Source organism: Taudactylus pleione, unplaced genomic scaffold (assembly GCF_031769625.1).
Source record: "Taudactylus pleione unplaced genomic scaffold, aTauple2 ptg000389l, whole genome shotgun sequence".
Classification (NCBI taxonomy): Eukaryota; Metazoa; Chordata; class Amphibia; order Anura; family Myobatrachidae; genus Taudactylus; species Taudactylus pleione.
Genome location: NW_028284790.1, coordinates 1,559,132 through 1,631,220, shown reverse-complemented (window position 1 = coordinate 1,631,220; position 72,089 = coordinate 1,559,132). Strand labels below are relative to the sequence as shown.

The window sequence follows — 72,089 nt, the reverse complement described above, 5'->3', positions numbered from 1 at the left end:
GATACACATATACATATAAACATTATTGCTTACTTCAGAGGCAGCAGGCCAGCAGCAGAAGGGGCGGAGCCAAATGCCATGAGGGGGCGTAGCTTAATCGTGGGCCGCGGCAGGTGGTTCTGATAAAAGAAAAAAAAAAAGTCCATCTTTTCGGCCGAGGACAGTATGGGGTGCCCCCTATGTGTGGGGGCCCCAGGACAACCGCCCCTGTCACCCTCCCTATAATCCAGCCCTGCCTTTCACACTGCCAGCAATAACCCATGTTATTTCACGTGAACGTGCAGCAACATTTGTTATTGTACAGTGTGAAACTGCCCAGTTGAAATAACCCGGGACGAGTGACCCAGCATTTCAACCCGGCTAACGGGCAGGGATGAACACAGGTTCAACCTAGCTAGTGGGGCAGTGTGCACAGGTAGCCAAGGTCAATGTGACCCATGTCCTGTTCACAGTAGAGATGTGCGCCGATCCCCGTGTTTTGGTTTTGGTTGTAGTTTTGGATCTGTATCTCCTCGTGTTTTGGATCTGGATTGGTTTTGCCCAAACCGCCTTTGCGTGTTTTTGTTTTTGGATCTGTATTTTTTCTTAAAAAAATCATAAAAACAGCTAAAATCACATAATTTGGGCCTGTTTTTGTACCAACAGTATTATTAACCTCAATAACATTTATTTCAAGTAATTTGCAATCAATTTTGACCACCTCACAATATTGATTTTTTTTAATCTAGTTTAGGACCAAAAGGTTGCATCCAGCTAGCTTGCTGACTAAGCTAAGCGGCAGCAGTGGGTCGCACTAAAATGTGGCAATTCAGCTTCCAACATGGATACAGTGCGTTATACAGTGTTAGTTGGATACACCAATAGTGCACTTACTGTGACAGCAGTGTCGGCACTGTGGAGTGCTGGCGGTGTCCTCAATGCGAGGGTGTCAGTGGTGTCTCCAATGCGGAAGTGCCGGCGTTGTTGGCAGTGTGGCGGTGTTGGCAGAGTGGGGGTCCCGGCTGTGTCCTGAGTGCATAGTGCCGGCAGTGTAACGCTGATTGGCTGAGAGCCGTGATAGACGGCTCTCTCAGCCAATAAGCGTTAAGCCTGCTCGAGGCAAAACCTTGCGATCCGACAGCGGGATCACAAGGTTTTGCCTCGATTAGGGGCAGGCAGGGATATCCGAGCTGTATCTCAGATCCCCCGGATCCCCGAAAATTCAAGTGAGTCCGGTTCCCGGAGAACCGGACCCGCTCAACTCTAGATCACACCATAGGAAGAGACGGTGCTTGGAGATGATCTCATCTCCAAGCACCAGCTCAGCACATCAGTGCCGGAACTCCCGGAGACAATGGAGTCATTTGCCGCCGGGCTCCAGCCCTTAAGGGGGCACCTGGCTTCATTGTCCCCAGGGCCTTTCCGGTCACTGCTATGGAGATGGAGCGCCGCTGATCGGCGCTCCACTTCCAGCGGCATCAATACGGGGGGTGCAGCCACACCCCCTATTTGCCGGGCGCCCGCTGAGTGTATTACCAGCAGGCGCCCGGCTCCTTCGTTCCCCCCTGCGGTAGCCGGAGGAACGGAGCTCAGTGTGAGCTCCGCTTCCGGGTCCCGCAATGCACTATGGGAGTGACGTCATGACGTCACTCCAATAGTTCCGAGGAGCGGGCGCCGGGGACAGAAGGCAGCAGGACTGGAGCGAGGTTTCGGTTAAGTATTTTAATTTTTTTTAATTTTATTGTATGTGTGTGCGCTCGCGGGGGGGGGCTCACTACACGGGAAATTACTGGGGGCTCACTACAGGGGGCATTGTTGGGGGCTCACTACAGGGGGCATTATTGGTGGCTCACTACAGGGGGCATTGTTGGGGGCTCACTACACGGGGCATTACTGGGTCTCACTACAAGGGGCATTACTGGGGGCTCACTAGAAGGGGCATTACTGGGGGCATACTATAGGGGGCATTAAGGGGGCGTACTACACGGGGCATTACAGGTGGCATTACTGGGGGCTTACTGCAGGGGGCATTACTGGGGGCTTTCTACAGGGGGCTTACTACAGGGAGCATTACGGGGGCTTACTACAGGGGGCATTACTGGGGGATTTCTACAGGGGGCATTCCTGGGGGCTTACTACTGGGGGCACTACAGGGAGTTTACTACTGGGGGTTTACTACAGAGGGCTTACTACTGGGAGCACTACAGGGGCCCTTAGTACTGGGGCACTGCAAAGGGGGACCACTACTGGAGTTACTGCATAGGGGGACCATTACTGGGGGACACTACATAGGTGGCACTGCATAGGGGGAACTCTACAGAGGGCACTGCACATGGGGACCACTACTGGGGGAACTGCATAGGGGGGCAGCAGCTGGGGCTGGCATAGGTGCTGGGGGGGTGGTACATTTTAATTTGGGGGGGCAGCAACATTTATCTTGCCTCCGGGCACCTGGGATGAAGTTATGCCACTGCGGCACATGATGGCGGTGGCGTCATCGACCTGGAAATAAGCCATGTCGGCCCGCCAGTCTGAAAGGGGTCTCAGCAGGGTCTCACCCGGGATGGACCTGTGTACATAATCCAAGGTGCAACCCGGGTTTACGATGTGAAAGGGGTATAATATACAGTATGGTGAGGTATACAAATATATTTAAGTCATGTATTTACACAAAAAAGCCATTTATAAGGTAAATGTTAAATATACAACATTTAGGCAGCCTGGGGAGGGACAGTTCACGTGCTGCAGGTGTGCTCGCCAGAAAAGGGGGTGGGGCTTCTAAAAAAGGGATGGGACCTATTGAAAATGGGGTGGAGCCTCGCGGCTTCCCCCGTTTACGTCACTATGGGGGCGTGCCCAGCACTCTCCGAGATGCTGGGCAGCCCCCAGGCTCTCCGTACACATGTGAACAGATGCCGTGCGCATGTGCACGGCATCTGTTCTCCTCCTGCACACCCGCTGCTCTGCTATGCAGACCAGCGGTTTGTGCTCCCCGAACTTCCCCTCCACCGCAGAAAAACAGGACTGCCCGCTGAAAGCGGTACAGTTGGAAGGTATGCTATAGAGATATATGTGATGTAATTTAAATGTAGGTAGATGTATTGTTAATATATGTATATGTACCCTGTGCATGTCAGATATCTTTGATGGCAGAGGACTGTAGTGCTGCCCATATAAATTTCACAGACATTAGGGAGGTGACAGTTGCAGAAGTGGGTGGAATGATACAGCTGGGAGTGATTTGGTCCTGTCAGAGAGAGTGGCCAGTTTCAGAGTAGTAGAGCCATGGCCAAAAGTTTTGAGAATGATATAAGTATTGGTTTTTCACAAAGTTTTTTAGACCTTTTTGTCAGATGTTACTATGGTATACTGAAGTAAAATTACAAGCATTTAATAAGTGTCAAAGGATTTTATTGACAATTACATTAAGTTTATGCAACAAGTCAATGTAGTGTTGCCCCTTCTTTTTCAAGACCTCTGCAATTCGCCCTGGCATGCTGTCAATCAACTTCTGGACCACATACTGACTGATGGTCGCCCATTCTTGCCTAATCAATGCTTGGAGTTTGTCAGAATTTGTGGGTTTTTGTTTGTCCACCCGCCTCTTGAGGATTGACCACAAGTTCTCAGTGGGATTATGGCCTGGGGAGTTTCCTGGCCATGGACTCAAAATGTAAATATTTTGTTCAGCGAGCTACTTAGTTATCACTTTTGCCTTATGGCAAGGTGCTCCGTCATGCTGGAAAAGGCATTGTTCGTCACCAAACTGTTCTTGGATGGTTGGGAGAAGTTGCTCTTGGAGGATGTTTTGGTACCATTCTTTATTCATGGCTGTGTTCTTAGGCAAAATTGTGAGTGAGCCCACTCCCTTGGCTGAGAAGCAACCCCACACATGGTCTCATTATTACTTACTGTTGGCATGTCATAATAGATATGGGTTCTCCCAAACCAGTACCTGGTAGCTACTGTAGATATCTTATATTAAAGACTTCGGTAGAGGTACTATAGATTTAGTAACTCATTAGCCTAAAAGCATAGAAGACATACAGGAATTCGGAATACTCCAATTTAATAGTAGAGTAGGGTTACACTTGCAATTCAAGTTTACCTTCTGGTGACAATATCAGGTTCAAGTCCTGCGTGTGTTAAAGGTACTGCATCAGGTATGGACTGGGGCTGTACATCAGCCCTGGCAGTCCGCCCTGTGCACGCATGCACGCGCGCTAGTGAAGGGGGCATGGTTTCGTTTCATGAGGGCCTAGCCTTGCTGCATGCCCCCCTCTCTTCCCGGGATTACAAAGATGAGACATAGCTACTGAAATATCAGGTAATAGTAGCCACATATAAAAGTGCCCCCACTGCTTGTCTGTACTTTTCAGTATTTGGTAAGGTATCATCTACTCCTTCTAATGTCAGATATGATGCATCCATTCGTGTTGTTGCACATTTTACTTCTGACTTTCCAAACTGATTGGGAACTTTACAAATTTTAGTAGACTGAGTAGAAAACTTCCATCTTCTCACTGTGGGGCCTAGCTATCAATATTAGTTTTACTAAAACAAAAGTGAAAAAGGGTGTATTCAGTTCATCCAGTCGGTGGGCGCATGTGGAGAGACATCTCACGGTATTATTTTATGAAAACTATTGTGAGAAGTCTGCGGTGAGGAACCTCCGGGACATAGTCTTATTGCAAGCTACTGTATGTCCCAGCGGGCGGATTTTGATACATTCATGTGATCATTATAATGATTACATTATGAAAAAACACCATTATTTTCACTTTCTAACCGCAATTAAATCGGGCCCTGTATGTGGATTGCTAGGTAGTATGTCACCTCTCCCAGGTCTTTAGTAGTAAATTGTGAGTCTAGAGCTTCACTTATTTTTGTGATAATTTTTTCTTCTTCATGGGCAATAAAATCATCCATATAAAAGCAGATACAGTAATTTCCCTTTTTCAAACTATGATTATAGGCATGGATCAGTTTCACTTCTTGTGGACTCTTGTTCCAATAAAACTTTCCCCTAGTACCTAACCCTAACCATCCCCTCCAGCTGTCTAACCCTCCTGCCTAATCCTAACCCTAACCCTTATCCTAACCTTACAAATGTTGAAAAAAACATAAAAAATTGTGTTGACAATTTGAACCCGCCGACCTTTTTCAGTGTTGACCTATTGACTGTCGACCTTTTCACTGTCTATCTTCTATCTGGATACCGGTAGAAGCAGCCATTTCCTCTGGGCGCTGTATTTTCTTTCACTTAGGGTCTGATTTATATAACTTATTTTGTTTCTGCAGTCTGTTAGCAATACACTATAAAGGAGCAGCAGAAAGTATAATCAAACTGTAACAAACACATGCTGCAAACTTAGGGTCCCATTTATCAACACTGCGTAACCCCTTTAGCACTAGCTTAAGTGGTTATGTCACGTAGTGCTGTTTGTCACTGCATCGCTCTCGCCATCTTTAAATGGCGAGAGCGATGTGATCCCCATGGCCGGCAATAGGGACCTGGCAACAGCCTTTCCAGCTTTAGCGAAGCCTTCCAGGGTCCCCGCCGAGTTAAAGTGCCATGCACATGCGCAGACGGGCCATCGCGCATGTGCATTACACAGAAGCCCTTCGCCGGCAGTGTTAGACTGCCAGCATCTGAGCTGAAGACCTCGCCGATGAGGAGGACATCGCTGGAAAATACCTGTGGCATATCCGTTTGTATCACTGCGATACTAAACCAAAAATGCCACTGGTATTAAGCTTAGTCGTTAAATGGGGCCTGTAATACGGATGAATGGAAAGAAGGAACATCATGTTTTATAACAGACTCTAGATAAACACTCCCCCTATCTACTTTCATTTTTGTCTAACTTTATCAGCAGCTGAAATCCTTACTGAAGCTGATCAGTTTCCTGCTGCTGATATAGTAGCCAATAGAAGGCAGCCTAGATTGACAACTAATCACAGACTTGCTCTTAGCTTCTATGACTACGAGAATGGGGGTAACTACCATAAGTGCAAGGGGGGCAGCTGCTATGGGGCCCAGAGAGGGGGGGGGGTCACCTTCTTTGTCAAAGTTACATGTGTTATATAATTTTTCGCATACCTCCAAACATTTGCCCCAAAAGATTTGAGGCTTCCATGCACGCCCAAAAAGGGGGCGTGGCCTGATAGCAAAGTGGGCGTGGTCTGCTGGCACGCCCCCATTTGCATCACTATGGGGTGTGCCCAGCATCTCCGAAATGCTGGGCTTCTCCCGGGCTTCCCCCCTACTGTGAATAGATTCTGTGCGCATGTGCACAGCATCTATTCTCACTCTGCATACCCGCTTCCCTGCTATGCAGAGCAGCGGTGTATGCTTCCTGCCAACTTCTGCCCCACTGCGGGAGACTGCGGCCTGCGAGTGGGACAGCGGGACAGTCCCAGAAAAACGGGACTGTCCCGCTGAATGCTGGACAGTTGGGAGGTATGTATTTGACCTTTGGGTGGTACATAGGGGCCAATATTAACTGTTGCTATGGGGACTTCAAATACCTAGTTACGTGACTGACTACGAGCCTTGGCCTGATCCACTATAACTACAAACTGGAGGAATTTAGAAACAGTCTGCTTCATGTTCATAGGGACCCTAAAAATATTTTGCTAGGAGAAGGTGATAATAATCTGCAGCCTTATTACTTCTGCATGAAGAGACATGAACAGTAGCAGTTGCAGCCGTTGCTACCATGGTAATTTTGGTCATGGTGCAAACACTTCCTTGTGGCAATGCAGGTCCAGCTGCTCCAAAATAATAATAATAATAATAATAATCATAATAATAATAATAATAATCATAATAATAATAATAATAATAAAATGTGGGGAATTTTCTGTGGTACTAAAGAAATCTAAAAAATCTAATTAGCCTTCCTGTTGATGTAAAAAAGAGGCACTTTGGTTTCCCCACTTCGAGTATAGTGAATATATAAATTTTTATTGAAAAATACTATAGTAGTTACTAGGCGTGTGCACTGGCCACTTTTCGTGTTTTGTGTTTTTTCTTTTGGATCTGGATCTTTCTTCGTGTTTTGGATCTGGATTGGTTTTGCCAAAACCACCCTTCCGTGTTTTGGGTTCTGGGTTTTGAAAAAAAAAAAAAGCATAAAAACAGCTAAAATCACAGAATTTGTGTTTTTTTCTGCTCCTATGCTATTATTAATCTCAAAACATTAATTTCCAATCATTTCCAGTCTATTCTGAATACCTCACAATATTGTTTTTAGTCCAAAAGGTTGCACCGAGGTAGCTGGATGACTATGCTAAGCGACACGTGTGGGTGGCACAAACACGTGGCCCATCTAGGAGTGACACTGCAGTGGCAGACAGGATGGCAGTTTGAAAAACTAGGCCCCAAACAGTACATAATGCAAAGAAAAAAAAGAGGTGCAAGATGGAATTGTCCTTGGGCCCTCCCACCCACCCTTATGTTGTATAAACAGGACATGCACACTTTAACAAACCAATCATTTCAGCGCCAGGGTCTGCCACACGACTGTGGCTGAAATGATTGGTTCGTTTGGGCCCCCATAAAACAAGTTGACAATTAATCTGTCCCTGCACAAACTGGCTCTACGGAGGCAAGATGTCGTCCTCATCCTCCTCATCCACCGATTCCTCACCCTCTTCAGTGTTGTGTACATCCTCATCCTCACAGAGTATTAATTCGTCCCCACTGGAATCCACCACCACAGGTCCCTCTGTACGTTCTGGAGGCTTGTCTCCCTAGAAGAGTTGATAATTCATTTTTATGAACATCATCTTCTTCGCATTTTGTGGAAGCAACCTCCTACACCTTTCGCTGACAAGGTTCCCGGCTGCACTAAACACTCTTTCGGAGTACACACTGGAGGGGGGGGCAACTCAGGTAAAATAGAGCCAGTTTGTACAGGGGCCTCCAAATTGCCTCTTTTTCCTGCCAGTACTGGTACGGACTGTCTGACATCCCTACTTGGATGCTGTCACCAATGTAATCCTCCACCATTCTGTCAGTGGTAACAGTATCATATGCAGTGACAGTAGACATGTCAGAAATTGTTGGCACGTCCTTCAGTTCGGACCAGATGTCCAAACCGGCCCTTGACTTATGACACAGACGCACGCTTGGCGCTGCTACTGTGTTGATGCACGTGCGGCTACTGCGCATACATTTTGCACACAAACTCAAAAAAAAAGAATTGTTTATTTTTTGTGGAGCGCACTTTGGGGGTTACACCACCCTTTAACAGACTTATGTCACAAGCGCACGCTTGGCGCTGCTCCTTTGTTGAAGGACGTGCGGCTACAGCGCACACAATTCACAACACAGAAAAGAAGAATTTCCTAATTTTGTTGGAGTGCACTTTGGGGGTTGCACCACCCTTTAAGAGATGAGCCAGCCGGCCCTTTACTTATGGGACACAGGTGCACGCTTGGCGCTGCTCGTTTGTTGATGCACGTGCAACCACAGTGCACACAATTCACAAACACAGAAAATATATATTTTTTTCTTTGTTTGGAGTGTACTTTGGGGGTTACACCACCCTTTAACGGTCAAGCCAGCCGGCCCTTGATTTATGACACAGGCGCACGCTTGGCGCTACTTTGTTGATGCACGTGCGGCTACAGCGCACACAGAAAAAAATATTTTTATATTTTTTTGGAGTGCACTTTGGGGGAGTACCCCTGATGGACAGATCACCCCCTGGTCAACACTACAGCACCCCTCTAGGACTACAGCCTTTATGGGACACAGCCCACAACACAGCCCAGCCAGCCCCTATAGACTTTGGAGTGGACACAGCCCCTATGGACAACTGACTGCACAACACAGCCCAGCCAGCCCCTATGACAGCAGCACAACACAGCCCAGCCAGTCCCTATGGACTGAGTGGACACAGCCCCTATGGACAACAGCAGCACAACATAGCCCTGCCAGCCCTAGCTCCCACCCTCCCTCTTCACTGTCGGAGTGGGAAATGGCGCCGACGCGGGGACCTTTATAGAATCCAAAACCTGCGAGATCCTTCAGTGGGATGATGACGTTTTGCCTCGATTTCAGTTCCGAGTCAGGCTGGAAAACCCGAGCCGGACTCTGTTCCCGGCTCGACGCGGGGGACGGGGGGACGGGGGCTCGGGGGGTGGCTTTCGGGGGGGGGGTTCGGATTTCAGAAATCCGAACCCGCTCATCCCTATTAGTTACTGGTACTATATTACCATGAACACATCTGTATTTATTTTTATTTCAGAGCTCATTGATTTACATGCATCCTGAGTATACATTGAAACATTGGATGAACTAAAAAAACAACATGATGAATACTAGGTGGGTTCAGCGCTATTGTCTATGGTGGATGTGTTTACCATAAGGATCAATAAACACAGCACAAGCATCAGAGGTAAAATTCTTGTTTTTTTTAGTGTTTATGAGTCCTTTGAGATGTATCCCTGCTGTGCAAATCTAAGTGCTATTGTTTCTTTCTCTATCCACATGTACAATCATTATGTTCTGAAAAATACGGACCCTAGGAAATATATATATATTATTTATTTTCTTATATAGCGCAGCATATTCCGTTGCATTCCGTTAATAGAACAAAACTGGGAATAACAGATGGATATATAGGCAGGAAGGCCCTCGCAAGCTTACAATATATATATATATACATATATATATAATTATATATATATACATACAATATTTATGAAGGCTTCATTCTAATAGCAACCTGAATTTTAATTGCAGTTTCCTTTAAACCGAGTCTGCTTGCATGAGTCAGACTCTACCTGAGAAGCCTTGCTGAAATGTCACAGCGGTGGGAGGATTTGAAAAAGAATTAGTGAATACTTCAGGGCAGATATTTATTTTAATACATACCGTATTAAAATTAGCAAGAGAACACCTGAAGTGTAATGCATGTATAGGATTGTACTATGAAAAATCCCATTATACTCAGATGACTGCACAAATGCGACTAGCACATTTGTAAAAAGAATAAACATAAAAAGAATATTTAATTGCTATAAAGATATTCACAATTTCAAATACACTAAGTTAACAAAGTATTCCGCATTTTATGCAGTCTGTGGTTCTCTGGTTGTTTCTGAACTACGCTTCATCTATCATACCTGCCGATGTAAAAGAGCCTGTAGCATTTTGCAGGTACAATTATTTGATCTTCCTGGTGAAAGTGTATACTGGGACTATGGGCCAGATGTAACAGCCCATGATTTGCACAATTCAGCGAGATAGTCATTAGATTTAAAGCGCCAATTAGTTTAAAAGCAAAATCAGATTGGCTTTACCTTTAAAATAATTGCTGATTTAAATCTTATGATCTCGTGCCAGCTCCCGCAAACCACGAGTTATTATATTTGGCCCTATATCTTTATCCTTATCCTATATCCTTAGTACTGTCTGTTTGGACAACAGTTATCAGTTTATGCGACAGCTGTTGTCTCTCACAAACACTATTATAAAGTGCTTATTTTGTTCTATATACAGTACAGTATTGTCTAAGAAACATAGGTAATAGTAGTGTGATTAATACAGAATCAATTGAGGCTTGGAAGATAAAAGGGGACCACCAATTAACAATTTATTCATTAGTAATATTTTTGTAAATGACCAATGCAATTCTTACGATATTATCACCCTACCCAGGCTTCATTCTGTAAGACAACAATCATTGAAGAGGAGTATTTACAATGCAGACAAGTTATATACTACATTATATTCTATGCTAATGTAATGCATACTTGCCTACATTTGAAAAAGCTTTTCTGAAAGATTGTAAAAGCAGCACCTATGAGCGCGATACAGTGGGCATGTACTGTTACATCTGAGAGACGTGCCATAAAATTGATTTATATCCAAATGTAAACGAGCCCCAGAGCAGTTAGTAAGATCTACTTGTTGATGAAAACACACTGATACTTTTCAGAAAATACATGTAACCATAGGGATCATTGTGCCTTATACCCAATGCAGGGAAATTATACTAATGATCCCATTTGAATGTATATATATCTCTGTTTTTTTTTAATTTTATATATATATTACAGCTTCATAATGGAGATGAGGTGCAATCAGGGAGATTGCTAGATTCTTCAGGGAGAAAGGGAGATTGCTGCTATTTCAGGGAGTCTCCCTGACAATGTGGGAGAGTTGGCAAATATGATGTAATGTCACATTCATAAACATGAAATGATGAGGGTTGTAGTTTTATGGGGTTTTTCAAGACAGCATCACTTGTAACCAGTATGCATCCAACAGCTCCGGAGCAAAGTATTCCTGGATATTATTTAAAAATGTTGGCCGATATACCATTCTCCAGCTCAGTTATTAACTACGGTTGGCTTACTTTATATTGCATCCTTGTATGTTGGGAGCCTAAATATTCATTATTTGAGGTTTCTCTGCAACCAGTTATGTCACTATCAGTTTAATGACTTTCCCAAGATCTGCAGATTAGGATAGTTCTGAAGAGAAATAAACACCTTTGTGCTGACACTTATATGACCTCACTTAACATCAGCAGAACACACAGGACCAGAGTGCAAAACCATCAGACAGAAGTGACAGGACAGCAGCACAAAGATGAACTCAGTCCTTTTCCCAACAGCTGAATCGATCATTTCCAAGCACAGACCATCATAGGACGTGGCATTCACAAATACCCACCAGGAACTCAGTGCTATGTCAAATACACGTCTGTGAAATAATATGTTCTAAATAACCACAACTGAATGGTTTCTCAGAAACAGTTTGGTGAAACAGGAATGCCGCTAGTATCTTGTCATAATATATAACTTGTCCTCCACTTGGTTCTTGGCTGCCTAGTGTAAATAATGCTTTCACAATTCTAGGTAAGTATAATGTGTAAATAGGATTATAGGCCACATTGGGAGCAGTTTCTGTCATTTGAGTGGCTACATTAAATCAGACACAGAGTAGAAAACATATGCTTCTTTCATCAGTCAGCCTGGTGTTTGATCCTGATGAGGTGCTGTCATCGGCTTTTCTTAGCACGCTCGTTCATCAAGAACATATTTACAATTCCCTCACGATGTGATATTAGATGTACATGTTCATAAACATATGTTCTGACAAGACTCTGAAAACAAATGTGCATGAATTAATATATGTGTATTAGGAATTCAGAGAATGTTTATGCTTCCAATATTTATATTGTGCTTGTACTTAGGAGGGATTATGACAATGCTGCTCTGTGGGGGGATAAGTAAATGGCTGGCAGGAGAAAGCTATGGTTGTGGAATCTCTGTTTACATACCACTTTGACTGGCAGGTTTTTATCGATGTTTTCTGCTAATCTCTTCTGACACTTTTGGAGTAACTGTCTTTTATCAGCCATCACGGACATGTTTTCTAATGTTTACCGAGCAATAAAAATATACGTTACATCCAACTCCAACAGATATATTTTTATAGGTGGCGCACTCTGTGCATCTGGTGGTTAGGACTGTAGCAGCCATGTTGTTACAATCCCGTAGCAAGGTTTGTGGGTGAAAGTAAAGGTTGAACAAAGTTTCTTTATTATCGGTTATTTGTATAGCACACACATATTGTATTATCCCGAGCTGTACAGAGAATATTTTGTCATTCACATAAACAAGCTTACAATCTTTTTTCCCTATCACATGGACACATATCACTAGCGTTATTTTTTTTTTGACAGAAGCCAGTTAACCTACCAGAATGTTTTTTGAGTGTGTGAGGAAACCAGAGCACACCTGGAGGAAACCCACGCAAACATATGGAGAGCATACAAACTCCACACATATAGGAACGGATTCCGAGTCAGACGCAACTGTGACCGCTTTAGGATCTTTTGCCGTAGTTGCATCTGAGCCTTTATGCTAATGCCTGTGTCAGCCCTTCTCATGGTGTTCCCCCGTGCGTCTGAACTCTGAATGTGCAAGGGCTGGGACACCCACTTTGAACGGCTGCAGTCGCAACCCCAGAAGCACCATCGGGACTACCATCAGCCTCATGGTTGTGCAGCATCTGAGTCCACAATCACTCCTGTGACACTCCCGCAAAGCTCCCAAACTATGGAAGATCTTGGTGCAGCTGAATAGTCACCATCCAGGAACATTCAATACATTCCAGAGCCTGTGCGGCTCAATCAATCCTGCTAATCTGTGCGCGCACACTTTTTAGGGATTTAGACACCTACTGTACAGTCAAAAAAAAAAACACACCAATTTGCATGAACATCAGCATTGTGTTCAACTCAGAATCAGCCCCATAGTGTCTTGGTCAGAAATTTAAACCATGACCGCAGGGCTGTCAGGCAGCAATGCTAACCACTACTTCAACTGTGTTCTAATGCATTTTCTTTGAAGTGAGGTATCACAAGCTATGCTTTTACTATAAATATGCTAATGATTAAAGCTACTGACCTCACTTTTTCATTGCTTACTTGTGCTTAGCACAGGGGAATATGTATTGTATAATAGACATAATTGTATCCCTCTGTGCACAGTGGCAAACGCAGGATTTCTAGAGGGGGGTTTCCAAATGCTTGATTTTAGAGTGAGTGTGGCCAGTCCATGAAGAGGACATAATTAGCACTTAACCAGCTATAATATGCATCATACAAAGTATATTATGTGTCATAATTCCAGCATATAGAGGACCAGCAATCACAGTAAGCCATTAAATGCGGCAGTAGAGCCATCCTGCCTGAGCTGAATGTTTTTATTATAGATGTGGGCGCCATTCCAGAGTATTAGAGCATGTTCGGGTGTCTGGGGGAGCAGCAGAATAACCTAGCACTGCCCAGGACATATATTGTATGTACATATTGGGCTCTATAGCAGCACATCCCTAACAGTGAATGTTTTCCAGCTCTCCTAGTTGGTGCACAGGTTATTTATTACTGACTGATACATGTTAAAAGATCCTCAGGTGGTACAAATTTTTTAATTTGTGATACTGTGAAGAACATGCAGCACTAGTAACATTCTATTATAGTACTATTTCTATTGTGGTCATGGTGTGGGCTGAGGAGAGGGGTTTCCAGGCAGATGGAAACGACCCCTGTGTTTGCCTATGGTGCAGACTGTGAAAAATATTGTGGGGTTGTGTTTGAGACGTCTTTTAAAGGAGCGCGCATTGCCAGTGACTTTGAGGGAACACATAAGAGACGATGTGCCCGATATCTTGTCCGATCCGGTCGGATTGGACAAGATATCGTCTAGTGTGTACCCGGCATTAGACGTGGTACACTAGTTACTACTGGTCTACTCTCCCAAATTATTAATCTATTCATACTACATTATATCTGTAGCAGATAAACACAAATGTCTAAGAAAATTAAGATTAGTCTCTTTAAGGTAAGTCTGACTTGTAAAAAAAAAATATACTAGATATAAATAAAACTTTTATTATTTGTCTTATATATAAACGTGTACACATTTCTATTTGTGAATATGAAATGGGTAGAGTGTTACTTCTAAAAGAAACAATCTATTAAAGTCACCAGCCTTTGGCACTACACTAAAATTAGACTATATTGCAGTTTACAGCTGTATCAAACTGCAGTGCACGTCCTCCTATACTGTACTAGCAGCCTTGGGCTTTACACTCAGATGCCGTGAATCCAAAAAAGCAGGAAACGAGGAAACTTAAAAAAAAAAAGCCAAACAAAACCTAGATTATATGTTATTACATAGTAAACCATGATGTGTTGACAGAATAAAGGAAAAATTACGTATAGAATGGAATAGACTGCATTAAAGTTATATGTAAAACCAAGAAATATATAATTGTGCTGCTGAGACAATTTTTTCAGTTGTTGGAGCTAAATATTACATATTATATTTATTTTGATCATGTTACTGTGGTGGTCTGCACTATTTCTGTACTGATTTGTGTGAGCTGCTGACATCTGTGTTATTGCAGATATCAATTGCAGAATTTGGCCAGTAAAACCTAAATTTGTATTTTTTAAAGACACAAAAATACTTAAATTTTTACAATCATCAATATTTTTATTTATACAGGGCCATAGGGAAGGGTGTATGAGCGGTGCCGCTGCCGAAGGCACAAGGCCTGGAACGGCACCCTGCAGTCAATATTGCTGATGCAGAGCTGTCCAGAGTGTCCTTTGCATGCTCTGAGCAGGTATGCTGCAGCCTTTACAGCTGTACTTCTCTGTACAGATAGCTACGCTCCTCGGCAAGACATTGTAACGTCATGGGTACATCCTTGCTCCAGGCATAAGACACAAGTAGTTTTATATATCTTTCCAATTGATGACGCATCTGTTATAACCAATTGTGATTAGCTATACCCCTGATGAAGTCATACAGTATATGACTAAATGCGTATGGGGAATTTCATGCAGGACTAACTGCCACTGAGCGATGCCTGTGTCATGAGCTAACACCCTAGCAGGGTGAGGCAGATATCGTGTTTGCATCATATCGCAAGTGGGGTACACGGCATGTTATAATATCATGTACAATTTTTATTATCATTTAAAAAAAGATTTTATATAAATAAATTGAAGTTGATCATCATACACTAAGAGATTTTGGCCATATTTTTATTTCGGGTTCCTTTGGTGTAATGGTCTCTTTACTGGACTATTGTTAATACCAAGACTGTTATGATTGAGCTAAACATCACCCCACTGAGAACGATGTGGGAATCTGTTACGTTATCTAAACTACAAGTCTACTATATAGGTTTAATAGGTGTGGTCTCTCATTGATCCCATTAGACTACTTTGTACACATCTACTTGGCGCCATCTAGATACATGTATGAATAAGAACATTTTCTGGATCTGTGGCTGATGAGAGACTAATCTGGGAGTGCTGCCTAAAGGTGCATACAAACTAGACAATTTTTTGAATGATATGGCTGAATCTGATGCATCGGAATGACATGTTGTTCAAAATTGTCTAGTGTGTATGCTCTATGCCGGCCGGTGCTCACTCCCATGGGGTCATCCTCCGCATCGTCAGGTCGGACCTACATGCAGACCAACCTGATGATGCAGCTGACGACCTCATGCAGCGGGATGTGGCAGGGGCCCACATAACAGATGGTTGGACACCGGATCGTCTGGTGTGTACCGCCCGCCCGATATGTCAACCCATCAGAGGGAGGGTCATAGGACACAAGCTGGGTGCACACATCGCTTAGTGCTGAAATCTTTGTAATGATCTAATTATCAGTGTTATATTGTATTTCAATAGCACATAGCAAGTGTTTTGTTGTGTATATGTATATATAATACATATATAAATGTTGACATAACAATATATACATATATATATATATATATATATATATATATATGGTAAGCAGAAAGACAGCGGCACTCCGGGACTTTGTAATCCAAAGGTAAAAGGTTTTAATTCGGTGCCACAAACACCAACGTTTCAGGATCTCACAGGACCCTTTTCTCAAGGCTGGCACATCCAATACAGCAAAACGTACAAACAAACACATATACTTATTAGAAAATACAAGGAGCTGGTATAGAGCGCCTACTGTGCTTATATAACTTATTATAAAGTGCTAACAATATAAAGTGATATCGTGCAATAAAAGTGCTAATGCCAGGATAGTAATATCAAATTATCATTATCCTCAAATATTTATGCAATTTATTATATATAAAGTATAACTTATAAAATAACAACGGTCTATATGACTAAAGTGCTATTGCAGAGATCCTTCAAGGATCATAAACTAAATTAACAATCATAACATTCCATAAACATGTGCAAAAAATGCATAAATAATTTAAAATGTGAATCAATAAAAGTGCAAAAATTCATTTAAAATAACATGAATTAGTTTTAATCAGACACAACAATAGATATCCTCCTACATGAAGGATAAATGACATAAAAACACATAAAACCAAGGACAAAAATGTGTATATATAAAAAAGGACTATAGATTTATCAGAATAAATAGGAATAAAAATCGTAGCTTATCTGATAAAAATGGCAAGTTCATGAATGGAAAGATAATAGCAGCCTCCAACGCGTTTCGTCCGTATCCTGGACTTATTCAAGGGATATTTTAGCTCCTGTGGGGTATCCAATATTTATACCCCTTCTAATAATGACAAACAAGAATTGACAGAGCTCCTTAGTGACATCACTTCCGGTTTTCTAAACAGTTCCTCTCTATTAAAGTGGAGTAACCACTTAGAATCACATTAGGCCATTTCCTTTATTAAAACATTGTTAAATTGGAAGTCTGTTTCCTAAATATAAATTATTTGCTAGCATATTACTCCTTCCTTGCTGTGTATCGCGTCGCGTCACTTCCGCCCTTGTTATTCGTGCATCGCGGTCCTTCCGCCCTTACTTGAGCAGTTCACTACATCACTTCCTCCTCCGTTGTCAACGTCCCCATTGTGCGCTATGCCTCCTCCTTCCTTGTGCAGGATAGGACCTTTTATCCACTCGTCCGCCTGTCACGTGTGTCACGTCCAGCGTCAAAGCATCTCCAGTTTCTGGCGGCCTCCATCTTTGTACTCTAAATGTCTCCTTTGCCCGCGGCCATCTTGCTACTCTCATAAGTTCCATTTTCTTTGCCATATGCATCATGTTATTTATAATCCTGGGGATAGTAGTTTAGTTATTATTTCCTATATGGAATAATGGATGACAATATTAGTTTAAATATATATAACCAGCCATATGCTTGGACTCTAAAAAATGATGAGAGATTGTGACAGTTTCTAATTATTCTCCACACCTATTCAGAATCATAACTAGAATTCAAACAACTCCATAAATAAATAAATATCACATATATTGATGTATAATGTAAACTTATATGTGGACACTAGTAAAAAATCCTAAAATCATACTATTGGGGACTAATATAGTACATCCTTAAAAAATAATAAGTAATGATGATATTAAAAATTCTTCTTAAAAAAATGGTGGATGGCAATCTTCTTTAGGGATTTTATAGTTCATATGCATATATATATATGCATATATATATATATAGTCTTTTCACTCTGTAGGGTCAATTGGTTCTTATGTGAGTCTTGAAACATGTAATCGATATTGTTGCATTCTGGAAATTCTTACTCCCATCTTCGGATTTATAAATCAGAGAATTCTTCTTAGGTCGTATGTCTTGGGGGATTCATGCTTATATGTCACATAAAGATACTACCGTACCTGGTCTTCCATAGAGGTCTCCCATCCAAGTACTAACCAGGCCCAATGGTGCTTAGCTTCCAAGATCAGACGAGATTGGGCGCTCTAACCCAGGTATGACGGTAGGTTATATTAGGACCTAACATGAAATCCCTTTTATCTTTTTCATCTTCATTAAAGAAATGGTGCTATCTCATAATTATCGTTAAATCCTCTAGGAGTCATAGTGTCCAATTCGAAAATCCAGAACATCTCACGTTTGGATAATTTATTTGCAAGATCTCCTCCTCTCTCTCCCAATTCCACATGTTCTATAGCTTTGAACGTTAGGTCATCTGGATCCGATCTATGGTGTGAAATAAAGTGTCTTGACACCATATGAGTCTCCACCTTGTTCTTGATATTCCTTATATGTTCTTGTATACGAAGTTTTAAAGGTCGTTTGGTCTTTCCTACGTATTTTATTCCACATGAACATTCCAAGAGGTAAATGACTGAAGTTGAATTGCAATTAAGATGTTGTTTAATTTTGTATTCCTTGGTATTTGCAGAATTACTGAAGTTTTTTCTCTGCCGATGTAAAAATTTGCATATATTGCACTTGCCACATTTGTAACTCCCTGGACAGTTATGGATAATGTTGGATTTTGAAATATTAATATCACTTAACATACTAGGTGCTAGAGAATCTTTGAGATTCCTTGCCTTTCTGAATACAATGGGGGGTCTGGGTGGTAGAATTTCTTTTAAGACTGGATCCATTAGAAGGATCTTCCAATGCTTATTAAGGGAAATCTTAATGTCTCTCTCCTGTGCGTTATATGTTGTGATGAATGGGATGATATTTTTCTCTTCCTCTTCCACATTCTTATATTCCAATAACATATTCCTCTCCATGGTATCCATTTTCTCCTTTGCTTCCAATAATAACCTTGGAGGATATTCTTTCTCTAAAAATCGATTTGTATATGTTTGGATTTGCTCGTTACATGTTTGTGTTTCACTGCAATTTCTTTTTATTCTGTGAAATTGTGAGTACGGAATATTCTCTTTCCATCTTCTTAGATGTCCGCTCTTAAAATGAAGATAACTATTGGTATCTACTTCCTTTATGAAGTTCTTTGTAATGATCGTGTTTTCTTCTCCACGTAGAACCAAATCCAGAAATTCAATAGTACTCTTATTTATTTTCGATGTGAATTTCAAATTCATATTATTCTCTGAAATGTGATTTAAAAACAATTGGAAATCTTCCTCCAACCCTTCCCATATTATCAGAATATCATCTATATATCTCTTAAAAAATATGATGTTATTTCTAAATGGATTATTTTCATAGACATAATTCTTTTCCCAACATCCCATAAAAAGATTGGCAAAGCTAGGGGCAAAAGTTGTCCCCATAGCAGTGCCGCAAATTTGCCGATAAAATTGGTGTAAAAATTTAAAATAATTATGATCCAGAATAAAAGACATTAAATCACATAAAAATTCTTTGTGTGTAGTGCTCATTGTTGGGTCCACTTCAAAATATTCTCTACAAGCATTGATCCCTTTACCATGTTCAATACATGTGTATAAGGATTGAACATCAATTGTGACCCATGAATAAGTTGCTTTCCATTCCATCCCTTTTAAAATTTGTAATAAATTAGTAGTGTCTTTTAAATACGATTGAAGTTCTTTCACATATTTACATAAAAAAATGTCCACATATTCAGACAGGTGTGAAGTTAACGAATCTATTCCTGCGATGATGGGTCTTCCTGGGGGATTTTCCAAAGACTTATGAATTTTTGGTAGAAAATAAAATATGGGGGTTGTAGGATTGGTCTGTAGGAGATATTGGAACTCCTCCTTGGTTAAAATGCCATTATGTAGTCCATATACTAAGAGTCTCCTTAACTCATCCACATATTTCTCCAAAGGATCACAATCGAGTGGTACATAGGAATTACTGTCACCTAATAACCTATGGGATTCCTTAATATATTGTGATCTATCCATAATGACCAATCCCCCCCCCTTGTCAGCTTGTTTAATGACAATATCCTTGTTGTTTTGTAAGTTTTTTAAGGCTTCTTTTTCTTTATTTTTCAGATTCTGTTTATTATTGTGTTTCAGATTGCCTTCACATAAGTCTTTCTTAACTAAGTCATAAAAAACATTAAGATGATGTCCTTTCGATTCGAGTGGATAATACTTTGATTTACCCTTTAGTCCTGACTTGGAAGCATTCTCCTGAAAATTCTTAATCACTGCGTCATCTTTTCTTACAAAGTGTCTTTTTAATGTCAAGTTTCTTATAAATTTGTTGAGATCAATGAAGGTCTGGAACCTATTCATATTACTTGATGGAGCAAATGTCAGCCCTTTGTTCAATAATGACACTTCATGTTTAGATAAGATGTGTTTCGATAGATTAAAGATCCCTCTTTCCTTGGGGTCTACATCAGGTTCCTCCTTTTGTAATTTCTTCCTCCTGCCTCCTCGTATCCCTCTTCGTCTCTTACCCTTCTTTTCATAGGGGATGCCAATTTCGTGGTTTCCCTGAAGAAGGTTTTCCTTGGATTCATTGAATTGTGGTCTGGTCCTGGGGATAAAAAATGATCTGAATCGCTATTTGAATCAAATCTTTGAAGTGTTGAAAACCGGTTCTTTGTGTGGTATGTTCTATAGTTGGGTTGTTCATTCATAACATCATCCCTTTTAAAACTTTGTTTTCTTCTAGATGGAACTGTTCTCCAAGTGGTTGTTTCTTGTCTGGGATTATGTAATGACTGTTGTCCAACCGATTTATTGAATCTACTCCAATTCTTGACTTTATTGGAGTCATAATCTTGTTTGTCCCTAATAAATTTCCTCTCTTTCCCTTTCATGACATCCTCTTCAATACGGTCAAGTTTGCGTGATAAAACTTTCTCGTTAATATTGTATTCCCCATTATCCTTGAATTTCTCCATATGTGTTTCTTTTTGTTTTATCTCAAGTTCCAATTCTGACATTATATTTTTCTTTTCCATAATAATTAATTTCATCAAATCCATGGAACAATTATGTAAAATTTTGTCCCATTTATCCATAAATTCTGATTTATCTAAACCAAAGGTTGGATTTTTTAATAGTCTCAAACCTCTTGGAATTCTATTAACTGATATGTAATGTTCAAGACCCTTGATGTCCCACCATGCCTTGATCTCTTTAGTGAGAGATTTCTCCATCTCCCAAAACAGGTTATCTAAATTTTCGGTTGGAATACTCTCTTGTAGTAAAACATGGTCCTCATTAAATATTTTCTGGCATAAATCACTCCTTTTGTTTAGACGTTCATTGTTTCTGTACATCTTTGTACGTTTATCTGTTTGGGACTCCTCCAAAAGGCTGCTGTATTCAATAACCAAAGTTTACGTGCAGCAGAAGATCACAGCGCCAGTTGGGTGCAAATCCCTCAATGTGGTATTTTTATCAGTTGTGTGTCTATTGTCTCACACTAAAATTTGTAATAATGTGACACTATTAAAATGCACCCCCAAAAATGTGTGAGTGTCAGCTCAACCAGCAAAATAATGTAACAGTGGTGATCTATTACATATACAAACAAATAGAAAATACAAGGAGCTGGTATAGAGCGCCTACTGTGCTTATATAACTTATTATAAAGTGCTAACAATATAAAGTGATATCGTGCAATAAAAGTGCTAATGCCAGGATAGTAATATCAAATTATCATTATCCTCAAATATTTATGCAATTTATTATATATAAAGTATAACTTATAAAATAACAACGGTCTATATGACTAAAGTGCTATTGCAGAGATCCTTCAAGGATCATAAACTAAATTAACAATCATAACATTCCATAAACATGTGCAAAAAATGCATAAATAATTTAAAATGTGAATCAATAAAAGTGCAAAAATTCATTTAAAATAACATGAATTAGTTTTAATCAGACACAACAATAGATATCCTCCTACATGAAGGATAAATGACATAAAAACACATAAAACCAAGGACAAAAATGTGTATATATAAAAAAGGACTATAGATTTATCAGAATAAATAGGAATAAAAATCGTAGCTTATCTGATAAAAATGGCAAGTTCATGAATGGAAAGATAATAGCAGCCTCCAACGCGTTTCGTCCGTATCCTGGACTTCTTCAAGGGATATTTTAGCTCCTGTGGGGTATCCAATATTTATACCCCTTCTAATAATGACAAACAAGAATTGACAGAGCTCCTTAGTGACATCACTTCCGGTTTTCTAAACAGTTCCTCTCTATTAAAGTGGAGTAACCACTTAGAATCACATTAGGCCATTTCCTTTATTAAAACATTGTTAAATTGGAAGTCTGTTTCCTAAATATAAATTATTTGCTAGCATATTACTCCTTCCTTGCTGTGTATCGCGTCGCGTCACTTCCGCCCTTGTTATTCGTGCATCGCGGTCCTTCCGCCCTTACTTGAGCAGTTCACTACATCACTTCCTCCTCCGTTGTCAACGTCCCCATTGCGCGCTATGCCTCCTCCTTCCTTGTGCAGGATAGGACCTTTTATCCACTCGTCCGCCTGTCACGTGTGTCACGTCCAGCGTCAAAGCATCTCCAGTTTCTGGCGGCCTCCATCTTTGTACTCTAAATGTCTCCTTTGCCCGCGGCCATCTTGCTACTCTCATAAGTTCCATTTTCTTTGCCATATGCATCATGTTATTTATAATCCTGGGGATAGTAGTTTAGTTATTATTTCCTATATGGAATAATGGATGACAATATTAGTTTAAATATATATAACCAGCCATATGCTTGGACTCTAAAAAATGATGAGAGATTGTGACAGTTTCTAATTATTCTCCACACCTATTCAGAATCATAACTAGAATTCAAACAACTCCATAAATAAATAAATATCACATATATTGATGTATAATGTAAACTTATATGTGGACACTAGTAAAAAATCCTAAAATCATACTATTGGGGACTAATATAGTACATCCTTAAAAAATAATAAGTAATGATGATATTAAAAATTCTTCTTAAAAAAATGGTGGATGGCAATCTTCTTTAGGGATTTTATAGTTCATATGCATATATATATATATAGTCTTTTCACTCTGTAGGGTCAATTGGTTCTTATGTGAGTCTTGAAACATGTAATCGATATTGTTGCATTCTGGAAATTCTTACTCCCATCTTCGGATTTATAAATCAGAGAATTCTTCTTAGGTCGTATGTCTTGGGGGATTCATGCTTATATGTCACATAAAGATACTACCGTACCTGGTCTTCCATAGAGGTCTCCCATCCAAGTACTAACCAGGCCCAATGGTGCTTAGCTTCCAAGATCAGACGAGATTGGGCGCTCTAACCCAGGTATGACGGTAGGTTATATTAGGACCTAACATGAAATCCCTTTTATCTTTTTCATCTTCATTAAAGAAATGGTGCTATCTCATAATTATCGTTAAATCCTCTAGGAGTCATAGTGTCCAATTCGAAAATCCAGAACATCTCACGTTTGGATAATTTATTTGCAAGATCTCCTCCTCTCTCTCCCAATTCCACATGTTCTATAGCTTTGAACATTAGGTCATCTGGATCCGATCTATGGTGTGAAATAAAGTGTCTTGACACCATATGAGTCTCCACCTTGTTCTTGATATTCCTTATATGTTCTTGTATACGAAGTTTTAAAGGTCGTTTGGTCTTTCCTACGTATTTTATTCCACATGAACATTCCAAGAGGTAAATGACTGAAGTTGAATTGCAATTAAGATGTTGTTTAATTTTGTATTCCTTGGTATTTGCAGAATTACTGAAGTTTTTTCTCTGCCGATGTAAAAATTTGCATATATTGCACTTGCCACATTTGTAACTCCCTGGACAGTTATGGATAATGTTGGATTTTGAAATATTAATATCACTTAACATACTAGGTGCTAGAGAATCTTTGAGATTCCTTGCCTTTCTGAATACAATGGGGGGTCTGGGTGGTAGAATTTCTTTTAAGACTGGATCCATTAGAAGGATCTTCCAATGCTTATTAAGGGAAATCTTAATGTCTCTCTCCTGTGCGTTATATGTTGTGATGAATGGGATGATATTTTTCTCTTCCTCTTCCACATTCTTATATTCCAATAACATATTCCTCTCCATGGTATCCATTTTCTCCTTTGCTTCCAATAATAACCTTGGAGGATATTCTTTCTCTAAAAATCGATTTGTATATGTTTGGATTTGCTCGTTACATGTTTGTGTTTCACTGCAATTTCTTTTTATTCTGTGAAATTGTGAGTACGGAATATTCTCTTTCCATCTTCTTAGATGTCCGCTCTTAAAATGAAGATAACTATTGGTATCTACTTCCTTTATGAAGTTCTTTGTAATGATCGTGTTTTCTTCTCCACGTAGAACCAAATCCAGAAATTCAATAGTACTCTTATTTATTTTCGATGTGAATTTCAAATTCATATTATTCTCTGAAATGTGATTTAAAAACAATTGGAAATCTTCCTCCAACCCTTCCCATATTATCAGAATATCATCTATATATCTCTTAAAAAATATGATGTTATTTCTAAATGGATTATTTTCATAGACATAATTCTTTTCCCAACATCCCATAAAAAGATTGGCAAAGCTAGGGGCAAAAGTTGTCCCCATAGCAGTGCCGCAAATTTGCCGATAAAATTGGTGTAAAAATTTAAAATAATTATGATCCAGAATAAAAGACATTAAATCACATAAAAATTCTTTGTGTGTAGTGCTCATTGTTGGGTCCACTTCAAAATATTCTCTACAAGCATTGATCCCTTTACCATGTTCAATACATGTGTATAAGGATTGAACATCAATTGTGACCCATGAATAAGTTGCTTTCCATTCCATCCCTTTTAAAATTTGTAATAAATTAGTAGTGTCTTTTAAATACGATTGAAGTTCTTTCACATATTTACATAAAAAAATGTCCACATATTCAGACAGGTGTGAAATTAACGAATCTATTCCTGCGATGATGGGTCTTCCTGGGGGATTTTCCAAAGACTTATGAATTTTTGGTAGAAAATAAAATATGGGGGTTGTAGGATTGGTCTGTAGGAGATATTGGAACTCCTCCTTGGTTAAAATGCCATTATGTAGTCCATATACTAAGAGTCTCCTTAACTCATCCACATATTTCTCCAAAGGATCACAATCGAGTGGTACATAGGAATTACTGTCACCTAATAACCTATGAGATTCCTTAATATATTGTGATCTATCCATAATGACCAATCCCCCCCCCTTGTCAGCTTGTTTAATGACAATATCCTTGTTGTTTTGTAAGTTTTTTAAGGCTTCTTTTTCTTTATTTTTCAGATTCTGTTTATTATTGTGTTTCAGATTGCCTTCACATAAGTCTTTCTTAACTAAGTCATAAAAAACATTAAGATGATGTCCTTTCGATTCGAGTGGATAATACTTTGATTTACCCTTTAGTCCTGACTTGGAAGCATTCTCCTGAAAATTCTTAATCACTGCGTCATCTTTTCTTACAAAGTGTCTTTTTAATGTCAAGTTTCTTATAAATTTGTTGAGATCAATGAAGGTCTGGAACCTATTCATATTACTTGATGGAGCAAATGTCAGCCCTTTGTTCAATAATGACACTTCATGTTTAGATAAGATGTGTTTCGATAGATTAAAGATCCCTCTTTCCTTGGGGTCTACATCAGGTTCCTCCTTTTGTAATTTCTTCCTCCTGCCTCCTCGTATCCCTCTTCGTCTCTTACCCTTCTTTTCATAGGGGATGCCAATTTCGTGGTTTCCCTGAAGAAGGTTTTCCTTGGATTCATTGAATTGTGGTCTGGTCCTGGGGATAAAAAATGATCTGAATCGCTATTTGAATCAAATCTTTGAAGTGTTGAAAACCGGTTCTTTGTGTGGTATGTTCTATAGTTGGGTTGTTCATTCATAACATCATCCCTTTTAAAACTTTGTTTTCTTCTAGATGGAACTGTTCTCCAAGTGGTTGTTTCTTGTCTGGGATTATGTAATGACTGTTGTCCAACCGATTTATTGAATCTACTCCAATTCTTGACTTTATTGGAGTCATAATCTTGTTTGTCCCTAATAAATTTCCTCTCTTTCCCTTTCATGACATCCTCTTCAATACGGTCAAGTTTGCGTGATAAAACTTTCTCGTTAATATTGTATTCCCCATTATCCTTGAATTTCTCCATATGTGTTTCTTTTTGTTTTATCTCAAGTTCCAATTCTGACATTATATTTTTCTTTTCCATAATAATTAATTTCATCAAATCCATGGAACAATTATGTAAAATTTTGTCCCATTTATCCATAAATTCTGATTTATCTAAACCAAAGGTTGGATTTTTTAATAGTCTCAAACCTCTTGGAATTCTATTAACTGATATGTAATGTTCAAGACCCTTGATGTCCCACCATGCCTTGATCTCTTTAGTGAGAGATTTCTCCATCTCCCAAAACAGGTTATCTAAATTTTCGGTTGGAATACTCTCTTGTAGTAAAACATGGTCCTCATTAAATATTTTCTGGCATAAATCACTCCTTTTGTTTAGACGTTCATTGTTTCTGTACATCTTTGTACGTTTATCTGTTTGGGACTCCTCCAAAAGGCTGCTGTATTCAATAACCAAAGTTTACGTGCAGCAGAAGATCACAGCGCCAGTTGGGTGCAAATCCCTCAATGTGGTATTTTTATCAGTTGTGTGTCTATTGTCTCACACTAAAATTTGTAATAATGTGACACTATTAAAATGCACCCCCAAAAATGTGTGAGTGTCAGCTCAACCAGCAAAATAATGTAACAGTGGTGATCTATTACATATACAAACAAATAGAAAATACAAGGAGCTGGTATAGAGCGCCTACTGTGCTTATATAACTTATTATAAAGTGCTAACAATATAAAGTGATATCGTGCAATAAAAGTGCTAATGCCAGGATAGTAATATCAAATTATCATTATCCTCAAATATTTATGCAATTTATTATATATAAAGTATAACTTATAAAATAACAACGGTCTATATGACTAAAGTGCTATTGCAGAGATCCTTCAAGGATCATAAACTAAATTAACAATCATAACATTCCATAAACATGTGCAAAAAATGCATAAATAATTTAAAATGTGAATCAATAAAAGTGCAAAAATTCATTTAAAATAACATGAATTAGTTTTAATCAGACACAACAATAGATATCCTCCTACATGAAGGATAAATGACATAAAAACACATAAAACCAAGGACAAAAATGTGTATATATAAAAAAGGACTATAGATTTATCAGAATAAATAGGAATAAAAATCGTAGCTTATCTGATAAAAATGGCAAGTTCATGAATGGAAAGATAATAGCAGCCTCCAACGCGTTTCGTCCGTATCCTGGACTTCTTCAAGGGATATTTTAGCTCCTGTGGGGTATCCAATATTTATACCCCTTCTAATAATGACAAACAAGAATTGACAGAGCTCCTTAGTGACATCACTTCCGGTTTTCTAAACAGTTCCTCTCTATTAAAGTGGAGTAACCACTTAGAATCACATTAGGCCATTTCCTTTATTAAAACATTGTTAAATTGGAAGTCTGTTTCCTAAATATAAATTATTTGCTAGCATATTACTCCTTCCTTGCTGTGTATCGCGTCGCGTCACTTCCGCCCTTGTTATTCGTGCATCGCGGTCCTTCCGCCCTTACTTGAGCAGTTCACTACATCACTTCCTCCTCCGTTGTCAACGTCCCCATTGCGCGCTATGCCTCCTCCTTCCTTGTGCAGGATAGGACCTTTTATCCACTCGTCCGCCTGTCACGTGTGTCACGTCCAGCGTCAAAGCATCTCCAGTTTCTGGCGGCCTCCATCTTTGTACTCTAAATGTCTCCTTTGCCCGCGGCCATCTTGCTACTCTCATAAGTTCCATTTTCTTTGCCATATGCATCATGTTATTTATAATCCTGGGGATAGTAGTTTAGTTATTATTTCCTATATGGAATAATGGATGACAATATTAGTTTAAATATATATAACCAGCCATATGCTTGGACTCTAAAAAATGATGAGAGATTGTGACAGTTTCTAATTATTCTCCACACCTATTCAGAATCATAACTAGAATTCAAACAACTCCATAAATAAATAAATATCACATATATTGATGTATAATGTAAACTTATATGTGGACACTAGTAAAAAATCCTAAAATCATACTATTGGGGACTAATATAGTACATCCTTAAAAAATAATAAGTAATGATGATATTAAAAATTCTTCTTAAAAAAATGGTGGATGGCAATCTTCTTTAGGGATTTTATAGTTCATATGCATATATATATATGCATATATATATATATAGTCTTTTCACTCTGTAGGGTCAATTGGTTCTTATGTGAGTCTTGAAACATGTAATCGATATTGTTGCATTCTGGAAATTCTTACTCCCATCTTCGGATTTATAAATCAGAGAATTCTTCTTAGGTCGTATGTCTTGGGGGATTCATGCTTATATGTCACATAAAGATACTACCGTACCTGGTCTTCCATAGAGGTCTCCCATCCAAGTACTAACCAGGCCCAATGGTGCTTAGCTTCCAAGATCAGATGAGATTGGGCGCTCTAACCCAGGTATGACGGTAGGTTATATTAGGACCTAACATGAAATCCCTTTTATCTTTTTCATCTTCATTAAAGAAATGGTGCTATCTCATAATTATCGTTAAATCCTCTAGGAGTCATAGTGTCCAATTCGAAAATCCAGAACATCTCACGTTTGGATAATTTATTTGCAAGATCTCCTCCTCTCTCTCCCAATTCCACATGTTCTATAGCTTTGAACGTTAGGTCATCTGGATCCGATCTATGGTGTGAAATAAAGTGTCTTGACACCATATGAGTCTCCACCTTGTTCTTGATATTCCTTATATGTTCTTGTATACGAAGTTTTAAAGGTCGTTTGGTCTTTCCTACGTATTTTATTCCACATGAACATTCCAAGAGGTAAATGACTGAAGTTGAATTGCAATTAAGATGTTGTTTAATTTTGTATTCCTTGGTATTTGCAGAATTACTGAAGTTTTTTCTCTGCCGATGTAAAAATTTGCATATATTGCACTTGCCACATTTGTAACTCCCTGGACAGTTATGGATAATGTTGGATTTTGAAATATTAATATCACTTAACATACTAGGTGCTAGAGAATCTTTGAGATTCCTTGCCTTTCTGAATACAATGGGGGGTCTGGGTGGTAGAATTTCTTTTAAGACTGGATCCATTAGAAGGATCTTCCAATGCTTATTAAGGGAAAAATATGATGTTATTTCTTATGTCTATGAAAATAATCCATTTAGAAATAACATCATATTTTTTAAGAGATATATAGATGATATTCTGATAATATGGGAAGGGTTGGAGGAAGATTTCCAATTGTTTTTAAATCACATTTCAGAGAATAATATGAATTTGAAATTCACATCGAAAATAAATAAGAGTACTATTGAATTTCTGGATTTGGTTCTACGTGGAGAAGAAAACACGATCATTACAAAGAACTTCATAAAGGAAGTAGATACCAATAGTTATCTTCATTTTAAGAGCGGACATCTAAGAAGATGGAAAGAGAATATTCTGTACTCACAATTTCACAGAATAAAAAGAAATTGCAGTGAAACACAAACATGTAACGAGCAAATCCAAACATATACAAATCGATTTTTAGAGAAAGAATATCCTCCAAGGTTATTATTGGAAGCAAAGGAGAAAATGGATACCATGGAGAGGAATATGTTATTGGAATATAAGAATGTGGAAGAGGAAGAGAAAAATATCATCCCATTCATCACAACATATAACGCACAGGAGAGAGACATTAAGATTTCCCTTAATAAGCATTGGAAGATCCTTCTAATGGATCCAGTCTTAAAAGAAATTCTACCACCCAGACCCCCCATTGTATTCAGAAAGGCAAGGAATCTCAAAGATTCTCTAGCACCTAGTATGTTAAGTGATATTAATATTTCAAAATCCAACATTATCCATAACTGTCCAGGGAGTTACAAATGTGGCAAGTGCAATATATGCAAATTTTTACATCGGCAGAGAAAAAACTTCAGTAATTCTGCAAATACCAAGGAATACAAAATTAAACAACATCTTAATTGCAATTCAACTTCAGTCATTTACCTCTTGGAATGTTCATGTGGAATAAAATACGTAGGAAAGACCAAACGACCTTTAAAACTTCGTATACAAGAACATATAAGGAATATCAAGAACAAGGTGGAGACTCATATGGTGTCAAGACACTTTATTTCACACCATAGATCGGATCCAGATGACCTAACGTTCAAAGCTATAGAACATGTGGAATTGGGAGAGAGAGGAGGAGATCTTGCAAATAAATTATCCAAACGTGAGATGTTCTGGATTTTCGAATTGGACACTATGACTCCTAGAGGATTTAACGATAATTATGAGATAGCACCATTTCTTTAATGAAGATGAAAAAGATAAAAGGGATTTCATGTTAGGTCCTAATATAATCTACCGTCATACCTGGGTTAGAGCGCCCAATCTCGTCTGATCTTGGAAGCTAAGCACCATTGGGCCTGGTTAGTACTTGGATGGGAGACCTCTATGGAAGACCAGGTATGGTAGTATCTTTATGTGACATATAAGCATGAATCCCCCAAGACATACGACCTAAGAAGAATTCTCTGATTTATAAATCCGAAGATGGGAGTAAGAATTTCCAGAATGCAACAATATCGATTACATGTTTCAAGACTCACATAAGAACCAATTGACCCTACAGAGTGAAAAGACTATATATATATATATGCATATATATATATGCATATGAACTATAAAATCCCTAAAGAAGATTGCCATCCACCATTTTTTTAAGAAGAATTTTTAATATCATCATTACTTATTATTTTTTAAGGATGTACTATATTAGTCCCCAATAGTATGATTTTAGGATTTTTTACTAGTGTCCACATATAAGTTTACATTATACATCAATATATGTGATATTTATTTATTTATGGAGTTGTTTGAATTCTAGTTATGATTCTGAATAGGTGTGGAGAATAATTAGAAACTGTCACAATCTCTCATCATTTTTTAGAGTCCAAGCATATGGCTGGTTATATATATTTAAACTAATATTGTCATCCATTATTCCATATAGGAAATAATAACTAAACTACTATCCCCAGGATTATAAATAACATGATGCATATGGCAAAGAAAATGGAACTTATGAGAGTAGCAAGATGGCCGCGGGCAAAGGAGACATTTAGAGTACAAAGATGGAGGCCGCCAGAAACTGGAGATGCTTTGACGCTGGACGTGACACACGTGACAGGCGGACGAGTGGATAAAAGGTCCTATCCTGCACAAGGAAGGAGGAGGCATAGCGCGCAATGGGGACGTTGACAACGGAGGAGGAAGTGATGTAGTGAACTGCTCAAGTAAGGGCGGAAGGACCGCGATGCACGAATAACAAGGGCGGAAGTGACGCGACGCGATACACAGCAAGGAAGGAGTAATATGCTAGCAAATAATTTATATTTAGGAAACAGACTTCCAATTTAACAATGTTTTAATAAAGGAAATGGCCTAATGTGATTCTAAGTGGTTACTCCACTTTAATAGAGAGGAACTGTTTAGAAAACCGGAAGTGATGTCACTAAGGAGCTCTGTCAATTCTTGTTTGTCATTATTAGAAGGGGTATAAATATTGGATACCCCACAGGAGCTAAAATATCCCTTGAAGAAGTCCAGGATACGGACGAAACGCGTTGGAGGCTGCTATTATCTTTCCATTCATGAACTTGCCATTTTTATCAGATAAGCTACGATTTTTATTCCTATTTATTCTGATAAATCTATAGTCCTTTTTTATATATACACATTTTTGTCCTTGGTTTTATGTGTTTTTATGTCATTTATCCTTCATGTAGGAGGATATCTATTGTTGTGTCTGATTAAAACTAATTCATGTTATTTTAAATGAATTTTTGCACTTTTATTGATTCACATTTTAAATTATTTATGCATTTTTTGCACATGTTTATGGAATGTTATGATTGTTAATTTAGTTTATGATCCTTGAAGGATCTCTGCAATAGCACTTTAGTCATATAGACCGTTGTTATTTTATAAGTTATACTTTATATATAATAAATTGCATAAATATTTGAGGATAATGATAATTTGATATTACTATCCTGGCATTAGCACTTTTATTGCACGATATCACTTTATATTGTTAGCACTTTATAATAAGTTATATAAGCACAGTAGGCGCTCTATACCAGCTCCTTGTATTTTCTATTTGTTTGTATATGTAATAGATCACCACTGTTACATTATTTTGCTGGTTGAGCTGACACTCACACATTTTTGGGGGTGCATTTTAATAGTGTCACATTATTACAAATTTTAGTGTGAGACAATAGACACACAACTGATAAAAATACCACATTGAGGGATTTGCACCCAACTGGCGCTGTGATCTTCTGCTGCACATATACTTATTAGCCTACCTTAAATAGCATCTATCAATGAAGCTGGAGCTGGCCCGGGTCACAACGGGAATCCCGCGTTGCCGCGAGGCGTCGGAGTCCCCGCCTGATGACGTCATTCCCGACTTTGCCGGTTGCTAAGCAACCGGTATAAACATCGAGAGGCTCGTCTCCCCGGCCCACTGCCAGCTGTCTGCGTGGGAGAAAAAAAACAAAAGATATACCAAAGGTAATCTGTGCACTTAAGCAAACTGGCTCAACACATATGATAATAAAGTAGTATACAAACATGACATGCAACTATCCTCATGCAACTCCAACCATGGTAAGATCGCTGTGTTACATAACATTACTGAAAGTTAGTTATTTATGTTAAAATTAGCTAATAAAATACTAACTTATACATATTGCATCCAGACCTCACACTAAAGAAGTACATTTAGGGGAAGTCTTATATTCAGACCCCCTGGATGTATCGTATTTAATCTATGTATCCACATTGTTTCAAGCAGCAATAAGCGGCCTCCCCTGTCCCCACCTCTCAAAGTGGTTGGTACATGATCAATAATAATATGTCTTAACGATGACAAAGAATGGTTATTTTGAAGAAAGTGTCTTGCAACAGGTTGTTCAGAAGTCTGTTTCACTAATGCAGCTTTGATCGCAGACCGGTGTAGGGCCATGCGCTCGCGAACTGTCCTAGTAGTCTTGCCCACATATCCTAATCCACACGGGCACAATATTAAATAAATCACAAATGAAGATGTGCACGTAAGAACAAAGTTGATGTTAAATTCCTTCGAAGACTGTGGATGTTTGAAGATCGAACCAGTCATCATATGTCGACAGGTGGTGCAATTGGCACAACGATAGCAACCTGGGGTTTTCGTCCGAACCACTGTCGGATCCTGTTGAGTAGTAATAAAACCCGTAATGTCTGTGTGAACAATAGAGTCCTTGATATTGCGACCTCGAGTATAACACGCCATAGGACGTTTTTGTTTAAAACTTTTCAAGTCCTTATCAGTGGAAACTATTGGCCACAACGCCCGGGTGGTACGCTGTACCACCTGGCTACTTGTTTGATATTTCATTTTCCACGGGATAACATCCGCACGTGTTTTAGAGCAAGGATGCAATAAATCATTACGGCTCAGTTGTAAAATCTCATCTCTTTGTTGCCTAAGTAATGGAAGATGGTAACCTCTGACCACAAATTTATCAATGATATTATCCAGTACCCCTCTCAATTCATCGGAATTGCTAGTAATCCTCGCTGCCCTCAGCATTTGTGACTTAGGAAGACCCTTAATCAGGGGTTTCGGATGAAAACTTGAAGCAGCTAGAACGGTATTACGGTCAGTAGGTTTTGTGTATATACCCGTCACTATCTGACCATTCTGTAGGGTAACTTGAACGTCCAAATAATTCAAGGAATGTTCACTATATTGATACGAGAGTTTAATTGGGGAATCTCTATTATTAATAAGTTGCATTAGTTCCTCAAAGCGGTCTTTTCCACCTGTCCAGAGCATAAATAAATCATCAATATAGCGCATATAGATCAAAATATTTTTGCTAATCTCTGGATCATCAAAAAACATCATTCTTTCTTCCTCAAACATGTAGATGTTCGCATAGCTCGGTGCCACGTTGCTACCCATGGCACAGCCTGATACTTGTAGGTAAAATTTACCATTGTACATGAAATAGTTTTTAGATAACGTCAATTCCAATAGTCGCATAAACAGTATCCTGTCAATTGCTGACATCTGTTGATCTTCAATAAATTTCTGGGTCCTAACCAGACCCTCTGTATGTGGAATGGATGTATATAGGCTTGTTACATCCATAATGCAAATCAATGTGTGTGGTGGAACAGCATGTACTGATTGTAATCTTAAAAGAAAAGCTGTCGTATCTTTAATATACGAAGATTGTGATGATACCAGAGGTTGCAAGATGGAGTCCAAAAACATGGATATAGGTTGAAAGAGAGAGTTTCTCGCTGAGATGATAGGTCGTCCTGGGGGGGACGTCAGGCACTTGTGGATCTTTGGAACTGTGTATATTATGGGGACAACTGGAAAAGATTGAGTCAATGCCGAAAGGAGCTTTTCACTGATCAAGTCACTGTGTCTGGCCTGTTGTAGAGTGGCATCAACTTCTTTTTTAAACTCGCAGGTTGGGTCTTTAACCAATGGTAAGTAAGTGTGTTGGTCAGAGAGTTGTCGTTCAATCTCTGACATATAGTCACTCAGATTCTGGAGTACAATTGCGCCCCCTTTGTCGGCAGGACGTATGATAATGTCCCTGTAAGAACCTAAGGCCCTCATTCAGAGCCGCACGTTAACAACAGTACGCTCGTTGCGTTCCGATGTTGACTAACTGCGCATGCGTCGGTGTTACACTGCGCATGTGCGTACGGCAGATTGCGAGCTTTTTTTCTCTCGTTCCTAAAATAGCGTACAGGAAGTGACATGTCAAATGTGATTGACAGAACAGGGCATTTTTGGGTGTTGACGGGGGTGGAGATGAAAAAACGCAGGCGTGGCGAGGCGTTTTTGGGGCGTACATACATTAGCAGATGCGAACGTCAAATGTGTTCGGACCGTCTCATACGTCACTGAAACATCCGCTTTCCCTTCAAAATGCTCGCACAGCTTAGGGTCAGGATTACTCGACCACATTGGCGATGGCCTTCTCCTCCGTCCCGGGACTCCACGATGGTGCTGCGATTAATCGCGGCTGGTCAGTAAAGTAATTAGTGTTGGATTGAAATCCGGCTTGGTATGTGTTTGGAAAGCAGTTTATTGGGATAGCACAAAAGCGTACGCAGGTGGAAATCAGAGCTGCTAATGTCATGATTACACAATCAATTAGCGTACATTTTTGGGGTTTTATTTTGGCCACAATTTGTTGGTTATGGCCTATTGTAACAATAATGTCATCATCTTTTAATTAGCTCCCCTTTTTTTTGGTTTACTGTGGAATTTGCATCGCTATGTGATTTTTGAAACGTTCCTTAAAGAGGCCTTTTTTTTGTTTTAAGAGGGTCAGTTTTTGCCTTTAGGGCCAGGATTAAATGTAACCCATTTGTACAATAATGTCACAATACAATGTCAGTTTTGTGTTTTTAATTTATTGTTTAAACACAAACAAATTGGCCTAATATTTTGTTGCCTTTTTTTGTGGCAAAGATATTTGATCAAAAAAAAAAATAACCATAACTGCTAACATAAGCGTAAATACAAAATTTAAAAACATTTCACAAGAAAGGAGAGGGAAGTTTTGACCAGAAAGGAATATGAGCCAAGCACAGAAGGAGTGTGGGAAAAGTCGCCATTGCTGTCACCGTTTTCTCGCCCGTTTGGCTGGGTGAGGGTGGGCGCCAGACCGGGTCCGGGATGCCATCGGGCTGGCCTGTCCAGAGGCAGATGTTGTGGCCTCTGGACTAGGCACAGGGCTAGGCACATTTGGAGGATTGGCTGATGTTGTGCCAGAGGTGGAGGATCCGGATGTTCCGGCAGGAAGGGAGGTCGGCTCCACCATGTGCTGGCGAACGAGCTGCTCCAGGGCATCGGCGATGCGGATGTTGGCCCTGGTATTTTCCGCCAGGGCCTGAGCAATGGTCACGTTGGCCGCAGCATTTTGCTCCAGGGCCTCAGCCACCCGTATCAGACTGGCGTCCATCCTCTGCAGAATCTCCGTATGGCAATCCGATTTAAAATTGAGTTCTGTGAGGAGGCCCACTGCCTGCGAGGGGGCACACCCTGGACTGGCTTCTGCAGGGTCCTCAGCCGGATGTACTGGTTCCTCCCCTGCAGAGCCAGCAGAAATTCTGCGGCCAAGGCTCCCCTCTGGAGCAGACTCATCCGCCTCTGTCTCTGTTAGGAAATTGGAGAAAAGACTCACATTAGAATCTACATATTGGCACAATAGCATTTCAGAGTTGGTGACATCACAAGACTTACCTTGGCCAACATGAGGAGCCGCAAAGTCTGGCATGTCCGTATCCATGTTGGACACGCCAAACACCTCCACAGCCTGCACACACCCCTGTGCCATCTCTTCTAAGTCTGTCAACTCCAATGACACAGGGGTGGGACCCCCACCTGTCCCCCTTGCATGCCTAGCCCTGTCGGCAAGTTTTTGTTTGAGACAATATTTGAAGTCTGCCCATCTGTGGAATGAAATTGGAACCATTATCCTTTTTTTTACAATGGGGTTTGTTTATAGGATGGGAAAGTGTTTACTTACCGCCGTTTGACATCCCGGGCTAGACGGACATAATCACCCACCCTATTGACAGCAACGGCGACCTCCTCCCACATTCTCCACTTCTGGCTTTGGCTCATATTCCTGGCTGCCTGGGGCAGGATGTCAACGCACTTCTGGATCAAAACCTCCATCTCCTTGCTTGTGAAATGTGGCTGCCTTTTTTTTTTGGCAGCTTTGGCGGGTTGACTGGGGCCAGCAGTCTCTTCCATGTCATCCTCCTCACCTATTTGGGTAAATATGCAGATTTAGCCACTTCACAACTTGACCAATATATTTGTTTTAAAATAATCATGGAGACAAAATGCATGAAGGCCTTACCGCCGGATTTTTGGCCATTGTTTCCCTGGTCCTAAGCCATGTTTCTGCTTCCAGAATGAAATCAACCAGAAATTCAATGTGATTTCGTGACGTATTTATACATGCGTCCTTTGTTTGCGGCCGCATCATTGATTGTGCGTCCCTATGATTCATCCTTAATTTGTGCGGGAAAATAAACACTATTTATGGCTTGGTGTGTGTGGAGTCGAGGTGGGGTTGTTGGATTGTTGGCGGTAAAGTTGTTTGGATTTGGTTGTTTGCGGTTGGAGGATTTGGCAGAGTTGGTTTTTTGTTTGTTTTTGCTACAGTTCTTTTGTTTTTCCGTTCGCATTTTTTTCCTTTTTTCCACATCCTTTCCTGATTTGGTAAGTTTTGTGCAGTCAAATTTGTGGCCAATTGGTGTCTTCTTCTGTTTTGTGGTTAGTTAATTTTTTTAACACTCATTTCATCTTTTTTAGTTTTTTTTGGCTTTCGGACCCAAAGACGTTTTTTTTGGAAATCTTATATATTCTAGTTGGGTAAGTCCATTTTTTGTCTTGCATTTGCGAACTAATTACCGCATTTTTGACAGTTGGTGTAGTGACTTGCATTTGCGAATTAATTACCGCATTTTTGACTGTTGGTGTAGTGACTTGCATTTGCGAATTAATTACCGCATTTTTGACTGTTGGTGTAGTGACTTGCATTTGCGAATTAATTACCGCATTTTTGACTGTTGGTGTAGTGACTTGCATTTGCGAATTAATTACCGCATTTTTGACTGTTGGTGTAGTGACTTGCATTTGCGAATTAATTACCGCATTTTTGACTGTTGGTGTAGTGACTTGCATTTGCGAATTAATTACCGCATTTTTGACTGTTGGTGTAGTGACTTGCATTTGCGAATTAATTACCGCATTTTTGACTGTTGGTGTAGTGACTTGCATTTGCGAATTAATTACCGCATTTTTGACTGTTGGTGTAGTGACTTGCATTTGCGAATTAATTACCGCATTTTTGACTGTTGGTGTAGTGACTTGCATTTGCGAATTAATTACCGCATTTTTGACTGTTGGTGTAGTGACTTGCATTTGCGAATTAATTACCGCATTTTTGACTGTTGGTGTAGTGACTTGCATTTGCGAATTAATTACCGCATTTTTGACTGTTGGTGTAGTGACTTGCATTTGCGAATTAATTACCGCATTTTTGACTGTTGGTGTAGTGACTTGCATTTGCGAATTAATTACCGCATTTTTGACTGTTGGTGTAGTGACTTGCATTTGCGAATTAATTACCGCATTTTTGACTGTTGGTGTAGTGACTTGCATTTGCGAATTAATTACCGCATTTTTGACTGTTGGTGTAGTGACTTGCATTTGCGAATTAATTACCGCATTTTTGACTGTTGGTGTAGTGACTTGCATTTGCGAATTAATTACCGCATTTTTGACTGTTGTTGTAGTGACTTGCATTTGCGAATTAATTACCGCATTTTTGACTGTTGGTGTAGTGACTTGCATTTGCGAACTAATTAACGCATTTTTGGCGGCTTATTCATCATGTAATCCAGTTTTGCTTTTCCCTTTTCCATTTTTGGGGTCCATTTGAACCCTATTTGACGTACGGTGTGCAATGTCGTTTTCATCGATGGCCAAATGTGTGTTTCGGCTATTTTCTGTGTTGGCTTGCAACAATTTAAAAAAAAAAAATTCACCCTCTAAATTTTTGAAGTCTCATTTTTGGCTTTTTTACAGTTTATACGTATCATGACAATACCCCGGCATGTAAGCAGCTATGGATGGTATCAGAAAGCTAAGTTGTTTTTTCTTACTTTTGGGGTGGCTCAAAAGCCTTACATTGTAAACTTTGAATTTCAGGTAGATCTGGGGCGAATTGTTCTGGCCCTGCTCCCGGAAGACGACCAACCTCAAACTCGTCCCAGGCGTAGGCATCGTAGGCATGCAAGGCCCCAGATATTTCGAACACGTGTCACCCTTTTTGGAATGCCCGATGATGAGGTTTTAAGACGCTACCGTCTACCTCCCAAAATCATCATAGACACTCTCTCATTAATAGAAAGTGATCTTGAGCGGCAAATTGACAGTCCAACAGCAATACCACCACTGACGCAATTTATGGCGGTGTTACATTTCTGTGCCTCAGGATCGTTTCAAACAACGGTGGGAATAGTGGCGGGCATCTCCCAATCCTCCTTTTCCAGGATCCTGAGGGCAGTGATGGAGGCACTTTTCAAGCACCTCCATCATTTTATTAAAATGCCTTTGGATATGGGTGCCCTTAGTGTGGCCAAGGCCAATTTTTACCAAATAGCTGGCTTCCCACACATCATAGGGGTTGTGGATGGTACTCACATACCACTTCAGCCTCCAGCACGGCTGGAGGCAATATTTAGAAACAGGAAACACTATCACTCCCTGAATGTAATGGTGGTATGTGATGCCTCCCTCCAGATCCTGTCCCTGAATGCTAAATTACCCGGAAGTGCTCATGACTCCTTCGTCATCCGGCAATCAGGGATATGGCAGAAATTAACCAACCTACAAGCTGGTGATGCGTGGCTTCTGGGTAAGTGGAGACCTTTAGTACATAACAATGTTAAGCTTGATACACAGTGTTCCTGATGTGGTCTATTTTTGTTCACAGGAGACAGTGGATACCCTTGCATGTCCTGGCTGCTCACTCCTTATTTGGCTCCCACACCAGGGCCACAAAGTGCGTATAATTCCGCACTTACAGCCACCAGGCAAGTGGTGGAGCGCTGTATCGGCCTTTTAAAAGGCCGATTCAGATGCCTCCACCGCTCTGGTGGCGAGCTCATGTATGTACTGGATATGGTGTCGAAAATTGTGGTCCTGTGTGGGATATTTCACAACATTGCCATAAGGAGTGGTGTCCCAATGCAGCCAGAGGATGCCTTACCTGAGGATGGCCCCTCCGAGGTTGGTCGAAGGTCAGTATGTGGGGGGGCCATACGCGATGATATGGTGGCCAGATTTTTTAGGTAAGTTTGAACAAAACTCCAGTGTTTATACCTAATGTGTTTGTGTTTGTTTGCGAACATCTAATTTATTTTTATTTTTCTCACCATCTTCTGTTTGTTCACATAATCTTTGGCACTCCAACGCTCACTACTTCCTGCTACCCTTACCAAACCTGGATCTGGTCCTTTTGGGCATATATTCTTGAACCCATATCGCAACGCCATGTTTGTGGAATCATGTTGGCATGGTCCTTCGTCAACCAGTTCTTGATTTTGTGTTTTTATTTAATTATTTCTTGGTATGTGTTGTATTTGAATTTATCACTGTGTTTTTTTTTTGGGAGTGACCACTTTGTTTTCTCTGTTATGTTGTGAATAAATGTTTGAAGAGTGAAATGGTCTTCCTTTTTTGGGACGTTAACAGCAAGTGTAACCAGGTTAACACAAGTTACATTTGACTAAGGGGTAAACCAGTACTGACGCCAGTTGAGCTAAACTGAAATATGTTTTCAGCTTCCCAATCCACACCAAAAGGAAGCCTGGCCCAACCTTGGGATTTGTAAGATTGGCCTAAGCAGCTTGCGCACCAAGTAGGAACCTGGAAAATGTAGAAATATGTAATTGACACTACACCCAAAAAGGGAAATGACATTGTTACTGTTATGTGTTTCTTGTGTCTGTTTGACATACAAAGACAAAACACAATCTAACTTTTAAAAAAGGGAAATCCTTGCAGGAACAGTCTACTTATGTCAGGCTAAACTATCTTGGTTTTGGTTTTTAAAAATGAGCCACAACGTATATTTGTCTTAATAAATTTAATTGGAAAATAGAACAAAAATAAAAAAACTAATGCCGAAGGAGGCCAGACAGCCGGTCGAGGGCCACCAGAATGCCGATGACATGTTGGCGCATCTGCCCCACAACATCCGCCACCTCTTGCCGACGCCTCTGTTCCTCTGTGGGTGAGAAAAGTGTGTGGGTTAATACAACAATAGGGAATCCACATAAAAAAAAAAAAACCCAACCAAATCACTCCTAAACCAAAAACAAAATAAAAAGGGGGGGCTGGCAAAAATACAAGGCCTAGGTACAAATTCCCACAGGTATGATATGTGTATGTTTAAATCACCAGGAAGAGGTAAAGGCAAACCTTCACAATCAACAAAAGTCAAGCCACAAAAACACGAAGAAAGGCACGACACATGATTACATACAAACAGTTGTGCTTTAAAAAAAAAAAAAAAAAACATACCGGGAGACAAAACGGGAGCTCCGGGCAAACCTCCATGATCCTCCTCGGAGGATCCGTCATTACCCAAAGAATGGGGCAGAGTTATGATGGACTCCGGGGAGGGGGTAATTGGAAGAGGGGTGGGTGGAGGAGAGGGGGAAGTGGGACGGAGGGGAAGGAGGCCCGACATTTCCGGGAGAGGGTCTGGGAAGGATGGGGAGGAGTGGGGAATAGGGGAAAGATTTGGGGTGGAGTGTTGGCTGGGGGTTGGGGATAGTGGCCGGGAACGCCGTCTGGACGGACGGTGACGGCGGAGTCTTGGCTGTCCCCCTAAAATATGTCAAAGAAATTGCGTTTAGTTTATGGACAAATCCGGGCAACCAAACTAAAAAAAAAAAAAAAAAAGCCAAATAGCAGTAGAATTAATAAATCAGAAATAGAGGGGAAACATGCACACGCAGATATGAGTACAAATAATAAATAGAACAGACAGGAAAACATGCACACGCAGATATGAGTACAAATAATAAATAGAACAGACAGGAAAACATGCACACGCAGATATGAGTACAAATAATAAATAGAACAGACAGGAAAACATGCACACGCAGATATGAGTACAAATAATAAATAGAACAGACAGGAAAACATGCACACGCAGATATGAGTACAAATAATAAATAGAACAGACAGGAAAACATGCACACGCAGATATGATGAGTACAAATAATAAATAGAACAGACAGGAAAACATGCACACGCAGATATGAGTACAAATAATAAATAGAACAGACAGGAAAACATGCACACGCAGATATGAGTACAAATAATAAATAGAACAGACAGGAAAACATGCACACGCAGATATGAGTACAAATAATAAATAGAACAGACAGGAAAACATGCACACGCAGATATGAGTACAAATAATAAATAGAGCAGACAGGAAAACATGCACACGCAGATATGAGTACAAATAATAAATAGAACAGACAGGAAAACATGCACACGCAGTTTGCCCCACAAACACAAACATTAAAACCACAATACATAACACTTACTTGCCAGGATCTGCATGCGAAAGCATGCCAGCAAGCGGGGCGTTCGCCGTTGCAGGTCGGACCACCTGCGCTCCAGCTGCCCGATGTTGCGGCGTGAGCCGAAGGACCGCAGGCGGGACCGTGCCTCCGCATACGCGGAGCGCTTCTGCCGGTTGGTCATGGGTTGAGGCTGGCTGGTGATCCGGCGATCCATGACCTCCGTAAGCACCAGCAGCTCGCGCCTGGTGAATGCGGAGGCTCTCATGATGGCAATGGTGTTTTTCTTAAAAATCATTTTTGATAAAGTGTGGCCAAATTTTCTGATTGGCTAATGTATTTTGGAAATTAACAGGAGCAATTTTATTGGTTAGTGTATGAGTCATGTGTTCGACAGGGCCAGAAATCTCTGGAGAGTTAGGATAGGCTTGATGCAGTGACATGCGTCAGCAAATTTAAATAAAGAAATGAACCCAGGGAAATATGCGGGGATCCACAGCAATAGTACAATTGTTTAATTGTGGTTCACATGTTTTTTGAACAATAAAAGCGAATGTTTAATCCGTACGTATTCTGCGGGTAAACACAAACACGGACAAGAGTAAAGTTTCTTGCATTGTGTTGAAAAAAACAAACAATTAAGCTAATTGATACATTGATTGGCATGATACGATTGATGGAGGTAGGCAGAATAAAGGAGCAGGTAATCGACATCTGACAAGGCCACTTCCTGTTTATACTTGTGCGTGCGTTCCTTTCAAGCCATTTCGGGGATGTACGCTCGCTATTTTGTACGCTCGTTAGTTAGAGGAGGGGTCGTCAGAGTTTTGGGAGGAATTTTAGATGCGAACGAAAATACGAGCGAGCCATTGAATTTAAATATTTTTGTACGTACGCCTAACGTACGTGCGCCCGCTTGCGAGTGGGTCTGAATGAGGGCCTAAGTCCCTTAAAGCCCACTGTTCAGCCGCTGATAAATTATGGTGTTGTATATGTGGGACATTGTTATATTTAGTAACTGATTCATCAATAAGACGGTTGAAAGTAATTAGCGAGGAGTTAGTGGAATGTGGATCAAACATTGATTTGCTCCTAGACGCGATAAAGCTATTAAAGGGATTCTGTTGTTCTTCAGAACTGGACTGTTGAAAATATTCCTGTAGTCGCAGCTTACGGGAGAAACGATGTAAATCAACTTTCCAAGTTAAGTCATTATGAACACTGGTAGGAACAAAAGACAGGCCTCGATTTAACACCTGTGTTTCAGCCGTCATTAGGGTGCGTGAAGATAAATTACAAATCAAATTTTCTTTTTGGAGGTTTGTCCGGTAATTCCTCTCGTTCTGACCCCCCCGACGGGTGGGCGTCCTTTTATAGTGACTTTGCTTGGTCCTGCTGCACTGTCCCCTAAAGGGAACGGTTGTGATTCAATATTTTCATCTGAGTCACGTACGGCGAATTCGCTGTCGCTATTAGAAGTGTAAAGGTCCTTTTGTTTATTCTCCCTTCTGGTTTTCCAACCTTGTCGGGATCTAGATTGACTTTGAGTCTGATAACGAGAATCGTTACCAGAAAGCCATCTGTACACTCTATTATCCTCGTAGTCACAAATAACCGTAGCTCTCTTATTGCGTTTGAATTTTATCAACTCGTGTCGATATTTATCACATTGGCTCTACAATTTAATTTTCCAATCCTTATGAGCGTCTTGGTCCAGGATATTTTTAGTGACCTTAGATAAGGACCTTTAATTCACGGCCCGCCTCATCAATCACCAGCAGCATGAGGTCCATGCTGCATTTATTAATCACTCCCACCCACTTCCTACAGAAATCGGGATTATATCGTCTGATAGTGGGTGTGTTTTTAACTCTGAATCCTCGTGGGATCATCTGATCCCTATAGTATTCAGAAAGAGCGATGCCATGTAGTAAATAATCGATTTCTTTTTTCTTTAATTTTAACAGTTGATGATAAGTATCCTCTATGTCCTGGGAGCGATCACTAGCCGGCCATTGCTCAGTGAATAGTATGCTCTGTGCATCTGCTTCAGTGAAGCTATGAGTGATGCCCTTTGCTAAAGTTAAGCCCACAAATCCCTTGGGAACTTGTGATGAAGTTTGCAGAATAGAGGAGGAAGATTCCATGATGTGTGTATATCCCACGACGTAGTGAAAAATGCCAAAGGAGGTCAAAAGTTCATACACGTAGGTGCCTTGTTCCGAGCAGGGCCACCAGGTCCCAATTAAACACAAGTCCACAAGTGGAACTGGCACTCACATCCATAGATGATAGATATCGCCCGGGTGCCCTCTGCAAATATAGTGATATGGTAAGCAGAAAGACAGCGGCACTCCGGGACTTTGTAATCCAAAGGTAAAAGGTTTTAATTCGGTGCCACAAACACCAACGTTTCAGGATCTCACAGGACCCTTTTCTCAAGGCTGGCACATCCAATACAGCAAAACGTACAAACAAACACGAGAGGAATTACCGGACAAACCTCCAAAAAGAAAATTTGATTTGTAATTTATCTTCACGCACCCTAACGACGGCTGAAACACAGGTGTTAAATCGAGGCCTGTCTTTTGTTCCTACCAGTGTTCATAATGACTTAACTTGGAAAGTTGATTTACATCGTTTCTCCCGTAAGCTGCGACTACAGGAATATTTTCAACAGTCCAGTTCTGAAGAACAACAGAATCCCTTTAATAGCTTTATCGCGTCTAGGAGCAAATCAATGTTTGATCCACACTCCACTAACTCCTCGCTAATTACTTTCAACCATCTTATTGATGAATCAGTTACTAAATATAACAATGTCCCACATATACAACACCATAATTTATCAGCGGCTGAACAGCGGGCTTTAAGGGACTTAGGTTCTTACAGGGACATTATCATACGTCCTGCCGACAAAGGGGGCGCAATTGTACTCCAGAATCTGAGTGACTATATGTCAGAGATTGAACGACAACTCTCTGACCAACACACTTACTTACCATTGGTTAAAGACCCAACCTGCGAGTTTAAAAAATAAGTTGATGCCACTCTACAACAGGCCAGACACAGTGACTTGATCAGTGAAAAGCTCCTTTCGGCATTGACTCAATCTTTTCCAGTTGTCCCCATAATATACACAGTTCCAAAGATCCACAAGTGCCTGACGTCCCCCCCAGGACGACCTATCATCTCAGCGAGAAACTCTCTCTTTCAACCTATATCCATGTTTTTGGACTCCATCTTGCAACCCCTGGTATCATCACAATCTTCGTATATTAAAGATACGACAGCTTTTCTTTTAAGATTACAATCAGTACATGCTGTTCCACCACACACATTGATTTGCATTATGGATGTAACAAGCCTATATACATCCATTCCACATACAGAGGGTCTGGTTAGGACCCAGAAATTTATTGAAGATCAACAGATGTCAGCAATTGACAGGATACTGTTTATGCGACTATTGGAATTGACGTTATCTAAAAACTATTTCATGTACAATGGTAAATTTTACCTACAAGTATCAGGCTGTGTCATGGGTAGCAACGTGGCACCGAGCTATGCGAACATCTACATGTTTGAGGAAGAAAGAATGATGTTTTTTGATGATCCAGAGATTAGCAAAAATATTTTAATCTATATGCGCTATATTGATGATTTATTTATGCTCTGGACAGGTGGAAAAGACCGCTTTGAGGAACTAATGCAACTTATTAATAATAGAGATTCCCCAATTAAACTCTCGTATCAATATAGTGAACATTCCTTGAATTATTTGGACGTTCAAGTTACCCTACAGAATGGTCAGATAGTGACGGGTATATACACAAAACCCACTGACCGTAATACCCTTCTAGCTGCTTCAAGTTTTCATCCGAAACCCCTGATTAAGGGTCTTCCTAAGTCACAAATGCTGAGGGCAGCGAGGATTACTAGCAATTCCGATGAATTGAGAGGGGTACTGGATAATATCATTGATAAATTTGTGGTCAGAGGTTACCATCTTCCATTACTTAGGCAACAAAGAGATGAGATTTTACAACTGAGCCGTAATGATTTATTGCATTCTTGCTCTAAAACACGTGCGGATGTTATCCCGTGGAAAATGAAATATCAAACAAGTAGCCAGGTGGTACAGCGTACCACCCGGGCGTTGTGGTCAATAGTTTCCACTGATAAGGACTTGAAATGTTTTAAACAAAAACGTCCTATGGCGTGTTATACTCGAGGTCGCAATATCAAGGACTCTATTGTTCACACAGACATTACGGGTTTTACTACTACTCAACAGGATCCGACAGTGGTTCGGACGAAAACCCCAGGTTGCTATCGTTGTGCCAATTGCACCACCTGTCGACATATGATGACTGGTTCGATCTTCAAACATCCACAGTCTTCGAAGGAATTTAACATCAACTTTGTTCTTACGTGCACATCTTTATTTGTGATTTATTTAATATTGTGCCCGTGTGGATTAGGATACGTGGGCAAGACTACTAGGACAGTTCGCGAGCGCATGGCCCTACACCGGTCTGCGATCAAAGCTGCATTAGTGAAACAGACTTCTGAACAACCTGTTGCAAGACACTTTCTTCAAAATAACCATTCTTTGTCATCGTTAAGACATATTATTATTGATCATGTACCAACCACTTTGAGAGGTGGGGACAGGGGAGGCCGCTTATTGCGGCTTGAAACAATATGGATACATAGATTAAATACGATACATCCAGGGGGTCTGAATGAAAGACTTCCCCTAAATGTACTTCTTTAGTGTGAGGTCTGGATGCAATATGTATAAGTTAGTATTTTATTAGCTAATTTAACATAAATAACTAACTTTCAGTAATGTTATGTAACACAGCGATCTTACCATGGTTGGAGTTGCATGAGGATAGTTGCATGTCATGTTTGTATACTACTTTATTATCATATGTGTTGAGCCAGTTTGCTTAAGTGCACAGATTACCTTTGGTATATCTTTTGTTTTTTTTCTCCCACGCAGACAGCTGGCAGTGGGCCGGGGAGACGAGCCTCTCGATGTCGGGAGTGACGTCATCAGGCGGGGACTCCGACGCCTCGCGGCAACGCGGGATTCCCGTTGTGACCCGGGCCTGCTCCAGCTTCATTGATAGATGCTATTTAAGGTAGGCTAATAAGTATATGTGTTTGTTTGTACGTTTTGCTGTATTGGATGTGCCAGCCTTGAGAAAAGGGTCCTGTGAGATCCTGAAACGTTGGTGTTTGGGCACCGAATTAAAACCTTTTACCTTTGGATTACAAAGTCCCGGAGTGCCGCTGTCTTTCTGCTTACCATATCACTATATTTGCAGAGGGCACCCGGGCGATATCTATCATCTGTGGATGTGAGTGCCAGTTCCACTTGTGGACTTGTATATATATATATATATATATATATATATATTATATATATATATACACACATAAGTTACCCCATCTGAGATTAATCTCATAAAATGAAGATATTCTTTTCTCTTACCAGTTCAGAGTACTGACCTGTTAATGACAGTGGTCCACATACTGAATAATGGTTTCTCTCTGATATAAGCAGGGCCTAGGTTCCAAATAACTTTAATTGACAATGAGCAACTAGCTGTTGAGTTTAAAGAAATCAGTTGTAATATAGACAAGTTGTACTCCTATTCTGAGTTAGAATTTCTGATGATATCACTACCTTAATTAACTCCTTCAATAAACATTGATGGCAACTGATAATTTTCTGAGCCACTGTAACCGAAGTGCCTATGGGCCTGATTCAGACGGAATGAAAACAAGCAAGCACCCAATGTTTCAATTCTGCGAATGCATCCGAGACGCACTGTGCATGTGTCCGCAATAAGGCTATGAAAATATAATATTGGGATGAACTGAACAGCAGATCTCTATAGATTCCCCCAACCTATAATATCTAAGAATCATTGGAGGTCTATGATTTCGTAATTTATCGGGGTATCTCCCTTTTGTTTACATCTGTCTCACCCACAACCCCTGGTGGAGTTTGTGTAAAATATCTATCTGGGACCTTCTCAGTGCATAAGCTACTTTCAGTTTCACCATTGTTATTTTGGATTAGTAGGTACGTGTCATTTCATCATGCTGGTTATCTGTTTTTACCTATGTTATTTACTCCAGGAAACGTAGCTCTTTCTTTATAGTAATAAGCACCCATGTCCTTATTATCACTGTTCTCACTCAGGGCCTGATTCAGACCCGCTCGCAAGCGCTGAGCGCTCGCAAGTGGGTCGATGGTGCCCAAGTGCCCATGCGCACGACGGAGGCAGCTCCGTCGTGCGCATGCGCGAGACCCGAATAACGATGGCCAAGCCGTCGTTATGGTTCTTGCACCGAAGGGGGCGTGCTGTCGATGGTGATTGACAGCACGCCCGCTTTGGTGGGCATGCCAGGGGCGTGGCTGCCCAGACGGAGGCGTTCCCATGGGAACGCCTACCGTCTGGGGCCGGCCCCACTGACATCACTAATGATGTCAGTGGGAGTGCTTTTGGCTCTGATAGAGCCAAAAGCACTCCTGGGCTTGCGGCAGCGAGACCCTATGCAGGGTCTCATCGCAAGCCCGATGGTCGCGATGGTCTTGACCATCGCAACCATCATTTTGGCCGCTCGCTATAGCTGTGGCCGCTCCAAAATGAAAGAGGGATGGCCTTGATTCAGAGCGAGCGCTCTGTCAGAGCGTCTGGCTCTGAAGCAGGGCCTCAGTCTGTAAGTGTCACCTGCATATAATTGGTTTAGACATTTTTCAACCACCTCACCTCTGACTTTTAAACTCTGCTTTTCCTTACAAGTTTTAGGTATCCGTTGGCCTTCATGTTTGGATCCAGAGAAAGAATGTCTTGGCCAATAGGTAATAGATGTTGACAATGGTACATTAGTGAAGGTCCTGAATAATTTTTTAGCTGATGTACAGGAATATCAGAACTTCTCAACAATGACATAGGTTTTTTTCCATCTATTATTTATCTTTCTTTTCTTTGGCATCCCTATTTGTCTTATGAGTACACGATCTCCAGGCCTTAATATTTGTTCATGCACTTTGTGATCATAACGTGCCTCATTCTTGTACCCCGATTTGTTTTATGCGATGTTAGCAAGTCTATATGACTTAGCCAGCTCTTTCCTTAACTGTTCCACATACTTAGTATGAGGCTGAAATAATTGTTGGTTAGCTGACAATCCTATGCACCCATCACGTGGCAATCTTGCTTCTCCCCCGAGCATGAACACATATGGGGAGTACCCAACAGACTCTTTGCTGGTGCTATTGTAGGCATGCACCAATTGGTTTAGATACTTACTCCACTAGCTTCTGCAATGAAAGTCCAAAGTGCTTATTATGTCGAGCAGTGAACTGTTACACTGCTCAGGTTGTGGGTACCCCTGGGGATGTTAGGGTGTAGTGTGAGATCTGGTTATTCCACAGCTAATACATACTGTAGTTCCTTAATTAGTTTACTGTCAAAATCTGTCCCCTGGATTGTATGTTTCCCAGCTGATAACCCATAATGCACAAAGAGTTCATCCCATAATGTTCTAGCTACGACACTAACTTTCTGACCCTTTGTAACATACTAGGCTTGAGCATATCGGGTGAAGTGGTAAGTGGTAACCAATATGTTAAAATCTTTTACTAGAGAGTGGTTCTCTAAACAAATTAAATCTAACAGCCCATGGCTGGTTATGTTGATCAAAGATGCATTATGAGCAGGGAGAGTCTTTTGCAAATGCAATTGCTGCAAGTTTTACAATAGTCTTCATATTTGTCATAAAAGGACCATGGTTTTGTATACTTAGATGGTAACCAGCGGTTTCAGTTTATTTTACCCCGTTTTCTTTGTTTTACTATATAGCAATCCATTATGTTTGATTAGATGTTTGTGTTGCCTCCACAATATTTTGGAAATCCCATATAATACATTCATATTTATGGTACAGTACTGGATATTATTTGTATTACATCTAAAATGGCCATTATATCAGTATATTTTTTCTGCTCAAGTTTTATTTGCTCATGGGTGATTTTAACTAAGCCATCTACCTCAAAATGGTTTAGCCAACAAAAAGATGGGGGTAGAGCTTTGCCCGTTGCACCTACAGTAATGCACTAATATTTTCTGGGGTTCTAGCATAGTTACTATGAAGGTGATGATATATTCCCTTTATTGATAATGTGGGTACCTCCACCCATTCTTCTTCCATAGATCCTATATGCTTATATGATTTTCTGGCCAGATTATCTGCATTGATATTATTAACTCCTTGTTGATATTTTAAACTAAAATCATATATAGCAAGTGTGGCAAGTCATTGATGCACCATAGCATCCAATTTGGTACTACTATGGATAAAAGTGAAGGGGTTATTATCCATATGCACCTCCACTTTAACCCCATACAGGTAATCATGCAATCCATCAATTATAGCCAAATTTAAGGCTGAAATTTGAATTTGTGCACAGGATAATTTTTTTTGCTTCGTGTTAGTCCCTGCTTACAAAGAACACAGGGTATTCTGAAGTCTTTGGTATAATACCTTTCCTAGTCCTTCAAATCAACATGTAGTATATATGGCAGGTGGGTTTGGCGTAAACTAATACGGAAGTATGGTTGTTACTTTCTTTTAGCTTTACAAACCTGTCATCACATGCAGCAGTCCATTGATCTCCAAATTCTTCCGAAGGTCTGAAATATGACTTGTTTTTATTCGGTCCCACTCTACATCCTTTCCACTATTACACTATTACATCCTGAAATAAAACAGATCTCTCAATTTTTTAGGTCTAAGACAGTAATTTACAGCCTCCACTTTAGACAAATCTGTGGAGATACCTTCTCTGCTAACCACATGACCTAAGTACTTAACAGAAGATTTACAAAATCGGCACTTACCCACAGATAGTTTCATTTCCCTGGCTATTAGTCGATCTAACACTTTAATGAGATGCTGGTTGTGTTCGTTGAAGGTATTTCCAAAACTTTTTCCGCACTGTAGTTCATTTCTCCGAGTGTTTGCTCCATGTTCAGAAATTTCCTCATACACTGTTGCTCTAGTTGTGGCACTCTAGGTTCCAGACAACACTGCTGCACCGAGCGATGCACATTCTACTGAGATTACGGGGTCATTTATATATTAATTCTATAAGGTTTTTACTGTGAGACCTATTTTGAGAGAACAGCTGAATGTAAAAATGTTGTTGAGGTATCAAAATAAAGGTCTTACCATGTAGACATGCCAGTCGAAGAGTAAAATAAGATTGGGGCAATGATTCGGGCATGTCAGAGTGTCAAAATTCCCATGTAAAGTAGTGTATTATAATGCCTGATACTTCAGATGAAGAAGAAGCAGAAGTGATTCCTCTCTTGATGCCAGTTATAAGAAGATGTAAACCACACCTTCTCTGCACATTGAATCCTGATTTCTTTTGTGGGTTATTACGATCTAGGCCCTTTGTCCTTTCAATGTGAGTTCTGCAGAGCTTTACATTTCAATTGCGAAAAGGTTGGCACCAAGATGAACTTTCACTTTAGTAGCTGCTGCCACAATAAGAAACTTCTCCTGTCAACGACTCTTTCTCACCCATTATTTGAAAATCTTCTGAAGAAAGATGGCGACTGACAAGCATAATTTCTTAGACAACATCAAAGAAATACAACAGTGCAATGTCATTAGCTTCTTTATTTACAAATAAAGCTTTTTTACCTGTAGGACGTGGCCCATATACTATCAAGATGGATAGCCTTATCCATTACAAATTTGGCCCTTTGCATTCTCAGAATGTTTCTAAGGGTTCTTATGCACAACTTTATATTATCAACTCTGCTGAAGCAACAGAAATCAGGATTGGATGGAACTCAACCTGCGAAATGATGCTCAAAGTCAACCCTTTAGTCTACAAGTACAAGATGATCCAGAAATTAAGAAGGCAGAGAACGAACTGGCACTTATCGAAGGCAGGGAGCCATACGAAGTTCGAATGTTTTTCTATCAGAACAGCCTGACATCCGTGACTAGAGCAAGAACCAATTCAATTTGCCTTCAGCAGATGAAATCACTGCCATTTTCTCGACCAAAGACTGTGATCCTCCAGGAAACTATGCCCTCAAGGTCTTCCCTAAGGGATCTGGGAGTGAATACTTGAAAAATATCAACTAACTGACCGGATGCTATACCCTTTACTGTTTCCTTACGGAGAACATGGCTGGGATAAGAATAGGCCACATGAAAGACAGACCTTTGAGATAACTGTAACTGAAGACTTCCATAGAACTCTCTCGCTTGAGATTAATCGCAACAAGGCGCTTATTGAAATTGGTACAATACTTTTGTCACATTCGTTGAGCCTCTGAGATTTAGGTCCGCCACAAATCTCACTAGCATCCATGCCACAAACTGCCTTTGAAGCAAAAACCAAACAATCGATAGCTGCCACTATGATTCCCAAAAAGTGTTCTTTGATCGTACAGTGGCGTGTGTCACTAACCAAGAAACAAGTACAAATGCCTTTTTCATTTCTGAATTCTTTAAATAAATATGTAACATTTGTTTGTCAATCAAATAAAGTTTACATTAGTTTCTTAATATGAGTTTATTCTCTTTAAAACAAACTAACCGTCGATTTCTACGGGTTTCTACTAGTTCTTATTTATTTACATATATAGAGGTCAATATCTGAGAATGAGGTGAGTTATGATATACAAGTTGGTAACACTATAATGATGGCCTGAAATGACGACAGACTATCTGCATATACAACAGTATAATAACCACAACTTAGCATCAAATTAGGTGCAAAGCATTCCCCTGTGGGAGTGAAGAAGATACAGCTTTCATGCAATAACCACAGTAAGTCCCATAAAATATCTTAGCGTTAATTTAAAATTCATACAGTATAGTCTATTTTCTCAATGCTACAAAATTAACAAGGCACAAATATTTGAAGCTCTGTTTTTAATAACTAATATTTTATTCATTTCCTTCATGGTTTTGGTATTCATTTCAATATTGCATTTTAGTAAGCATATTATTATCTCTGAACTGCAACTAATGAGACAATTGATCTTAAGTGTCTCTCATATCTTTTCATCCCACTGCAACACTGACTTGAAATTGTACATGACAAAAATATTTGTGATAATTTATTAGGAAAACATTTATATATGCTATTTTCACATACTACTCATATTGTACAAAGATCTCAGTTTACATTGAATGAATCTTGAACTACAATTTTAATATACAGCGGAGACCAGGAGCATCTCAAGAGATGAGGGGGCCCGTGTGCACTCCCCGTGCGGGGCCCCCTCCTCTCTGCCCGGTGGCCGGCAGCCGACTAACGTGGCTAGCCAGCCATCGTAGCCATTTTCCCGGTGTTTTGTGCATGCGCAGTAGACTGTGGGCACACTCTAGTGCCCGGAGTCTACTACGCATGCGCAGAATACCGGGAAAATGGCCACGATGGACATTTTCTGGTATTCTGAGCAGCCCAGGCACCTGCCGTGGGACCACGGACAGGTAAGTTTTAAATAATATGGGTGCAGTGTGTGCAGTGCTGGGCCCCCCTGGACCCGGGGGCCCGTGTGCCCCGCACACACTGCACCCATTATAGATACACCACTGGTGGAGACGTATAATAGCGGCATGCATTGTGCCGCTATAACTCTTCCTCCTTTGTCTCTTTTTTCCAAGGCGAAGCAGGAAGCAGTACTGGTGATATGTTTTAACATCTCATCTGCCAGAGTGGGGGAGTGGAAGCTCCCCCCTCCTGCTATCCCCCCAGAGTACACAGCGCATCAGCCTAATGCTGATGGACTGTGTCTCACCTCCAGGCCAGCTCCAGCTCCAATGGGCATATGCAAGATCTCACAAGCACTGCGAGATCTCGGTATGAGCACACATAGCGTACAATGATACTACTGCTCCCCCATATCGCCCCTTAATACATCTCCACATTGCTTTGGAAAACATTTTTATCATCTGTAAAGTATTGATGCTCTGTGGATACTTTTTATCACAATTGATTTGCGTGGGTCAACCTGAAATGTTTGTTGCTTTACCTTTCTATCCTTTGTTTGTACCAAGGCTGATGAGCATCTGGGTCCTGCATTAGGGTGTTATTGTGATATGCTAAAATAAGTTTTAATATGTTCTGTAAGTGTGATGAGTATTGTCCTAATACATTGTTATTTAGAGTGTAGTTTTAAACCTCACTGTTTGTATATCAACACAATTCTTTTCAATCCTCATATTAATATTTACGGTCTCCGATGATGAACAGGATCCAGAGTGATTTATAGTCAATGTGTATTTTTGAGAGTTATAGGGGGTGGCTAATCTCGGGCCTGTTGTAAATGTCTTGCTGCAGCCAGCAACTGCATCTTTGTATGCAGCTTCACTGGCCCCCGTCAGCTTACTTCCAATCTGAGCATTCAGAAGTTTAATGTGCGATGAATCCTGCGTCTCTACTGTCTTTGTACAGTACTATGTAAGTGGGAGATTAAAGACTCAGCCAGTGGGACTCTGTACACATTACAGCGGCTGCATCATTAAATAACTGCATACAAAGTCGCAGCATTTGCGTCTACCTCTGAATTAGGCCCTTAGTATATTAAGTCAATCCTTATGTTTGGCACCACCAGTGGCCTAGCTCACTCTAGTTCTTAAAGAGGGTGAAGAACAAACACAAAGTTGAAAAAAGCTAGGGACAGTCCCCTAATTCCTATCCAAAGTATTAAATCAACATTTATATCATGGTCATCTCCTTATGATAATACAGTATGCTTACAAAGATTACCTTGTTCTTATTACATTCACGAAAATAGCAAAAGATTCCCAATTGTCAGCACTCATTAGTTTCCATTATTCAGCAAACATAATGAAATAGAGAAAATAAACTGCATCTGATGCATTACCCTCTTTGGTTTTAGAACATATTTTTATGGTTGCACCTATAGAAAACATCCTTGTACAATGTAACTTGTTTTCTGATGTTTGTTAAGCGACTGATAAGGGATACTTATATTCCCTTTAATTCCATATACTGTTCCTTGCTTTATAAATCCTAGTCCCCATTATATAAATCCTATCACCACATTAAATAATGTAAAACACCCACAGTTCTCTGTATAATATTAGTTTATCAAAGTAGGATTACACAGTACATATATATATCCCTGCTACAATTAACTACAATACAATATATTCAATTACACACATAAAAACAATATCATATAATGAAATTATATTTATGTTCTTGGAGATCACAGGCCTGGCTTAGATGTATTTCAGCCAGCAGTCTAAATACATGTGTCCTCATAGCCTTTGTTCATCACATATAAGAGTCTGGCTGTAACTTGACCCAGGAAATGGGGGCATCAATCTTTATTCTTTGATCAAGTGTGTATGTGTGTGTGTGAGAACTGGTTCTGCATTTGTCAGAGCAGAGAAAGGAGGGGTAGAGATAAGTTTCAAGACAGGAGACATCTTTGGGGAATTTTCCTATAACAAGTCCCCCTGATGGCAGTTGCCTGTTCTCAACTGATAAACTGACATATGTATATTATGTCACCATTTTAGTGTTTATATGAAGATATGATCAAAGAAAGTGAATTATGTCAATTGTACTTTTTACAGTTCAGAGTAAGAAGTAATGAAAGGGTTGAGAAGCAGTGTTTCTCTCCTATGACATAGGCAGATGGAAAAAAACCCTTGTTTTTATGTATTTATGCAAGGACAAAAACAATCTTCCTCTGTAAGCAGCAGGCCCTTTCCTAATGTCCATCAACATTTCAAACTAAAAGTCTCTAGTTGTTTCTTTGATGTCATCTTCTTCGCCAAATGAGGTGTGGGGCACTTCTGGGGTGTAGTCATCTTGGACATCTGTTTTGGATCATCTGTGTCCTAGTCTTTCCTATCTGTGTTCTGTTCGATCATCTTAGGGTCCATGCAGTCATCTGCCAGAAATATCGTCTACAGCTGGGCCTCATCAGCATCTAAATAAGAAATGAAAAGATATCAGTACTTTTGAATGTCTCCACCTTTCCTACCAAATCTGACGTCCTCTCTTACATCTGATCTGCCTGCAGTCTTCAGATATCCTGTTGTTGACTTGATTTGCCTATGTTGATGAAAAAACAAATTCTTCGAGCATTAGCTGTCCCTCCCCACCCACTTATGATAATTTCTAACTTTGTCTTCTATATATTGGAGTTTCCAAAAATCACATATAATTAGCCTTGACGAGTGTTACAGACTGTACTTTACATTGTTTCCTCCACTAGGTGGCATTCAAGTTCTTACAATGCCTTTTGCTTTTCTAATTTCCAATAAAAAATCTCCAAATATATCCCCTTTCTGGTAAATCCTAAATTTCCATCCTTCAAATACCCATATAACACCCCCCCATTTTCTCTTGACAATAATCTGTGTATTAATTGTTGAGGAGAATCAGAGAAGTCTTCAGCTCTTTGATCCACTTTAGCCTGCTTTTTGATGTTCTGAGATAATAGAAAGAATAAAAAGAAATGTTGTTATACATCAAACTAGGGGCCTCATTCAGAGCTGCTCGATGCTTCCCCCTGCACATGTGCCACCAACTTCAGTCGCTGCTGGGCTTGCTATAAGACGGCCAACTGTCGATGGTAAGTGACAGCTCACCCCGTTTTGTAGGCGGGGAGAGGGGGTTGGCTGCACAAATGCAGGCATTCCCTTAGGAACTCCTGTCATTTGTGGGAGGCCCTACTGACATCATTACTGATGTCAGTAGTGGACTTCCTGCTCTATTAGAGCAGGGAGTCCACTTGGCCTTGCAGTAGCCAAGACCCTACCACCGATGATCACGATAATCGCGATGGCCTCTTGTGGGAGGTCTCCCACAGCTTAGCGAGCAGCCAGAGAAAAAAAAACACGCCCATCAGACCCTGTGAGCTGCCTTTGGCAGCGAGCGGGTCTGAAACAGGGCCTAGGTGTAACCAATCAATAAATCATCCTGTGCAACACTGTCGAAGCTGGATAATTGGCTGAGACAAGATCTGTTAAAAATTGGATCGCAGCGATGCCATCTTGCGACTGGCCGCAAGACGCCATTTTAGGAAATGAGATCGCAAGACGCCATTTTGCGAATGGCCGCCTAAGTGCCATTTTTGATAAACACACTTTAGTACATGTGGCGATATTACTATTAGCAACATGCGATTGCATCTTTTCACCATTTCTCATACACACATTAATACGCACAATTGCGCTGTTAACTATCGCATTTTAGCGAATGCATAGGACTTTGTATGAAACCGCTGTTTTATTAGCTTTATGCGCACGCATCTGCCCCAAGTTAACTAGCGTCCTTATATCAAACCCCGAATACTCACACATTACATATTCACATGTAAGGTTTAATAAGCTTTAAAGTACATGATTTAAGTTGGTTCAGTTAGTTTAAATGCTGAGAAATAAAGATATATGATAACTAAGGTTTTATACATGCTAAGAAAGCCGTGTTTGGTTTTGTACTGATGTGTACTCTTTCCACAGTATTCCGGTGTAATCAGTTGGGAGATCGCATCATGCATTCTAGAGTTATGGATCGCAGAGACTACAAGCAACAAAATGTATGTTTCATGAACAACTGTTAGGATGCAGCATGAGGGCGGGGGGGGTGGAAGACCCCCTGCTGTTAGAGGCAGGGAGAGTCTATTTGAACCAGCCTGTTAAATGCTCTGTAACAGATGCTTCTCCCGTGGGAACCAATGACATCAGCAACAAACTTCTCTATTGTCCTGTCTATTCTGGGGGGGTATAAATATGTGTGCTCAAACGCTGGGTTCTTAGTCTTCGTGCTGAATGCTGAATGACGAGAGGTCTCTTGCTGATGCCTATCTTCGGGTCCAGAAGGGCTGCGTATGTATACTGTACTTGGGTCTGTATATTACCTTTGCATCTAATTGTGTCTGGATCAATAGCGTGTAACTGACTGTACTTTTACTTGAATAATACTTTGTGCTTTGGAACTACATGTTCTAAGTCTGGAGTCTCTATTTACTGTATGACTGCGTACGCAAATTAGCATCATTCTTAGAGGTTTATAGGTAGGATTTTAGAAGGTATAGGCAGGGGTATATAGAGGTTCTGATCCAGTATTGTTAGTTGGGGGCTTGTAGTGAAGTCACTTACCTGCTCACACGGTACATACGGCTATCGATATTTCAGCAAAGGGTGGAGTGGCCACATGCAGGGTTTGCCTGCAACCGCTTTGTGCTGAAAGATCGCTATCCATCTCCGTGTGAATCAAGGAAGCTGAATAGAATCCAGGGACAAAAGAGGAAAAAGTTTGTTGTCAACTGTTGATAGAACCTTACGTTTAAAGGGGTGCCGCAGTACTGAGTACGTGGCTAAGTCACAGGTTTGCGCACAGCAAAGACGCGCTTTTGTGTACGCAGCTAAAAAGTCATTATACGGTTGTGTGGTAGTTGCATTATTGTGTATGCGGCTGGTCGCACAATAGCGTATATGCACTTTCGGTTCTGCTGCCACGTGTTTTAACAAAGCCGTTGAGGTTTACCTTTTTCAATTGTTACCCATATCTGGGTTAACGTTTATTTTTCTGCGCAGGAAAAAAGTGTGTAACAGTGAATATTTGTTGAACAAAGTTAAGGGTATCATATGATCCTTAAGGGCTAGGTGCAAGGGTTAGTCTTGCCGCTCGGTAAGTAGCTTTACCGTTCTATACACAGTAGCAGGTGTACATGTTGTCTTTGTTGTAGAGAGGTGCGTGGGAGTGGCCGACATATAAACTCCCATAGGTGTGGAAGTTGCCTTACTAAATCATATCCGGGTGTGGAAGTTGCCTTTTTCAAATCTTATCCAGGTGTGTGGGCGCCGCCAACTTAAATCGTCCACAGGTAAGTGAAAGTATCTTGATTGTCTTTCACCAGTTTAAATCTTTATTGAAAAGCGTAGGATTTTGTCTCAGAATGGGAGCCATGCAAGCAGTAGAGATGTTAGACAATGATGTGCTGCTAATGGAGGCGCCGATTGGATCGTCTCGTCGTATTATGCATACTAAGTACAGTACTTATGCAATAAGGTATTGTGATGTATGGTTTAAAATGACGATGAAGAGTGTTAGACCGTTTCACAGAATTGGTAGTTTTGATAAGGATGTATTAGATAATGTCCGGGACCACATCAGTCTGATGCACTCCCGAGAGAAAAAGGTAAAATATTTTGAATGTTTAAAACTGTGGCAGCATGAAGGGGATGCGTGGCTTAAGAATGTGCAAACGACGCAAACTAGCGTTGCGAGCGCATTGCCAGAAAATACATCCACGATGTTAAATTGCAATACGGGTGAGCCGCAAAATGGCGCGCACGTGCGGCAAGGTAGCGTTGTGGAGAGTATTGCACGCAGTTCACGCTCATCTCCCCCACCTTATGAGGATGGAGGTGCAAGTACAGTTACCAAAAATACCCATAAAAATGTAACAAGCAACTTGTACCCTCTCTTAAGCAACTATAAAGAAAATGTTCATGATGTGGATGATGAGCCTATTGTAATGTCTGCCATTTCCCATGCTGTGCAGATGATAGATGCTGCATCACCACAATCATGAGTGGTGCCGCCATCTCCATCGGTAACAGCAAGGGAAGTGTTAATGCCCTCTGCACCCGTAGAGGAAGTTGTTCATACCATACGTAGCAGCAGCAGACTGAACCCCCAGCCAGGTAATCAGGTCAAAGGTAGCAGCGCTACCGGTCTGCATCCCATTCGGACAATAACTGTTCTAAATGAAAATGCAGATGCAAACAGTATAGTGCCCACGAGGGAAGAAGTAATGCATTGTCCTTGGACAAGAGCAGAACTAAATTCCATCATAAATGATTTCCCCGATCCCAAAAAGGAATTATCCAAATGTCAAAGATTTTTGAGAAATTTGGGTAGTTCACATGAACCCACTAATAAAGATTGGCGTGTGGTGTTATGGGCCTGTCTACCACGCAATACCGACGTGACAAAATTTATCACGGATTGTGTATTGGATGGTGACGTTCCCTTAACAGACCAAGTAAACCAAGGTAACATTTCCCGCATTGTAACTCAATTGGGTATATATTTTCCAGTAGTAGTTAACTGGAACAAAATTTTCACAATTAAGCAAAAGGAGAGTGAAACTGCAGAAGATTATTGCGACCGGGCTCCGCAGGCTATCACCCAGTACACTGGGTTAGAAGATATTAAAGATAGCACTCACCACAGGGGAATGATAGTCATGGTACTCATGTACGGTCTGAAAGATGACTTAAAGACTCGGGTTCAGACCCTCACAACCTGGCTGGAGGGGAGTCACAATAGATACACTCATAGAATCTGCCATAGAGCATGATAAAAATATCACAAAGAAGAGAGAGACCCAGAGTAAAAAACTAATGGCTGTCAGTATCCAAGCTCTGGAAGGAATGACAATAACATCACAGCCAACCGACACACCTGCACCCACACACACACCTGCACCTGAACAATTACACGTCCTCACCAATCCCACACCACAGCAAACACATCCTTACACCACATACCATACACAACCACAGGCCTCATACTACCCACAAACTTCATACCTCCCACAATACCCGTATTCTTCACATCCTTACCCATACCCACCATCTTTTCCTCTTGCTCAACTCCCACAAGAATCCTTTCATTCAACCCGTTCAAAAATATGTTTTAACTGTTACCAAGTGGGACACATAAGTAAGAACTGCAAAGTGAAGAACACCACACAGGAACACGAGTTTCCCATGGGTTTATAGGTAACCCCAGTATCTTCTCCCAGGCCTTATATGACTGTTTACAATCTTTTCAACCTATCAATGGATCTGTTCTAATGTAAAATGTGGACGATTTATTGTTGTATTTTAGGTGTTTAAATGATATTAAACTGTTGTGCTTTATCTCCCACTCATAGGACACAAGGTTGCTAATGATAAAAGGCAGCCATGCCAGGCTGAGGTTGACTACTCGGAATACTATCCAACCCAGTGGCCCAGACATTATTTAGAGCAGTAGCTATTAATAACAAGATTTAATTGCAGGAAACTGTGTGCAGATACTATATCCCTAGAATTATTAAAAATGATGGGGGGACTTATTTTACAGGTGACGTTTCCAAGAATATGTGTAAGGTGATGGGTAACAACACTAAGATTATCCCAGACTGTCTTTTCCTTTATTTGCCCCCCTTGGAGATACTGTTCAAACAGGCAGCCTCATGTGAAAATATGATAATGAAGTTACTGTGCAGGGTCTCACAAAGATGAATGCGAATAACAGAAATTGAAAGTGTTATTAACTAACATATTTAATGCAAGCTGTCATGATGTCAAACCTGGAGAATTTGTTTTGATCCAAATTTTTTTTAGCTCAGATTGTTTGACTGATTGGTGGAAAGGTCCGTATCTGATGATACAACATCCTCAAAGGGTGACCGAGGAAGATACGTGGGTCCATTCCACTCACTATAGGGAGGTTAACCAACCGGTGGAGATACAAGGCGGAGACAAGGCCGATAACGTGGACCTGTCGATTGCGAGCTTGTCCTGGAAGGATTAAAAAGGTGACGGTGAGATATCTGAGCTAAAGAAATGTGTAGATCAGTGCTTCCAGCAATGGAGTGGTCTGCTGTGGTCATCCTAGTTCTTTTTCTTTCCAGAGTTTTTGTCGTGATGATCTATTTGGGGATACTCTGTGTCTGTGATGGAGGACCGATTGAGGAAATGGGAGCTGATGGCAGTGCTGATGGAGTGGAGTCAGGAGGAGTGCAATGCCAATCAGGGGAGTGTCTGACCAATTTTAGTATTGTAATTGTTATGTTATTTGGGAAGAATACTTCCAGAAGTTATGACCCTCGCACATGTTGAAATGCTTAGTATTCATAATAACACACACTCACCATATCTTCACACGCAATATGAACACGGAGGCAAAAGAGGCATGATACCTGGTGATTTGCATAAAGCCACTCAGTTAATTAGTGAGACAACTGGCTTTCAAGTTTTAGTTGCACTGGATCCCACCAGAATTGCTCAGGGTACATAAAATTTTAGATATATTCAGGAAGTTGCTAAATTGATAGATAATATCACCGAGATGTACGATGACACATTCAGGTATACAGGGAGAGAATTGCAAGCGTACAAGAAAGAACTGGTGCAACACAGGCTAGTGTTGAATTATTTAACTGCTGTTACTGGAGGGTATTGCGTAACGTTAGCCACCCAATTTGGAGTAAAATGTTGCACCTATGTCACCAATGATACCAGCGATCCCAAGGAGGTGATAGACCGGAAGATGGATGAAAATTCTGCAGCTAAAATGTGAATTTCGTAAAAACCATAATGCTTCAGTGGCTGAAGTAGGGGAAAAGATAGAAGGATGGGTTTCATGGTTGAACCCAGTGAAATGGTTCTCAGGTCTAGGGGAATGGGTCCAGGAAGTGATCGCCATCATAGGCAAATTCTTGATCCTTATACTGATTGTCATCATAATAATTGGCATATGTGTCCGGTGTGTTCCTATTGTGTTGAAGTGTGGAAAATGTAAAAATAGAGTAAAACGAAAGAATGAAATCATGATGGTGGCCAGTATGAATACCGAGGTAAATACAGAACTGCATTACAACCCTGAGCTAGGAAATACCATCATTTAATGTATTATATTTAGACATGCATAGAATGTATTATTGAAATGTTATTTTTAAAACACCTCAGGTAATGTCATGTCTCAATTCCCCTACAAGACTGCTTTTATAAGACTGGTACATTCCCACATCTTTCACATGATCTTCCAAGATCCGCGTTGTGCGTATAATAGTAGTTTTATGTCCCAACCCAGAGACACATTATTGATGGATTAAGAACCACCTTGTGCCATCCCATAATAACACTAAATAATATGTAAATGTAAGCCTAAGATAAAATTCAGATAAAAGATTGTGATAGCATGTTGTTTGCTATCAAAGGGTGGACTGATGAAGCTGGATAATTGGCTGAGACAAGATCTGTTAAAAATTGGATCGCAGCGATGCCATCTTGCGACTGGCCGCAAGTCGCCATTTTAGGAAATGAGATCGCAAGACACCATTTTGCGAATGGCCGCCTAAGCGCCATTTTAGATAAACACACTTTAGTACATGTGGCGATATTACTATTAGCAACATGCGATTGCATCTTTTCACCATTTCTCATACACACATTAATACGCAGAATTGCGCTGTTAACTATCGCATATTAGTGAATGCATAGGACTTTGTATGAAACCGCTGTTTTATTAGCTTTATGCGCACGCATCTGCCCCAACTTAACTAGCGTCCTTATATCAAATCCCGAATACTCACACATTACATATTCACATGTAAGGTTTAATAAGCTTTAAAGTACATGATTTAAGTTGGTTCAGTTAGTTTAAATGCTGAGAAATAAAGATATATGATAACTAAGGTTTTATACATGCTAAGAAAGCCGTGTTTGGTTTTGTACTGATGTGTACTCTTTCCACAGTATTCCGGTGTAATCAGTTGGGAGATCGCATCATGCATTCTAGAGTTATGGATCGCAGAGACTACAAGCAACAAAATGTATGTTTCATGAACAACTGTTAGGATGCAGCATGAGGGCGGGGGGGGTGGAAGACCCCCTGCTGTTAGAGGCAGGGAGAGTCTATTTGAACCAGCCTGTTAAATGCTCTGTAACAGATGCTTCTCCCGTGGGAACCAATGACATCAGCAACAAACTTCTCTATTGTCCTGTCTATTCTGGGGGGGTATAAATATGTGTGCTCAAACGCTGGGTTCTTAGTCTTCGTGCTGAATGCTGAATGACGAGAGGTCTCTTGCTGATGCCTATCTTCGGGTCCAGAAGGGCTGCGTATGTATACTGTACTTGGGTCTGTATATTACCTTTGCATCTAATTGTGTCTGGATCAATAGCGTGTAACTGACTGTACTTTTACTTGAATAATACTTTGTGCTTTGGAACTACATGTTCTAAGTCTGGAGTCTCTATTTACTGTATGACTGCGTACGCAAATTAGCATCATTCTTAGAGGTTTATAGGTAGGATTTTAGAAGGTATAGGCAGGGGTATATAGAGGTTCTGATCCAGTATTGTTAGTTGGGGGCTTGTAGTGAAGTCACTTACCTGCTCACACGGTACATACGGCTATCGATATTTCAGCAAAGGGTGGAGTGGCCACATGCAGGGTTTGCCTGCAACCGCTTTGTGCTGAAAGATCGCTATCCATCTCCGTGTGAATCAAGGAAGCTGACTAGAATCCAGGGACAAAAGAGGAAAAAGTTTGTTGTCAACTGTTGATAGAACCTTACGTTTAAAGGGGTGCCGCAGTACTGAGTACGTGGCTAAGTCACAGGTTTGCGCACAGCAAAGACGCGCTTTTGTGTACGCAGCTAAAAAGTCATTATACGGTTGTGTGGTAGTTGCATTATTGTGTATGCGGCTGGTCGCACAATAGCGTATATGCACTTTCGGTTCTGCTGCCACGTGTTTTAACAAAGCCGTTGAGGTTTACCTTTTTCAATTGTTACCCATATCTGGGTTAACGTTTATTTTTCTGCGCAGGAAAAAAGTGTGTAACAGTGAATATTTGTTGAACAAAGTTAAGGGTATCATATGATCCTTAAGGGCTAGGTGCAAGGGTTAGTCTTGCCGCTCGGTAAGTAGCTTTACCGTTCTATACACAGTAGCAGGTGTACATGTTGTCTTTGTTGTAGAGAGGTGCGTGGGAGTGGCCGACATATAAACTCCCATAGGTGTGGAAGTTGCCTTACTAAATCATATCCGGGTGTGGAAGTTGCCTTTTTCAAATCTTATCCAGGTGTGTGGGCGCCGCCAACTTAAATCGTCCACAGGTAAGTGAAAGTATCTTGATTGTCTTTCACCAGTTTAAATCTTTATTGAAAAGCGTAGGATTTTGTCTCAGAATGGGAGCCATGCAAGCAGTAGAGATGTTAGACAATGATGTGCTGCTAATGGAGGCGCCGATTGGATCGTCTCGTCGTATTATGCATACTAAGTACAGTACTTATGCAATAAGGTATTGTGATGTATGGTTTAAAATGACGATGAAGAGTGTTAGACCGTTTCACAGAATTGGTAGTTTTGATAAGGATGTATTAGATAATGTCCGGGACCACATCAGTCTGATGCACTCCCGAGAGAAAAAGGTAAAATATTTTGAATGTTTAAAACTGTGGCAGCATGAAGGGGATGCGTGGCTTAAGAATGTGCAAACGACGCAAACTAGCGTTGCGAGCGCATTGCCAGGAAATACATCCACGATGTTAAATTGCAATACGGGTGAGCCGCATAATGGCGCGCACGTGCGGCAAGGTAGCGTTGTGGAGAGTATTGCACGCAGTTCACGCTCATCTCCCCCACCTTATGAGGATGGAGGTGCAAGTACAGTTACCAAAAATACCCATAAAAATGTAACAAGCAACTTGTACCCTCTCTTAAGCAACTATAAAGAAAATGTTCATGATGTGGATGATGAGCCTATTGTAATGTCTGCCATTTCCCATGCTGTGCAGATGATAGATGCTGCATCACCACAATCATGAGTGGTGCCGCCATCTCCATCGGTAACAGCAAGGGAAGTGTTAATGCCCTCTGCACCCGTAGAGGAAGTTGTTCATACCATACGTAACAGCAGCAGACTGAACCCCCAGCCAGGTAATCAGGTCAAAGGTAGCAGCGCTACCGGTCTGCATCCCATTCGGACAATAACTGTTCTAAATGAAAATGCAGATGCAAACAGTATAGTGCCCACGAGGGAAGAAGTAATGCATTGTCCTTGGACAAGAGCAGAACTAAATTCCATCATAAATGATTTCCCCGATCCCAAAAAGGAATTATCCAAATGTCAAAGATTTTTGAGAAATTTGGGTAGTTCACATGAACCCACTAATAAAGATTGGCGTGTGGTGTTATGGGCCTGTCTACCACGCAATACCGACGTGACAAAATTTATCACGGATTGTGTATTGGATGGTGACGTTCCCTTAACAGACCAAGTAAACCAAGGTAACATTTCCCGCATTGTAACTCAATTGGGTATATATTTTCCAGTAGTAGTTAACTGGAACAAAATTTTCACAATTAAGCAAAAGGAGAGTGAAACTGCAGAAGATTATTGCGACCGGGCTCCGCAGGCTATCACCCAGTACACTGGGTTAGAAGATATTAAAGATAGCACTCACCACAGGGGAATGATAGTCATGGTACTCATGTACGGTCTGAAAGATGACTTAAAGACTCGGGTTCAGACCCTCACAACCTGGCTGGAGGGGAGTCACAATAGATACACTCATAGAATCTGCCATAGAGCATGATAAAAATATCACAAAGAAGAGAGAGACCCAGAGTAAAAAACTAATGGCTGTCAGTATCCAAGCTCTGGAAGGAATGACAATAACATCACAGCCAACCGACACACCTGCACCCACACACACACCTGCACCTGAACAATTACACGTCCTCACCAATCCCACACCACAGCAAACACATCCTTACACCACATACCATACACAACCACAGGCCTCATACTACCCACAAACTTCATACCTCCCACAATACCCATATTCTTCACATCCTTACCCATACCCACCATCTTTTCCTCTTGCTCAACTCCCACAAGAATCCTTTCATTCAACCCGTTCAAAAATATGTTTTAACTGTTACCAAGTGGGACACATAAGTAAGAACTGCAAAGTGAAGAACACCACACAGGAACACGAGTTTCCCATGGGTTTATAGGTAACCCCAGTATCTTCTCCCAGGCCTTATATGACTGTTTACAATCTTTTCAACCTATCAATGGATCTGTTCTAATGTAAAATGTGGACGATTTATTGTTGTATTTTAGGTGTTTAAATGATATTAAACTGTTGTGCTTTATCTCCCACTCATAGGACACAAGGTTGCTAATGATAAAAGGCAGCCATGCCAGGCTGAGGTTGACTACTCGGAATACTATCCAACCCAGTGGCCCAGACATTATTTAGAGCAGTAGCTATTAATAACAAGATTTAATTGCAGGAAACTGTGTGCAGATACTATATCCCTAGAATTATTAAAAATGATGGGGGGACTTATTTTACAGGTGACGTTTCCAAGAATATGTGTAAGGTGATGGGTAACAACACTAAGATTATCCCAGACTGTCTTTTCCTTTATTTGCCCCCCTTGGAGATACTGTTCAAACAGGCAGCCTCATGTGAAAATATGATAATGAAGTTACTGTGCAGGGTCTCACAAAGATGAATGCGAATAACAGAAATTGAAAGTGTTATTAACTAACATATTTAATGCAAGCTGTCATGATGTCAAACCTGGAGAATTTGTTTTGATCCAAATTTTTTTTAGCTCAGATTGTTTGACTGATTGGTGGAAAGGTCCGTATCTGATGATACAACATCCTCAAAGGGTGACCGAGGAAGATACGTGGGTCCATTCCACTCACTATAGGGAGGTTAACCAACCGGTGGAGATACAAGGCGGAGACAAGGCCGATAACGTGGACCTGTCGATTGCGAGCTTGTCCTGGAAGGATTAAAAAGGTGACGGTGAGATATCTGAGCTAAAGAAATGTGTAGATCAGTGCTTCCAGCAATGGAGTGGTCTGCTGTGGTCATCCTAGTTCTTTTTCTTTCCAGAGTTTTTGTCGTGATGATCTATTTGGGGATACTCTGTGTCTGTGATGGAGGACCGATTGAGGAAATGGGAGCTGATGGCAGTGCTGATGGAGTGGAGTCAGGAGGAGTGCAATGCCAATCAGGGGAGTGTCTGACCAATTTTAGTATTGTAATTGTTATGTTATTTGGGAAGAATACTTCCAGAAGTTATGACCCTCGCACATGTTGAAATGCTTAGTATTCATAATAACACACACTCACCATATCTTCACACGCAATATGAACACGGAGGCAAAAGAGGCATGATACCTGGTGATTTGCATAAAGCCACTCAGTTAATTAGTGAGACAACTGGCTTTCAAGTTTTAGTTGCACTGGATCCCACCAGAATTGCTCGGGGTACATAAAATTTTAGATATATTCAGGAAGTTGCTAAATTGATAGATAATATCACCGAGATGTACGATGACACATTCAGGTATACAGGGAGAGAATTGCAAGCGTACAAGAAAGAACTGGTGCAACACAGGCTAGTGTTGAATTATTTAACTGCTGTTACTGGAGGGTATTGCGTAACGTTAGCCACCCAATTTGGAGTAAAATGTTGCACCTATGTCACCAATGATACCAGCGATCCCAAGGAGGTGATAGACCGGAAGATGGATGAAAATTCTGCAGCTAAAATGTGAATTTCGTAAAAACCATAATGCTTCAGTGGCTGAAGTAGGGGAAAAGATAGAAGGATGGGTTTCATGGTTGAACCCAGTGAAATGGTTCTCAGGTCTAGGGGAATGGGTCCAGGAAGTGATCGCCATCATAGGCAAATTCTTGATCCTTATACTGATTGTCATCATAATAATTGGCATATGTGTCCGGTGTGTTCCTATTGTGTTGAAGTGTGGAAAATGTAAAAATAGAGTAAAACGAAAGAATGAAATCATGATGGTGGCCAGTATGAATACCGAGGTAAATACAGAACTGCATTACAACCCTGAGCTAGGAAATACCATCATTTAATGTATTATATTTAGACATGCATAGAATGTATTATTGAAATGTTATTTTTAAAACACCTCAGGTAATGTCATGTCTCAATTCCCCTACAAGACTGCTTTTATAAGACTGGTACATTCCCACATCTTTCACATGATCTTCCAAGATCCGCGTTGTGCGTATAATAGTAGTTTTATGTCCCAACCCAGAGACACATTATTGATGGATTAAGAACCACCTTGTGCCATCCCATAATAACACTAAATAATATGTAAATGTAAGCCTAAGATAAAATTCAGATAAAAGATTGTGATAGCATGTTGTTTGCTATCAAAGGGTGGACTGATGAAGCTGGATAATTGGCTGAGACAAGATCTGTTAAAAATTGGATCGCAGCGATGCCATCTTGCGACTGGCCGCAAGTCGCCATTTTAGGAAATGAGATCGCAAGACACCATTTTGCGAATGGCCGCCTAAGCGCCATTTTAGATAAACACACTTTAGTACATGTGGCGATATTACTATTAGCAACATGCGATTGCATCTTTTCACCATTTCTCATACACACATTAATACGCAGAATTGCGCTGTTAACTATCGCATATTAGTGAATGCATAGGACTTTGTATGAAATCGCTGTTTTATTAGCTTTATGCGCACGCATCTGCCCCAACTTAACTAGCGTCCTTATATCAAATCCCGAATACTCACACATTACATATTCACACGTAAGGTTTAATAAGCTTTAAAGTATATGATTTAAGTTGGTACAGTTAGTTTAAACGCTGAGAAATAAAGATATATGATAACTAAGGTTTTATACATGCTAAGAAAGCCGTGTTTGGTTTTGTACTGATGCGTACTCTTTCCACAGTATCCCGATGTAATCGGTGGGGAGATCGCATCATGCATTCTCGAGTTATGGATCGCAGAGACTACAAGCAACAAAATGTATATTTCATGAACAACTGTTAGGATGCAGCATGAGGGCGGGGGAAAGCTGTTAGAGGCAGGGAGAGTCTATTTGAACCAGCCTGTTAAATGCTCTGTAACAGATGCTTCTCCCGTGGGAACCAATGACATCAGCAACAAACTTCTCTATTGTCCTGTCTATTCTGGGGGGTATAAATATGTGTGCTCAAACGCTGGGTTCTTAGTCTTCATGCTGAATGACGAGGGGTCTCTTGTTGATGCCTATCTTCGGGTCCGGAAGCGCTGCGTATGTATACTGTACTTGGGTCTGTATATTTCCTTTGCGTCTAATTGTGTCTGGATCAATAGCGTGTAACTGACTCTACTTTTACTTGAATAATACTTTGTGCTTTGGAACCACATGTTCTAAGTCTGGAGTCTCTATTTACTGTATGACTGCATACGCAAATTAGTGTCATTCTTAGAGGTTTATAGGTAGGATTTTAGAAGGTATAGGCAGGGGTATATAGAGGTTCTGATCCAGTATCGTTAACCTTTTTAAATATTAGACCATTTTTCTGTCATTGACCTGTAGGAGAGAAACAAAACAAAGTAAAAAAAAAATGTTTCCTTGTTTTTTTTTCCAATAAGGTGTGTGAACTGTATTGAGTGTAAACAGCACATGTGGCTTTCATCTGATTAATATGTACCCAGAATACCTTGCGCCTCCTTCGAGATTCTTTTTTTGTTGTCATTGGTCTTTGTAGTTTTAACATAGTATCACCCATGACTTCAAGAACTTGGTATGGCCCTTCCCAGTTTGTATCCCAAGGACCTGCTTTATGGAAAACTTTAAACATTACTAAATCACCTACAGAGGGCATAGATTGGGTTTATGCAGCCGCATAGCTGCATAAGGCAAAAGTCCCTTGAGATTATCTTGCACCTGTTGCAGAAACATATCTCTCGCGACAGGATCTTTAATGGGATTTGACAATAGTGGCTCATTAGGGAAACAAAGTGGCATTTAGCGACCAGTCATGAGCGCAAACAGAGTGATCCCTGTGGTGGATGCTTCCATAGCCCTAATATCCATGAGTATTGCGGGTAAGGCTGTTAACCAAGAAGAGACCTTCTGTAACAGTGCCTTGGCTAACAGGGCTTTGATTTTCCAAATCATTCGTTCCACAATCCCTGCCAGTTGGGGATGATTAGAAACATGGAAGCGCTGCTTTATGTCCAAAAGTTTACAAAGGGCTTTCATGACCTTTCCACTGAAATGGGTCCCTCGATCAGATTCTATGATCCTAGGTATACCCCAGCATGACAAAATCTGTTCCCATAGAACCTGTGCTGTAGTAGCCACTGAGTCATTCACTGTAGGAATGGCTTCTAACCACTTTGAGAACACGTCAACTACTACCAAGGCATAGCAACAATTTAGGCTGCCAGCTGGTAGTGGTCCTATGAAGTCTATTTGTAAGGTTGACCATGGCCCCTCTGCAGTAGGCACATGCTGTAACACTGGTTTAAGAGCTGGTGCCCGAGGGTTGATTTGGGCACACACCAAATACTGTTGGGTGACATTTTCTACTGTTTTGAACATTCCTGGCCAGTATAATTTGCTCTTTATAAGAGAGAAAAGTTTATCCAGGCCAGGATGTCCAAGGAGCTGATGGTTGAGCCTTGTAACTTCCACTTGAAGATGTGAGGGTACTGCAGGGAGAGGTTCTAATCCTTCTCCTGGTGAGTGGCACCGTATACCCTGTCTGATAGACCAGGGATCTAGTGGTGAAATTCTGTGAGGCATACAGTAAGTACAGAGTCTTTTGCTTGTTCCTCTTCAAATGACACTGGTCCTTCTTCAAGTACTTTTCTA

The 72,089-nt window shown here is 40.5% G+C and overlaps 4 pseudogenes; 1 reads left to right on the top strand and 3 right to left on the bottom strand.

Moving 5' to 3' along the window:
• Positions 1–18,170: 18,170 nt before the first annotated feature.
• On the bottom strand, positions 18,171–18,289 carry LOC148507658 (5S ribosomal RNA; annotated as a pseudogene).
• Positions 18,290–23,432: 5,143 nt separating this feature from the next.
• LOC148507657 (5S ribosomal RNA) lies at positions 23,433–23,551 on the bottom strand (annotated as a pseudogene).
• Positions 23,552–28,708: 5,157 nt separating this feature from the next.
• LOC148507656 (5S ribosomal RNA) lies at positions 28,709–28,827 on the bottom strand (annotated as a pseudogene).
• A 1,899-nt stretch (positions 28,828–30,726) lies between these two features.
• LOC148507655 (5S ribosomal RNA) lies at positions 30,727–30,845 on the top strand (annotated as a pseudogene).
• The last annotated feature ends 41,244 nt before the right edge of the window (positions 30,846–72,089 follow it).